Below are 53,767 nucleotides of genomic sequence, written 5' to 3'. Positions count from 1 at the left end.
TTTGGTTGAGAAGTCTGCTTTTCTGGCCTCGAGTTCATGGGCCATAAACCAAAAGTATTAGCTAAGAGACTTTAAAACGCTGTTTTACACTTGAGCGTCTAGTGATGATTCTCTCTGGGTCTGAGCAACAGCTTTTTATAATACACATAATCATTGGATTTATTTCTGACATAAATATATTGATTAAGGGAATACTTCATCCCCAGCGGTAGACCAGGATCTCCCATGTTTAGTGAGGTAAAAATATTGTTTTTGACGATGGAGACTGGTATTGAAGAGAATATAGATAAGTGTTACTTTCAGTTTAGTTCCCTTTCGGATATGGCCGTCTGTTTGGGAAGTACTGAGCCAACAATTGGACAAATGAGACTTGATATGATTGATTGTTGATAAAATTTTGCCATGAATGAATGTAGACCCCTATGAATTCATTGCATTAAGGTTTTCTGCATTTTTGGATTCTTGTTTCGCTGATGAGGCATGTGAGAAAAACATTTAAACATGATTTCAAGGTAACGTTGCTTTAAGTTGGCCATCCAAGTATTGAGAAGAAAATAGGGGCTTTATCATTTCCTTTTATGTTTTCTTTTCCTAATGAGTTGTTGTGGGTGTCAGTGAAAGGGAAAGCAACAGTGCGAGAAATCCGTTTATCAGCCCATCTCGGTCCTTCCCACTTCTCCATCCGCGACATTTCCCAAAACACATACTCGACATCAAGAGGCTCCCTCAGCCCAGTAGGTCACCTGTAACTGTTGATTTTTTTCTCCCTCTTTGTGCGATGCTTTCTTTCACAGGTTGCTTAAGAGTATGTGTCCATTTACACAACAAGACGTGGGAGGTATAAAAGAAGCCTCCGCAGAGAGCCTTGGTGCTGCTTAATGGGAGCCCGGGGCCTGCCCTCAGTCCTGGAGCCTTTCACACATCTTGCTCCCTGCCTCTCCAATTACTTCCACTGTCCTTCTGCAACAAAGACCCAACTGACTGCCCTCTCCTTCCCAGACCCCTATCAGTGTGGATCCACCTGAGATTTCTCCTCGCTATCTCTCCAGCATCTATGGAGATGAAGTGTCTTGTGTAACCTTGTAAATGAGGCTGGTCCTAATTAAAAAAAGGGGGTACACAGAGTATCCAAAGTGACTGATGTTAATTCTGTAACTCTACCTACCACCAAGCTTGAAAAGCAAGGTTTCAGACTGTATGTGTGTTTCTGTTTTTTGTCCATAAATGCCCCAGAGTGATACTGTACTACTTTGGCGAGTTTGTGTGCTTGGGTGAAGCTGCCCGAACTGCACTGAGTGAACTCTGGCAGAGTCTTTACCACAAATGAGGCCTTATCCAAAGGCAGAATCTCCATTTTACACCTGCAAAGGACTTGCCAAACAATTAATATTAAGGGGGAAAAATGCACTGTCCATTTTTAGCGAAATTACCACCTAATGTCTTTAAACGCTGCTGAGGCCTTGGTATGTAAACGTCATTGTTCCACAAAATAAAGGCTGCAGTGTTTTCCCCAAATTTCACCAAAGACATATTTTATCATCATTTGGCGCTTTGCAGGTGTAAATGACAGATCCAGCCCAAAAGCCTTGACATTCATCCTGCATGAGAGCCTCTCTTTGTGCAACACATTCCTTTTTCGCCTGCATTTAAAACATGTCTCCAAGCAGTTTTTCTCCTAGGTTTTTCCACTTCGCTCTCCATCATTTCCCCATCTCTGACCTCCCCACTCCGTTTCTTACATATTGCTCTGTTTCCACTCCCTCTCTCTTCCTCAGATTCCTATGCTGTCCCTCCCCTCAGCTTCCCTCTCCTCCCCACCTGCCCCCGTCCCCAAACACTGATCTCAGATTAAGTTGAACAGTATCCCAGGTAAAGTTTGCACCTGCTTCTCTAGGCACAGCTTCAGCAGGTGCTTTTTAATCTCCACTTTTCTCCTGTAAGGACATCATTATTTAAACAGCCAAACCTTTTTTGGATTGTTGCTGCTTCTGCTGGTCATCCTGCAGAGCTGGAATTGGTGCTCTTCTATCAGGACATCCACTTCCTCTACACAAACTCTTCTCTTTTCACCCTTGTCCACTTAACTGCCTCATTTCACTCTCTCCATCCCCACCACCAGCACTCTGTGGATGGTCCTCTGCTGGATGGGACGCTGCTGTAAGGAGCTTGCCAGGTCAGACTATTGAGGTGCTAGATGTCCATCCTCTGAAGGCAGGTGAGTACATCATCTCCCCCTATACTCTGTAGTTTTTCTTTTCATGCCATAACTGTGCGGCAAAAGCAACTGTCCTCAAAAAGCCTTTCAATTTTTAATGCTTGAAATATAGACGTTTTGCTAAAATGTTAGGTATTTTGGGTCATTCATGATCTGTTTAGGAGACATTATATGCTCAACAGACTGTTGTTGGTGATGTCAATATTTGTTCATGGTCTAACAGAATTGCTGATAGCTATTACAGATGTTCCTAAATGTTTGTTGCTTAATTTTAAGAGGTCACTAACACCTTAAAAGGAAGCAAAGTCTATGTCTGACTCCCCCATCACAGGTTATGGGCAAAGTATGAGTTATGGGCAGCTCAACCAAAAAAATCATTGCTTTTTCTTGATTTATTTAATTGTAAGGATTTTAGAAACCTGAAGAGGTAAAGGTTACTAATATTTCACAAGAAAATGCTACACAGAAATTTAGCAAAGTCACAAAATTAAACCCAAATGTGTACCAGAAATCATTTTGGTTTGACAGTTTCCTCTTCAATCATCTTGTGACCCTTCAAATGTATCTTGGGACCCACTTTTGGGTCACAAACCCCAGGTTGGGAACCAACCAGGAATATTTCTGCTAATGTTAGTATTAAGACCTTTAAAATAGAAAATGTAAATGCACGTCATCTCTTCACTTTTAACATATAACAGCATCATTTATAATACAAGAAAAGTAAATTAAATAAGTATATTTCAGTGAGTAAATTAACTTTAGATTAAGCATGTGGCTTACCTGATGCAGTTAGAGAAGTCTCTCTTTGAGTGTGACCCCAGAGATAAACATGTTAAAGTGTCTTGTTCATCTTTTAAGTCCCGGGGACTTTATCTTAATTACCCTGCTAAAAGGTTCGGAGTTAATACCAGGCAGATAAGATGGTGAGCTACAGGAGTCAAAAGAGCAATTGTGGTAATCTTTTTGTTGACAATGTTTGATGAGAGGCTGATGACATTAGAGCAGACCTCTCTCAGCAGTGCTCACTAAGCTTGGCACACCTGAACACAATTTAACGTCAAGCTGAATAGATTTACACATTAGAGGTGATTTGAGTGAAGTTTCCAATCGACCTCAGATAACTCCTTTATCAGCAGTTTTGCATGCAGGACAGTCAAAGTGTCCATATTTATATATTCCAAAATGAAATCAAAGTCCAATTCTTAAATAATAAAGCAAGTAGTTTTCTTAATTTCATTGGTTGGTATTTAAAACAAATACTTTTCGTACAGACATTACCATGCCTAGGAGTTACACTTCTACACAACTACACACCAGTGTTAAATAAAACAATCTCAATTTACAGATCCTCTCACTAGCTTTTTCGAAAATTTCAATGGCATCAACCTACAGTACAGCTAGACAGATAACACCTCTTACCCTCGCTTTGTATAGATGAGAAAATGAAAATTGATGTTATTGTCTTACTTTCTTTCATATTTATATATTATTATAATGTTGGAAATTCATATTTAACATAGCCAAAGATTCAAATAATGAGGTAAACTTATGACAAAGTAATCCCTGTTAGCAAAAACTTCACACTTCACTAAGTTATAAATAGTTTCCAACTTTTTTTTCCTACTTTTGTGACAGGCTGGTATCACCACACGACAGATTTCTTTATATGGTCATCAGCTCCAGGCACACTGCTGCGCTCATTTACATTGCGTATACTGCTACATGTAGCTACATGCTAACATCAAGGTAACATGTAATTTTGTTTCAGATCATCTTTCTGCAGGAACATGTTTGGTTGTGAGGATTTAGGTTTAAAACCTTTTATTAGTGATTTCTTAATGGTAGTAATTGTTGTTATACTCAGTTACCGTCACTCCCTGGCAGCAGTGATGGTGCAGAGATGTCAAGATATGGTAGACCCGCAATCACAGACCAATGAGAGCAGACTGGGCTTTATCGGGAGGGGTCTTAAAGAGACAGACACCTGAACAAAGTGTTTTGCTCAAAGGGTGAACGTATGTGTTTCAGCACAGTATGAGGAAAATGTATTTTATATGTAGGCTACATGCGAGACAGCCCTATTGTACAATGTAAACTGTCAAATAAAAAACGTAAACTGTAGTCAGCAACAATTAAGTTGATTTTGACGAGGAAGCTAAAGTTAATCATTAGAAACAAATTATTTTATGTCAAAAACACCACAATCAGTGCTGCTGATAACTTACCGGTATTGCAAATATTGAGAGGGTAATAGCTAACTGTCTGTCTAGGCGGTCCATATCACATCCTGAAAATGTCTGAACAAATTTTTCAGTAGACATCATTTTGATAAATCAACCATGTATAAAAAATACGTGGTGCTCCCATTGCAAAAAATTAAGTAATACACTGTCCTGAAGATAAAATTCTTTGGTGGACACAGTTCCTAACATTTGCATTCTCGCCTAAAAATCAGCAAACTAAATCTTGTGACGAATCAACAGTTGTTGTACCAAAGTTACACTTGTGGGTCTAGCTCATGTCCTCTGCAAGTACCACAACATGCATTAGATTGGTGGGGACTTCACATTGCGACAGTTTCACAAGTCCAAAATAACACTCACAGAGGATAATGCAGATAAAGAAAGGCATATCATAGCACAAGAGCTATGATATTCAGAGGGGACAAGTTAAAGCTTGTGGGTAAAGTTGGCAGTGATGTATAAGCTCATTAAATTCACTGAAAGTACAAAGAGTACCTTTAAAAGTTTCATTTTTCATTAAACAATTAAGTTCAAATGCTATATGGTGATAGGAAAATCTGCCAACTTGGCTGTATGTTCAACTTTGCCAATGGGAAGCTTGCCAAGCCAGATACTGAACAGCCCCAAAGGGCCACTGCAAGGACCCCAGCAATTCAAACCTACTCACTTAAAGCCATTAGTGCCCTAGTGTTTACGCTTCTCTCCCTCTAGCCAACAAGGCATGGATGGATCCCAAACATAAGTGGTAATGAGGTCCTGAGCAGCCTTGCGGCTTCAGACACAGAGACACTGGAGCAGAGCGGGCTAGTTCGGTCAGCTGCAGGGAACCAAGGCACAGAGAGGCCCGCAGTCCACTGTTGTCGGCTCACATGGGACTGTAAGGCAAATGTGATCCTGACACATTGTTCTGGCATGCATAATAGGGCCTTTTCACGGCTCCTCAGGGGAGACCTGGGAGCCTGATCTTAAAGAAGTAACGTGACGTTGGCTTGATGGTTCTCCCTCCTCTCCACTTTTGTCTAACGGCCTTGTTTATGAGAAGTTGTCCTATGACTCATGTCTGCCTGCATTTCCACTTCCATTAAGGTCAATGCAAGACAGATAATGTAACGATTGCTCAGACAAGGTTGCTTTGGAAGTGGTAATGAGTAAATCAGTCACACTGACAATATGATCTCGTGTTTTTTTTATTAGAATGGTCAGGCCAGGCTGTCCAGTCATTCTGCTCCACCTCTTCAGCATCTTAGTACAGACGGGAGGTATGAGGAGTCTTCTGCATCAATTCTTTTGACTTTTTGGGTCAAGAAAAGTCCTTTTAATGAGCTCTTATCCATGATTCTCTTTTTAGCTAGTACTCAGGATATCCTGTATCCATATGGACTCGGCCATAGGGATCTAGAGACCCCAAAGATGGATGATGGGAGTTCTGCTGAAATCACTTTGCTTATTCCATTCATTTTCTTCAATGTCCCATACCGTTCCATCTATGTAAGGTTTCATCAAAGCTCTCAAACTCTTATTATTGACTTTGATTGAGTAATCTGTCACAATTAAAACAATTTATTTTATCTGTTGTCATTCATGATGTTATAATAAAACTTGTCCCCTTTGTCCACAGGTCAACAACAATGGTGTGATCTCCTTCAACGTGCAGGTTAGCCAGTTCACGCCGGAGGCTTTTCCCCTGAGTGACAGCAGATCTTTCATTGCTCCGCTTTGGGCAGATGTGCACAACGGTATCCGTGGAGATGTGTACTACCGAGAGTCCACCGAACCGGAGATACTGGAGAGGGCGACACAAGATGTCCGGAAGTACTTCAAAAACATGCCGACCTTCACAGCTGCATGGGTCTTTATTGCAACATGGCACCAAGTCACTTTCTATGGAGGAAGCCAGACAACCCCGGTAAAGTCTGAACCCTGAAATTGTTTTTTCACATAATTTCCACACAATGTCAGTGTTTAGCCTAGCTTAGCAACTGCTAAGTAGATTAAAAAAAATACAAAAAATATGCCTTCCAATATTTCCAAAGCTGTCTCATTCCTGACTTGTCCAATTTTCAAATAGAAACTGATGGCTACGTTTCCATTTTAAGCTCGTGACTCAAATCACAGAAATACAATTTTTGTCAATCAAATCTGGGCCGCTTTCAAGTGTGGTCCTAAATCCAATACCTTTTCGATCACTGGCCGTGCAACCTCTGTATGAACGGACACATCAGAATTAATATGTGTTTTTTTCCATACAGTTGTAGATGTTTTTTCTTTATGACTGGGATAGCTTGCCTACATTTTGAGTCCTGCTGTGGTAGCCTTGTTGCGAGAAACCAATATATTTGAATTTAACCCTCGTCATCATAAAATTATAAATTTTCTCTCTCAAGAATTACCAGAAATATTTGCTAAAAGAGCTATAATAATAATAATAATAATAGTAGCTATGACTTTTGCCTACCTGGAATCGAGCATTAAACCCTTCAATGTGAACGTAGCCTATGAATTTCATTCAAAGTACAAAAATACACATGGTCTTTAGCTCAGTATCTTTATTTTTTAAAGCATACCAACCACAGTGGTAATGGTTTTCCAATTGTTATATATTATTAAGGTTTGTTATTCTCAGAAATAACATACTAAGTTGCTAATGCTTCGGTGTGGTTGGAATCTGTGTTTAACTGTTTCCTCCTGCTAAAAAGGCTAAAAACAAGACTGGCCCAGAAAGCATTTAGATGGTATTATGCATTTCCAGAAATGTGTATATTTTGAGTTGAAACTGGGACAGCTTTGTTTTTTAAACATTTAAGTAACAACTGTTGTTTTCATGGCATTTCAGTGACTATATTATTATTAATCTGAGGCAGATGCTAACTACACATGTAGTCTTTCAACATTAATTTCCATGGTTTGTGGTATTTATGGCTTTATGGTATTCTTCTTTTTTTATGTCTGTTTTTCTCTTTTTAAAACTATTTTAACCCTCTTGTTTGATTAAAAGGTGAACACATTCCAAACTGTACTAATCTCAGATGGCGTGGCGTTCTTCAGTATGTTCAACTACGGAGAAATCACGTGGAGCACAGGAACTGCCAGCGGTGGAGATCCTTTAACAGGACTGGGTGGGACGACAGCTCAGGTATTCTCACAATGTCCCAGAGCTCATTTCATTCATATGATTATCCTTTTATATAAAAGACATAATATGATAAACATTTCACCTCACGTCCCTCACACCTCTCCCCTTTTCAGTCAGGTTTCAACGGTGGAGACATTGGTCACTTCTTCAACCTGCCAGGATCACGGTCAAATGATGTCGTAAACATTGAACAGACAACCAATGTAAATGTCCCTGGGCGCTGGTTCTTCCGCATTGACACTGAACTGATCGATCCTGCCAATGGCTGCAGCTACAATGGCAAGTTCAAACTAATTATGTCAATCCGGCTTTCTCCTATGCAGAACTTTACTTGTAAATATCTCTTCTCTTTTCTGCGTCCTCTTCAGGGCGTTTTTACAGACGAGGGGAAATCTTCTGGCTGTCTGACCAGTGTTCACAGCGATGCCGGTGCCTGGACATTGACAACAACGTGCAGTGCCAAGAGGCTCCGTGTGGGCAGCTGGAGACCTGTGAGCAGCAGGAGGGGGCCTTTTACTGCCAGCCGACACGCACCAGTACATGTGTGGTCTTTGGCGACCCTCATTACCACACCTTCGATGGCTTCCTCTATCACTTCCAGGGAACCTGCTCCTACCTGCTGGCTCGGCCCTGCTGGGAAATGGCGGGGCTGCCGTTCTTCAGCGTTGAGGCCAAAAATGAGAATCGCGGGGTGGCTTCTGTTTCTTGGCTTAGAGATGTGACAGTGGAGGTGTACGGTCAACGAGTCACATTACCCAAAGGCAGTTTTGGTACAGTCCAGGTGAGAATCTGTGGACTTCTTTATAATAGGAATTACCTCAATATTTTATTTGTGTGTTTCTTGGTTTGACTGATGATTAAGTGTTGATTCGGGTGGCTGCACTCACGCTTTGCTTTTGAAATTCTTCTTGACCACCTTGGAAGAGTGATTTGGGCATTATTACTTTCTGGATGCATCAACCTGGATTTTCTCAGAATATCCAGTGCAAGTTGGCTGCAACCTGTTTCCATTCTCAGGTCCTCATAGTGACACACATGGCTCCTCTACTCTCGCCTTAGCAACTGCTAAGTAGCTCAAAAAAATACAAAATATGCCTTCCAACATTTCCAAAGCTGTCTCATTCCTGCCTTGTCCAATTTTTAAATAGAAACTGATGGTGCTCTTTATATTACATCAGTTGCTCTTAGTGTCAAATTGCAGCAGAAGGGTTTACAATTGAGTTAGCTGAAAGCCTGGTGCATCTCATAGAGAGCTAGCGGTTGCCTTTGGCATTGATATCACAGGCAGAAGAGCTTGAAAAAGCAGTGGTATTTGAAACTTTTAATGAGAACAGGCTCCAACTTGATGATCCAGAGTAAAAGTTTTGGGAGTTTTATAATGACAAAGAGAGAGGAAGTGTTTTAATTGTCATATATTGACATTATATTAAGTTTTCCCTCTGTGCCTCTCAATAGGTGGACGGCTTGATGAAGACTCTACCGGTCCAACTCCAGCTTGGTGCTATCAGGGTATACCAGTCTGGGGTTTCCATTGCTTTAGAAACAGACTTTGGACTCTTGGTAACTTATGACGGCCAACACTATGCATCCATCTCCCTACCCAGCTCCTTCTTCAACAACACTTGTGGCCTTTGTGGCAACTACAACGACGACCCCGCCGATGATCCAGTGCTTCCCGACGGCTCTTTAGCAGAAAGCGTGGTGGAGTTAGGGGGCAGCTGGCGAGCAGAGGACACAGACTGGAGGTGTACAGATGGCTGTGCCCAGAACTGCAGCGTGTGTGACCCTGTTACAGAAGCTTTCTACTTTCGCTCAGACTACTGTGGTCTCATAAACAAAACCGATGGGCCGTTTAGGGACTGTAGGGCTGTAGTGGACCCCACAGCCTTTGTGTATAGCTGTGTGTATGACATGTGCAGCAACAGGGATAATATCACCACACTCTGTCAAGCCATCCAGGCCTATGCTCTGGCCTGCCAGGCCCTTGGTGTCACGATACGACCCTGGAGATCTCGCACCTTCTGCGGTGAGGTTCAGTTTGATTCTTTTTGCACAAATTCTTCTTACATTAATCTACTAGTGTCATCTGACATTGTTTCTTCTCTCTTACTGGTTTTTAGCTTTGTCATGTCCAGAGTTCAGCCATTACCAAGTGTGCACAAGTGCCTGCCCAGCCTCCTGCTCGGACCTCACCGCTCCCTTGTATTGTGCTCACCCTTGCACTGAGGGCTGCCAGTGTGATCAGGGCTATGTTCTTAGCGGCAGCCGTTGTGTACAGCGTGAAGACTGCGGCTGTGAACATAACGGCCTCTATTACCCCCTTAATCACACTTTCTGGATTGGCCCCAGTGGCGAGGAAGGCGAATGTTCCCTCCGCTGCACTTGCGGACTTGCTGGGGAAGTCTCCTGCTACAACGAGTCATGCAGGGAGGGCGAGGTGTGTGTGGCGGAGGTGGGCTTGCTGGGTTGCTACCCTCGGAGGGAGGGAGTGTGCTCAATCACCCAGAACTCAGTGACATCCTCCTTTGATGGCACGTTCCTGCTGTTTCCAGATGACAGCTCGTACTACCTGCTGAAGCTGTGTGGTCCAGTGCCAGCTAATGGCTCGATGGTGGAGGTGAAGATTGGCAGGCGGCTGGTGAACAAAGGCCCCACTTGGAAAAGACCAGTGGTAGTTACAGTGGCTAACCTGGAAGCACAGATGGGAGGGATAGATTTTGATATTGTAAAGGTTAGTATTTTCTCAACAGCGTTCTATTTTCAGCTGTTGCGTACCTATTTTTCTACTGCCCTCCTTGCGTGTGTGCATAGTTACACATTTCAACAATAAGTCAAACTCCATTCAAATGAAAACAGGAGTCAGGATTTAGCTTTCAAGCTCCAAGTGCATTGTTGGGCAGCACTCGCCTGTACAATATGACTAGGAGTGAAAATGAAGAAAATAAACATGAATAGAATACAATAAGTAAGATGCAGAATACAATAAGTAAGATGCAGAATACAATAAGTAAGATGCATAATCAAATTAGATGCAACATTATAAACTCCACCTGGCTGCTGTGGCTCTGTATTATAGGATAAGGATCAATTGAGCAATTGAGAAAATAAAAGGCCAAGCAGGGGACACTAATTTACCAAATGTAGAGGCAGAACAATTGTGATGACTCCCTTTTCTGTCCCAGGTGAATGGTGAACCAGTGGCGCTCCCATACGTCCATCCGATGGAGACAATGATGATCTACAGAGCACCAGGCAATGCAACAGTGGTGGAGTCCCGTGGTCTTCTTCGTGTCCAGTACACTCGCCAGGGATACCTAAACATCTCTCTCTCCACCCTTTTCTACAACGTTACCTGTGGTCTGTGTGGCGTCTTCAACAGCAATGCCACCGATGACCTTCGCCTTCCAAATGGACGCCTGGCGGAGTCTACTGAACAGTTCACAGAGGGCTGGCGGTCCATCGCTGATGACCTCACCTGTAATGGTGATTGCGATGACCTGTATCGAATGTGCACAGACTTGCGTCTCTACCAGAGTCCTTGGATGTGTGGCAACATCAATGACCCGGGGAATAGTTCATTTCTGGCATGTCATGCAGTGGTCAACCCCTCTCCATTCTTCAGGAACTGCTTGTATAACATGTGCGTGAGGGAAGGGAATCGTTCAGCCCTGTGCTCTTCACTGCAGGCGTACGCCACTGCCTGCCAGGATGCTCAAGTAGGCCTCGCTTCCTGGAGGAGTGCCACCAACTGCCGTGAGTTGATTTATCTTTATTTGAAATGAACAAGCTCGATTTTGGTTGTGCAGCATCACACCCAGAGTGAGAATTAAAGATATAGTCTGTGTGGCTTTGCTAAAATATAAAACAAAAATAATGATAATCTTCAAACATTCATAAACCTGTCTTACAATGTTAGAACTTTACCATATAACACATTATAAATATTAATATATAAATAAGTAAAATATAGTTGTTGCAACATGGAACAAGTGTTCTTTGAATTTGGTGGAAGGTATTTCCTGGCAAGTAGTTTCCCTCCTGTCCTGTTTCTGTATATTTAACTTCCTCTACAGCCTCTGTCATTTACTCCTTGCTAAAACCCCAAGTTTTACTTTACATGTCATTTTGATTTTTGGATAAAGCTTTAAGGGACAGTTCAACCTGAAAAAATTGCAGAGTGTTGGAGATATCAGCCGCAGAGTCGTTTGTCTTCTCTCCAATATATTGGAACTAAATAGCACTCAGCTTTTGGTGCTCAAAGCATCAAAAAAATACATTGGATTAGAGGCTCCTGAGATGTAAACATTAATGATGTCCTCCTTGGCTGAGCTGTAATGTTGGCTAGCAGTAGCTTAACGTCCATGATTGAAGCATGCGTCCTTCTGCACAGTGCCAAAGTTTGCGGGTGTACTTTGGAGAAAAGAAAATAATTCCTTTATGAAACTGCTTGCAGCAAGGTCTGTGGATTATGTTGAGAAAGCAGGTCATGATTTCTGAAAAGAGACATTGATGTATTGTTTTTCTAATGTATTGTTTTGGTTCAAGAAAAGGCAGACATCTCTTCGGCTGATATCTTCAACACTCTGCAACTCTCACCAAAACAATCTAGACTGATAAATTGTACTACAGCTACGAGGAAAAATGTGTTTTTGATTTGGGAGTGAAGGGTCCCTTTCACCTTAATCTTCCTCGCTACCATTAGAGTACTCTTTCATTTATTATTCCCAGATAAATCAGATTCATGGACCTGTTTCACAGCAGCATTTATCAAAGCAGGAAAAGCACAGGTGGAACTAATAACAATGATGATGACTCTGTACCAGCAATTATTAAAATGCAGTGTAGCAATTAATGAAGTAATTAGTCATCCCTGTGTTTGACAAGTGTAAGGCAAAAACATCTGTCAGTATTCCTGCTAAGTTCCACTCCGCTACTGCTCTAAAGTGTTGCACTCCTTTTTTTTTTACCTCTTCTTCAAAGGTTTACTCCACTGAAAACCTGTTTTATTAGTCACGCCTTGTAGGTTTGAAAGGCTTTGCAGACTGAAGCTGTACTCGGCCTGGATTCACAACATTTAGACAGATTCTGTTGTGATACTGTTATCAACACAAGTACCTTTAAAGTGATTCTGATATCAATAGAGCACTTCCTTTGATTGCTTTTTCTTCTAATTTGTTTGATACTCACCTTGTGAATGGAAGCATTCAGTTTCATAAAATACAAACAAGCACCACAAGTGTGTTGTATAGTCACAGTTTCAAATGTTTTAGTGGCAATGTTTTAGTGTGACTGTTTGGGTTGTAGCTGCTGCGGAAGTGGGCCAATCACGTTACATTAAATCGAAGAATGGTTACAGTGATTGGCTGTGAGTACGACCATACAGATAGTCCTTTTTTAAAGATCTGGATACAAAAAAGATGAAATGCAAGTATTGTTTGGAAGTGGAGATGCTGTGATACTACTTAATGTTGGGCTACTTTGTTTGATACCTTAAACGTGTGGTACCAATATGCAGCCTTAGCTCCCACAGTCATATTTAAGCCAAAATATGATTTAATTCACTGCTTCCATTTGTCACTCGGCCTGCTTCTATTTGTCCTAAGCTATCAACATAAGAAATTTTTCGTCTGACTAAGGTAAAGAGCTGATGGGGCTATGTCTTTACTGGGGCTGCCCCTTGAAAGTCGGAGATTTAGATAATCAGTCAGAGACCCTCAGTTGACTGAGTTTGCTTCAAGTGGAGCAGTTAATTTCGATTTGTTTGTTTTTTGCTCGTCAGCATAATGTGTAGTACATCTGGGGAAGTTTTGGTCCCCAGATTTTGCTGCAATCTTTGGAACAAAGAGCTGCGGACATGCACAGAGGCAATATCTTCTAGTTAGAAGTGGTGAATTTACAGCTCACAACAACTAAATATGATGCAGTATCTGGCTTTTATCTATTTATTTATTATTATTTTTTATCCTTTTATCATTCATTGTCAGTGCTGTTATGTGAATGCCATTGTCACAGTGAATGTCCCCCTGAGCCTCTTTCAAGCTTTAAAACTATAAATGTAAAAAAAACAAAAAAAAACAAATTGTTGAATATTGGTATTGAACAACCAAAACTGATTCAACTGATTCAGGTAGAGCCCTAGTATTTAGTAATATTTTGACTAAAAAACGATTAAAAAGTGTAAAAAGACATGCTGAGCATATGAACTGACTCTCAGGTGGTGGATTACATCGCAGGAGTGGTTTGAGAACATATTAGACATTTTCTTTTGCCATTACCTTGGTCACCACTGGAATCCTTTAAAACAGTGGTGGGTCCAAGCTGTGTACTCTGCTGCCAAAGGGTGAGCTTAAAAACTTGTATAGGTTTGGCAGTTTTGCCTTGCCTCCTCTTACCTTGTTCTTCTGTTTCAGCTCTTCCCTGTCCACCAAACAGCCATTTCGATGAGTGCACCACCGCCTGCCCTCTGACCTGTGCCAACTTAGATGAACCCGAAGAGCCCTGCCCTCTCCCGTGCCAGGAGGGGTGTCAGTGCGAGGAAGGCTTTGCGCTTCGCGACGGCCTGTGTGTGGCACGCAGTGATTGCGGCTGTATAAGCCACGGGCGCCAGCTGGCCACTAATCAGACTTTCTGGACGGACTGGGAGTGCCAGGAGCGCTGCTACTGCAATGGCTCCGACAACAGTGTATACTGTCAGCTCGCACCCTGTCACCCTGAGGAGTACTGCCAGGAGAATGAAGGCCTGTATTTCTGCCAGCCGCGTACTGAGGCCCTGTGTGTGGCAGCCGGTTATGGACACTTTCTGCCTTTTGGTGGCATCCCATTTGAGCTGCAGAGCTCTTGTACTCTTAGGATGGCCACAACAAACTGTGGGAGAGACAACAGGGACCCTGCGACCATCAGTGGAGCTTTTCCTCATTTTAAATTGGCAGCTCGTAATGAAGAAAGGGACACAGGCCAGGCAATTTGGGTGAGGGGCTTTGTATTGGAGGTCTACGAGTATGAGATTGAAGTGTCTCGAAGCTACAAAAACACTGTCACGGTGAGTGCATGAAGAGAAAATGAAACAAAAGCCATTATTATATACTGTGTTCATATTTGGAATTATCTGTAATATGGAATAAGCTTTGACCCAGCTTATAACATCAATATTTCTATCTTAACACCACTTTTTTTCCTGACCCCTGAAGGTCATACTTGTTGTATTTGTGAGGACATTTTATTTCTAATCAAGCCGATTGAATAACCAGGCAGAGAGTGAATTCCTCTTTGATTGGCTTAAGGTGGATCTAATTTCAATGGGCATCTTTTATCAGGCTGGATTTGGCTCAGACAAAACCCCGACCCTGAGCGACATTTGGACCGGGTTCACAAACCGACCAAAAGATCTGAGGAGGAACAGAAATGACACACATAACCCGACGCTCACACACACATTTGTTCTCATACTCCCTGTTTCTGTCTCTTTCTCACTTATACAATAAGATTATATGAGAAACGCATAGAAGCTCTTTTCAGTGAGTCTTAATCACCTGGATTTCCCCGCATACTTTGAAAACATGCAGCTCAGTTGGATTGGAAACTTGGTGCTAAAAATGCTTCTGTAGGAATCTGTGTGAGCCATCTGATGCGAAACCTAGAGTAACAGTCAAAGGGATACTTTCCAACCAGCCTTGTATCATAACAGGTTGGGTAGTATGTGTAAACGTTAGTAAACGTTGGGTGTGTCTCAATTTAATGTCCCCTGTACCAAACAATTGACTTTTACTAGATACTCAAAATAATCTTTATAATTTTTTTGTTTTGTTTTTTGTTAGAAAAATCATAAAACATATTAGTCATAAAGTTCTCTTTATGTGTTGAAGGTTTGTCAGATAAATCTCGATCACTCACATAGTTATAAGAGTACCTTTGCTCAAAATTTTCCACCTTGTAGAGTCCATCTACCAGTTTAATCTATTCCACTCATATAAGAATTATTATTTGAGGGCCTGATATTGGGCAATATGTTTTCCTGACAGTTAAACAAGTCATCATTTTCATATAAATGCAAAAAACAAGAAAGATATTTACATTTTTGTATGAGGCTGACATGATTACAGAACAGGAATGATTTTTTTAATTTTTTTTTTTGTCAAATCTCTCCTCACTCAGGTGAATAAGGAGCGTCTGTACCTTCCTCTGAAGCTGGGCCCGGGGAAGGTCAACGTCTTCACCTGGGGCATGCAGCTCATTCTGGAGACCGATTTTGGCCTGAAAGTGGCCTTTGACTGGAACACACTCCTCCTGCTGACTCTGCCCCGCGACCTCTACAACAGCTCCTGCGGCCTCTGCCAGGGCATGCCTTTATCCCCACCCACCCTGACCACCACCGACTGGGGCATGGCCTGGGCAGAGAGAGACACCTTCTGCCAGGTTGGCTGCGGAGACTCCTGCCCACGCTGTGGCCTGGGAGAGACCAGCGTGCTAAATGACGCCCCTCTTATGGTGGCCGATGGCAACATGAACATGGACTCCGACAACGGGGAGAATCAAGTCAACACACGCATTCGTTTCCACATCGGAGATGGACTGTATGTGTTTGTGGAGCCCGAGGCAGTGAGGCTGTGCGGGCTCATTGTGGATCGAGGAGGTGTGTTTGCACGTTGTCACAGCAAGGTGGCGCCAGCGTTCTTTTATCAAAGCTGCCTGCAGGACACCTGTTTGGACCAAGGAGCACAGGATACAATCTGTAACTGGCTGCAGATTTATGCAGGCACCTGTCAGACCCAAGGAGTGCCTGTTACCGGCTGGAGGAGCGACACGCCATGTGGTGAGTGCAAGTCTGGGCTCACCTTAATTTCACTGTGTACTTCACTGTGTTATGTTATTGTTATTATTAATATTATTATGTGTGCAGAGGTGCAAAGGTCCCCCCTCGTTTAACATAAGTCATGTTACATTTTTTTCTTGTCCAGATTTTAAGATATCTTTCTCTGAAAAATGTCTGTGTCACTCTGAACACACACTGTCAGCAGCTTTAATAGGGACTTATTTCTTGGTGAAAAGTAGTTCTGGTGAAAACTGTAGACAGTAAGATCTGTTGATAATTCACAGTAACAAGGACATGGTCTCTGTTGACTGAACAGGCCAACCAGGAGCAGGCCCAGGGGCCCAAAGGGACCCATGACCCTCACCTGCAGAATGTTAGATGTCAGATTAGCATGTACCAACCAGGAAGAGACTCAAAATGACTACAACCAGATGCAAAGGAACTTCAAAGAGACAAAGTTGCACAAAATTACTACAGAGTGACATAAGACAACCAAAAACAAAATGTAATTACCCCAAATAATGCACAAAATTCTGTAAATAAGACACAGAATTACCTCAGTTACACAAAATGACCTCAGAGAGACCAAAATGACTACAAAGAGACACAAAATTACTACAAAGCAACACAAAATGACCAAAAAAGATACATTTATATTTGTGTAAACAAATGCAATAATTAGTGAGCTTCAGAGGTGGTGAGCAGGCAAGCCTCCAGTCTTTATGCTAAGCTAGGCTAAACATGCCTTGACTTGAGGTCTATAATTAACAGGGAAGTGATAGATTAATATTAGTCTTCTCATCATCAAAATGTTGAACTATTCCTTTAAACAGCTGCCACAGTGGACCCTCCAGTCGACATGTGTCCACAAATATTTACCTCTGAAACACCAACACCTCTTTATACAGGAAACTGTCCTGTGTGCACAATGCAGTCGATGCAGTTGTTAGCTAATATCTTTGCCAACCTGCCTGCTCCCAGTCCAGAGCTGTCCACCAAACAGCCATTACTCCAGTTGTGTGTCGGTCTGCCCGCCCCAGTGCGCCCCAGCCCGCGGCCAGAGGGACTGCAGCCAGGACTGCGTGGAGGGCTGCCAGTGTGACCAGGGCTACGTGCTCAACGGCAAGAGCTGCATCCTGCCGCAGAACTGCGGCTGCTACACTGACGGCAAGTACTACGAGGTCAGTCTCACATCCACCACCACATGGAATAAACTCAGTGACATATGCAGCCAAAAGAGAACATTAACTCAGGCTGGCATTACAAATCTGCAGTTAAACCTTTTTCACCCTGAACAAATCTGAGGTTAGGTTTTTGTCTGGTTTTTGTCTTTCAGTGTCTTGCATTTGCACAATACCAACTTAGAATTGAAAACAATGATGAAGATGTTGTGAATCTTTATCTGTGTGATGTTTTGAAAATGAAAAAGTTGGAGAAAAGTCTGAGAAGAAGTCTGGAAATATTGTCCATTTCCGTGGTTACGATAGACACATCCAAGACCCCCTAAAGCTGGAAACAGGCACTTTAAAAGGAATACTTCACCACTACTGAATTTGTGACAAAAACTTTGTTTTTATTATGCTTCCATGGTTGAAAAAGTATCCAAAATTTGAGAAAATCTTTATTCATTGGAGTAAAAGGGGACTGTGTTTAACAATAGCAAAACTATATCAAAACATCCGTTAACAAACTCTCACACAACTCATGCAGTACTGTCCAATTCTCATGTGTCCAATCATATGCTCAGTACTTCCTAAAAAACACATGCATTTCTGCAGAGTTTAAATGCACATGATTGCACAGGTTTGCTTCTTATTTGTGCATGAGACTGTTTATGTAGAAGTTTTTTTAAATTGTACGGTTTTAACAAAAATGCATGTGCTTGTGAAATCCTGCTACAACTGGTTAAATGAGACTTGGATTTTACTGCAGGGCTGTTAAAATATAATATTAATGAAACATTAAAAAAAAAGTATGGAAGAACAAAAAAAAACAAAGGAAAGATTTTGGATTCAGTCTTTAAAGTTGCAAATCCAAGTTGCATCAGAATTCAGACTTGTTTGAATAGGGCTGAAATTTAGGATTTTTTTCAGTATAGACCGGTCTGTTGATTATTTATTTGATTGAAAGTGGTGGAAAATATAGAAAAAATACCCATCACAATTTTCTACAGGCTGAGTTGATGTCATTTCATTGGCTCTTTTCCTCGTCAGTTATCCAAAACCTAAAAATATTCTAATTACTATTGAATAAGACAAAAGAACAAAAGAAGCAAATCTTCTCAACGGAAACACTGGAACTTGGGAATGTTTGCAACAGAATTTTACCTTTAAAAAAAATCCATAATCAATTTTAATTTTAACAGCATTTCTTTTTTTATTCAGCCCAAGCAGCTGTTTTGGAACAGTGACTGCACCAAACGCTGCCAGTGCATTGGACGAAACCTGATCCAGTGCGACCCGAGGCGCTGTAAGGCAGAAGAAGAGTGCACCCTGCGGTATGGAGTGCGTGGCTGCTTTGCACGCCGCTCCCAGCACTGCGTGGCGTCTGGTGGCGGGGTGTTCAGGACCTTTGACGGGGCGTCGCTGCGGCTCCCGGCCTCCTGCTCCTTCGTCTTGTCCACAAACTGTCACAAGCTGCCCGACCTCTCCTTCCAGCTCATCGCTAACTTTGATAAATGGAGCACACCCAACCTCACCACCATCTCTCATGTCTACCTCTACATCAACGAGGAGAATATACTCATCTCAGGCAGCACTGTCAAGGTGAGAGAAGTCAGGATATCGGCCTGCTGTAGAACACCTGTCTGTGTCCCGGTAACGCTTTATCAAACAGTTTCCTGTTTCATCTGTGCCCAGATCATTAACTCAACTGTATATTCCAAACAGGCTCTCAATGAAAGCTCTGGGCTGTACCCGATTATATCAGTCAAATCAGATTTTGCCAGCAAATACAAATATTCAATTATTCTTTTTTTTCCTTATAAAGTTTTAAAGTCTGAATGGGCTCAGCTGGACATTCAGTGTGACAGCGCCATTCAGTAAACAAGCTAATGACGCTAATAACAGATCAGGTCAGGTCAGGTCAGATCAGGTGCAACAGCAGTTTTTGCTGACACTTAGATGTCAGACAAAAGCCAGAGACTGTGTTGTATCAAGTTCTTGTGAGCTGTAAATGCACCACTTCTAAGCAGAAGAGAGAAGATCATGTTATCTCAGAGTGCAGAGTCTCTCTTCCTTCCTGTGCCACACCTTCTTGTACCAAAGAATAGTGAAAGTCACTCTATCTCAAACTCTGGGGACCAAAACATCCCCAGAAGTAAACTGCACAGCACATGAACTACCAAAAAAAAAATCTTCTGCTTGCTGCTTACAGTTTCAAGTGACAGCCCTAGAGTGCTCCAGCCCAAAAAATAGGAAATCAGTACGTGATGCCAGATGTTGTCATGGTGGCGGGTCGCCACAAAGTAATGAATCTTTGGGAAACCCTGCACTTGCAAAAAAACTCTAGTGTGCCATTACTTATGCTACAGTGTGCCAGTGGTGGCACACGTGCCAACAGTAGCAGGCCCCTGCTTTAATAGATCTATTATCTCTATCAGGAGGGTTTTTTAAATTTTTTTAAATTTATGTTATCGTCTTACTTTCTTCTGGCGATGTATTGCCTGCTGTCAAAGATGCCCTTTCTCCCCGAGAAACCAAACAAACATCCAATTCAAATCTCCTTTTTCTTGCCGGAGTACTTGCAGTCCAATTTACCAATTACCACTAATAGCCTCGTAGAGCTCCTCCAGTTCACTCTAGGCCGTATCATTCCACTGAAAGTGCACTAACAGAGGTAAATAATGACTTACTGATTGCCTTTAACTCTGGCTCTGAGTGAGTCTTAATCCTGCTTCATCTGAGTGAGCTATTGACCGCAACGTTTTTCTGCACCGCCTTAAGAACTGTGTTGGGATCAGGGGCAGTGGGCTCGGGTCGTATTTACAAGAACACTCATTACAGCACCATCTTAGATCGTCACAGTCTTTGCTTTTTGCCATCCTCTTGTCCTTTCTATGCTACACCCTTAGTAATTATATTGTGTGAAAACAAACTATGGACATAATACCCAAATCTACAATCCCGCCCAACTCTACGTGTTTCAGCACAAACACCACTTCTCTGTTAGGAGAGAATAATGGCAATCTTAGTAAAAGTTTGTGTCTCTGTGACATTAACTGCAAAATCTTGCAAATACCCACAGCTAGGTTTCATCTTATATTCTGCCTCACTTTAAACAATGAAGGACATAAATTCTCAGATATAATTGGTGTTGACAGTACTTTCTGCACACTACACTCCCAGATCCCAAATCGATCCATCTGGATTCCTGCTGTTGGAGGTTTTTTTTAGGTGTTCATGAGTAATATAGCAAGAAGTGAAATCTGTTGTCTATTAAACCCCCAAACATAAGTAACATTACCTTCATCAAAACTACAAGTCCGTTTTGTGTAAAAGGCAAGAGTTGACTCTTCATCTGTTCCTATATTTATAGTTTTAATATGTTAATAAACTGTAAATGTTAAAGAAAAACAGCAATATAGTGTTTTATATCATCAGATTATATCAATGACAGTAAAGGGGGTAATCAACAGTTGCAGATGAGTTGCAGAGAGATGTCTAAATTTAGCATGTAAGGACATGCTATGCTTACTGCAAATACATTAAATAAAAAAGACTGTCTCTTACCATCTTTTGTGTCTTCAAAGGTCAATGGTACACCAGTATCCGTACCGTTTCTAACTGGGCTGATGACACGTCTGTCCACGTCCGAAGGATTTATTGTCATCGACACGCCCCAGGACATCCAGGTCCGATACAACCGCTTCAACACCCTCAGCATCACCATGGGCCAGCGGCTTCAGAACAAGGTGTGCGGTCTCTGTGGGAATTTCAACGGAGACCCCAGTGACGACTACATCACCTCCAGGGGAAAGCCGGCGGTCAGCGCCCTGGAGCTGGCCCAGAGCTGGAAGACCAACGGTATGCAGAACAGGTGGGTGAGGCTAACAGACATGGAGGAATACACTGGACACTATTTACCGTACATTAGAGGATGAACAGAAACATGGCTACACGTGAATGTTGTTCAGTTGACATAAGTTTGAGCTGCATATTTACCAAAGGGAACTTGCATATATAGAATTATCATGACCGGATCTGAGCTTTGACAGCTGGATTTTTATCTCTCCTCCAGCTGTGATGAAACCCAGTACGTGGCTCTGGCTCAGTCCTGTGACAACACGGCGGTGCTGGCGCTGCAAGGTGAAGACGCCTGTCAGAAGCTCACCCAGCTGAAGGGTTTCTTCCAGCCGTGCCACGGCCTGCTGGATCCCCGGCCCTTCTACCAGTCCTGCTACCTGGACGGCTGCTACAATCACCGCAAGGCTCAGGTCTGCGGCTCGCTGGCTGCCTACGCTGAGGCCTGCCGCTCCATGGGGACCCTCACCACCAAGTGGATCACCCAGGAGAACTGCTGTAAGGGCACCGCGAGGCACCAGCCTCTCTCAGCCACATGGCACACACACGAGTTTCAGATGAGTGTATCGATGTTTCAGCTCCTTTCTTGTCTCACATGGATTTTGGAGGCTGGACAGTAAAAGGACACTGAAACATTTTAGAGAGCAAATTACGGTAAAACTTTTAATCTTTTACTAGCCTGGTGTGGCTACACATTTTGACAAAGATACACCTGTCTTAATTTGAGGCGTGGTTGCCGTGCAGTTGAATTTATAGAGTTTCTTTGGATTTATAAAATGAGGTGTTGCTGAAGCTTAGTTAGCTGCTTAGATCATACAGAAATATAAAAGTTTAAATGTTTGTCAGTATGAGAATGTATTTATTTATGTAGTTTATTTAATAGGGGCAATGTGAATTAACAGTGCAACTTCCACCTGTTACAAACAAGCTGTGGTAACTGATGTTTCACATATAGAGATTTTAGCTATTGCTAGTCTCTAATACTGTCCTTACTTTATCTTTTAGTAATGAAAAAGAAGAAAAAAGAGAAAATATTAAGGTTACATACAGTAACAGTTATTTTTTTGCTGAGCAACAGTTTCATGAGAAAGGAAAAAAAGCCTGTCCTATATAGACACCTGTCCTAAATATAAGCCTGTTGAGTTCAGCGATTAAAGAGAATAATAGCCCGGGATTTTACCTGAAGTTTTACGGTGATATGAAACTGTCAAAGTTGGGGAAACACTGAAACAGACTTGTCCTCCTCACCCCGGAGGCAATTCTTTAGGCCTCGGCAGAAATTTTACCTTTTTTTCAGCAGTCATAATTTGGCTTGTTGAGTTGTTGTATTGAATCTGCATGTTTACGTGAGCTGACAGTGTGTGTGACAGCTAACATTGTGTGTGGACCTGTCTTTAGCAGAATGGATCTATGACCCCTGTGCAGGAGAGATCTGCACAAACTTCACCTGTGAGCTGGAGAACGGAGGCGACCTGTGTGGCTGTCCAGAGTTGCCCACCAGCACCGGAGGTGAGTCTTCATACGGTTTTCACATCGTCCATCCTCACTTTTAATCCTGTCCCAGTATGCTGTAAGTGAAGCTGTCATATAAACAATCAACCATTCTGAAATACTGATGAGGTAAAAATATGGTGATATACTGCTGGTCCAACTTCAGTGGAGTTCAGTAGGTTAACCCTTTGAAACCCGGATTGACATTACTTATCTTGTGTTGCCGTTTGATTTATTTTTTCTAGAAAGCATGATATAAAAGGAAATGAGCAACCTAGCAAGAAATGTCCCGCAAATTCCAAGATTTAGTAGATTTAGAAAATTTTTTTTTTAAAGCTAGCCATATTTATAATTATCATAATTACATATTTGAAATTATAATAAAGAGTTAATAAATTTTTAAAGCACTTTAAGCACTTCCTTGTTTGTTTTTACTTTCTTTTTTTATTATTTTTTTGTGCTAATTTAGTTTTATTGTAACAACTTTTACTATTTTCCTGCTAATTTTGGGATAATTTTTGAAAGTGATAAAGCCTATTTGCTCATATTACAAAGAGCTGTCAGAAAATCTAACACTTTACCTAGTATCAAGGTGAATTTTCCCGTTTTCCAAATATGTGGGCTGAGAGAAAATATCGATACACTTCTGTATCGCAATATTTTATTTTATGATACACACTGATCAATTCTCAAAATCACTGTATCGATTTTTAATTAATAGTTTACAAGGATGCATTTTGTGGCAGTAGTTCATTTTTTGTTGTGTAACTCCAGCTGTTACATTCTTATCTATCTTCAGCCATTTGACTCTTACAGTCCAATATAACAACATATCATGACTGTAAACACAAATCTTTAGGCAGCAGAAGCAGTATTTTCAGCATCATGGGCCTCACTTCCAATGAATAATACTGGTCTCACATTGCCCATGTAAGGCACTTTATGTCTGTGTGTGTGTGTGTGTGTGTGTGTGTGTGTGTGTGTGTGTGTGTGTCAGGTGATGATGACATCATCCAGGCGGAGGTGACCTGTAAGCATGCTCAGATGGAGGTCTCCATCTCCAAGTGTAAGCTCTTCCAGCTGGGCTTTGAGCGAGAGGACGTCAGGATCAATGACGAGCACTGTGCCGGCATCGAGGGAGAGGACTTCATCTCCTTCCGCATCAACAACACTAAGGGGCACTGCGGCTCCATCGTCCTGGTCAGTTTACAGTCATTCATACTCAAGGCCGTACACAGGGCTTTAGAAATACCGAGGTTCGAAAACTGAGCTTACTAGGGGGTTTTGAGGCATGCTGCCCCAGAAATTATTTTATTTCTCTGATCTAAATATGTGAATTTTGACACATTTGGACAGCAAAAATTGAATAACAGTAACTTTAAAACCATGTCAGTGGCCAGTAGCAATAAATGATACAAGATACATGAATGGAGGGGGGTCCAATGGTGCTCCCCCAGAAAGTAAGTAATTTAAAACATTTGTTTTAAAGTAATTTAAAACAAATTTCCTGCATTTATACACCACCTGCATTGGTTAGATTGAGGGTGTAAATAACACCATAATACTTGGTTGGACCCTTTTGTAGTTTCTTCTTCTTAAATGTGCCTTGCTTGCAGTCTGGCACCTGGTCGCTACATTTTTTGCAGCCACAAGTTTGCAGCCCATAAACATCCCAAACAGCTAAGTTAGAGGAAAATTAAAGCAGAGGGCTGAGTGTCTGTAGATAAATACACCACACACTTCTAGTGGGTAAAAAGAAGAGCCCAGACATTGTTTATGAGATTAGGAAAATCCTGCATAGTATACCCTTAACTAATAATATTTAAATATTATCTAATAATAATTTCATGTCCAGCTTAGGTAACTTTATTTGTTCCCGTAGGCAGATTTGGTTAGCAGTATGCAGGGCATCTATTTAACACAGTTGTCAGACATCACAGACAGCATACAGGATAAAACATGACAAGAAGATAAAAGATAGAACATTTCAAGAGCCCCAGCGCTAACTCAAAATGTTAAATATGCAGTAAATACCAATAAGGACATTAAACTACAAAAAAAACTTAAATTTAAAAAAAATCTAAAAACTGTGAATAAATAAATCACAAATTGATCCTGTGCAATGTGTAATTTTGTGCAATCGTCCTACAGCTTGTTCACCAGTGTGATGGCTGCTGGAACAAAACTGTTTTCACAGCCCATATAAACTGTTTTCAGGCATCTTTGCTTCTGTTTTTCCTGATGCCGAATCTTCTAAATCTCTCTCTGACAGTCGAACGGCACACACATCATGTATAAGAACACCGTGTGGATAGAGAGCGTGAACAACACCGGGAACGTCATCACCAGAGACAAGACCATCAATGTGGAGTTCTCCTGCGCCTACGAGCTGGACCTGAAGATCTCGCTGGAGACTGTCCTCAAGCCCATGCTGAGGTCAGACAGAGCACACACTGCAGAATAAAATGTTTGTCAAATACAACAAAATACCACGACTAGACATCAACAACCACCATCTCTCTTTATTTATTCCTCCAGTGTGATAAACCTCACCTTACCGACCCAGGAGGGAAACTTCATCACCAAGATGGCTCTGTATAAGAACTCCTCGTACCGAAATCCATACAGGGAGGGCGAGGTGGTGCTCAGCACACGAGACATCCTCTTTGTGGGCGTCTTTGTGGAAGGAGCAGACGAAAACCAGCTCATCCTCATAGTGAACATGTGCTGGGCCACGCCGTCACGCTACAGCAGTGACCGACTCCGCTACATCATCATAGAGAGAGGGTGGGTTTGGAAAAGTCTCCGATTACAGTGAAAACACCCTTTAAAAATTTGCCATAGTCAAGAAAACAGTCCAAGGATGCTCGATTTAAGATGATATAAAGCAGCAAATCACACTTGAGAAGCTAGAACCAGTATATGCGACTTTTATTCAATTAACACTTTGAAACCTGGACCAACATCAGTTTTCTTGTGTTGCATTTACAAGCGTTCAAACCTTTGAAACGTGAGGAAATTGGTTTGATTTCTTTAGAAAACATGACAGAAAAGGCATTAGCAGCTTGGCAAGAAAAGTCCCACAAATTGCAAGAAATAAGTAAAAGGTGACAATAAGATTACCTAAAATTTGCTTTTAGAAAAGGGAGGGAGAATGTTGAGAAAAGTATATTCATAATTTTTAATTTAAATTTATGTTAAAGAAAAAGATTACCTTCAAGCACTTTTTCAGATCTTTTTTTGTTTGTTTCATCTTCCTTTTTTTTTTTTTTTTTTTTTGTTTTAGCAATTTCAAATTTTGTTTTATTTGATGTTGTTTTTTAACTATTATCTTGCTAAATTTTTGGCCATTTCTTAAGTAGCTCATTGCCTTCTTCCTGTGTTTTTGGAAGAAATCAAGCCAGTTTTCAATGGGTTAATGACATAAACCCAGTCTGTTTCTTCAATGTCCGTCTCTCTCCAGGTGTCCAAACATTAAGGACAACACCATCGGCATGGCAGAGAACGGTGTGTCCCTCACCTGTCGCTTCCACGTCACCGTCTTCAAGTTCATCGGGGATTACGACGAGGTTCACCTCCACTGTGACGTCACGCTGTGTGACTCTGAAACAAACGCCTGCAAAGTGGTGAGAAAAACTGTACGATCTGAAACATAACAGTGGTGATGAAACAACGTGTGCTGTATTAATGTTTGTGTGCTGTGCATCCAGAACTGTCCACACAAGAGACGAATGTACTCGGAGGACAGTGACCATAAAGAGCACATATTGACTGTGGGACCCATAAGAAGAAGAGGTGAGTGAGGTCAAGTTTTTAACACTCAGCTACTAGTTTTTATATTTCTCTTGGATTTAACCCCTATAAATCAATGGAAATCTGTGCAGGATTTGAAGCAGAACAGCTAATAATTGAACTTCTGTTCAAAGTTCATCATACTGAACTTAACTGAAAGGATCATATCCAATTATTGTGTTAAATTTCAAAGCTTTTAAAATGATTTTTTCGTGACGGACTTGTGATCTTTATCTCCCTTTAGAATCAGACTGGTGTGAGGAGGAAAACGGAGGCTGTGAGCAGATCTGCACCAGTATGATGACCGGACCAGTCTGCAGCTGTGTGACTGGGATGCTGCAACGAGATGGGAAAAGCTGCCGGAGTAAGCAACAAACACACACGAAACACACAAGACACAACATGTACACACGAGACACAAATAGTACTTTGAAGTTGATTAATGCCATTTTGTATCTTGGGTTAAAGTTCACATTCATAATGGACTTAAACCCAAAATGACACTTTAAAAGCAAAACAATGCAGCAAACGGAGTCAGGAGGGCTGTGCAGAAATGCCGAATTATTCTCTACTTGTGTTAGAGCTTTTACTAACCGAGAATGCTGCAAAAATTCTCTTTAACCTTTGTATATGGCAGTGGTTTTGCTCCTTTCTCTTTAATATTTCATCCCTCGTTGGCACATTGTTTAATTTGTGCTGCTCTATGGCCATCTGTGAACACCTACATCTTGTGGATTTTTTGAATTAAGCCCGGCTTGTCAGTCTCAGCCGCTTTATGAAACACTTTGCCGTCTGCTCTGGATATTTCACAGCAGCAACCTGTACAATTGGCGTTTGTTGATTAATAAGTAACACAAGCTGGGCATTTGATGCAGAAAGAAGGTGTTAAGAGCCCACTACCTGCGTCACTACACACCGCTAACGTAACACTACTCCCATAGTGATATGATAAAGAAATTAGCCATTTTGGTTTATCTCAATTACCTCCATTGCCATTGTGTGCATGACCTCTTGTGCTGGCTATTTGCCAAATACAGCACTGCTCACTTTGGATTTGGTTGCATTAGGGAGAGCTAATTTACATAAACTTAAACTGTTAAATCAGGTGGGAATGAGCTTGTGATGCTGCCAGGTGCCATAGTGGTGGTAGTCACCCTCTTTGCACATGTCACTGTCATGCATATGTATGTAAATATAATTAATTTTTCAGTTTAATGTCCAGTCAAAATACATAAATAAATAAACAAACAATGGTATAGTAGTTTTAACACAGTGAAGAAGCTCCAGTGATTGACCTCCTCTGGAATTTATAAACTCTACAGTCTGCAGTTTATTAGAGTTACTAAATATCAAAATCATACTGACAAACATATGAAAAAAAATAAAAATAGAAAAAAAAACGAATACACAAAAAACAAAACAAAAAATAAATGAATACATTTACAGTCATAAAGACAAAAACAATGCAGAATAAATACAAAAACAAAATGCATACAATATTACATTCACTTCCCCTACAACATCATTTATATTTGTATTTTTTCCATTATAAGGGTAGCCTATGTGTATTAATGAAGTACAAACAGCAATTTTAGTTAATATTTAAATAATTGTTTTTGCAACATTTTGCATACATTTGAAGAAGCTAAAAAAAGGGGAAAGAAGGTGCACTAATGGCCTTAGCGAGTAATGTCTAAAGCCCAAACAAAATGATGTATTTAAAAAAAGCCACATAATAAGAATACGAATTTTATATATATATATATATATATATATATATATACATGCGAAACACAATAAATAGCACAAGTTAAAATTCAACAATAGCTACAAATATTTAGAATCTCATCAAACAAAAACAAATACAATAAAATAGCAAAAATAAAAGAATATATAAATAGATAAATTAACTTAAATATAAACAAAACAAGAATAAACTAACAAAACAATACATTTCTGATTTTTATCATAAACGCATTATGAAAGGTGAGAAAAAGTAGCTTGGAGCATCCTATATAATGAATGTTTCTTCTTTTCCCAGCTGTGAGCTCGAGCTGTAACCTCACACCTGTGGTTTCGCTGCTGAGCATCTGCGCTGTGATCACCGTGTTCCCGGCTTGTATTCACACTCTCCTCTCCTAACACCCTGCCAGCAAAGGAAGGCAATACATGAAAAAGAATCAAACACAGAAAAAAGACTTGAAGATGCACAAAGTTTAACAGCGTTGGTAGATCAGTGTAGATGAGCTGTGTTCAGGCAGAAGATATAGACAGAGTACACTGTACATTCACAAATGTCCAGATATTACAACTGAAGGTACATAACTAAACAAGACAAGTAAGTTTCACCCCATATTCACATTGTGTTATTCTCCTTTTTTACACATAAATAAGGACACCCCACTGTGCATTATCATAAACATAAAGCCAATTTATTTAGAATTAAATGTGATCATACATTTTTGTAAATTATTTTGATGGTTTCTGTTTGTAGGAAAAGGAATACTCTAGTCTGGCAAAGTGATTTTTTATTTTATTTATATGACCACCAGATGGCACTAAAATAAGATATATTCTAGTCCTACACATAAGGATTTAAGGTATATTTAATGCCAGTTATATGTAAGAAAGATGAGACATGAACCCAGCACAAATCTCAGACTCGCTGACCTCCACACCCTGAATTCACACTGCTATGAATACGCTCTGCATTGGAACTGAGCATTAATGTAAATCACTGATACTTATAGCTAATCAATAGATGCATAATGGACAACATTAGCATTTTTTCAATACTGACATCCGGTCACAGGGCTTTGCATTTGCATCTGATATCGATAAGTGTTCTCAATATCACAGTTATACCAACAATGTGCTCGGATCTCAGTATGCAAAAATGATCGATCCAATATTAGAACAATTAGTCGTGTCATGATTAATTGACTGACAGAAAGTTGATTGCCACCTATTTTGGAAATCATTTTTTTGTCATTTTTTTAAGAAAAAGATCAAACATTCTCTTATCCAGCTTCTCAACTATGAGGATTTTCTGCTTTATTTCATTTAAAATGACATCTTAGTCTAAAGTCTGAAGTGTTTGGATTTTAGACGGTTAATCACAACAAAATAAGAAATTTGAAATTGCCTCATGGAGCTTTAGGGAAATGGTGATTTTTGAAGAAAAAAAAGTGATTTCTTGCTTTTTTGTACATTTTACAAAAGAAACCATGAAGCCATTACCTTGCAAAAATAATCAGCAGAATAATCAATAATAAAAGTAATAATAACTACCAGCTCTGAAAGCAGAAGACCTGCAGACAGTTTTGCAAACATTACCACTGTCAGTGCTGCTAACAATAATTTATATACATGTTTTTCTTTTCCTGACAAGATGCAGATCACATGTTAATGCTCTGATAGTGTCTGAGATTAAAAGTGTGTGAGTTTAAATTCTTCTGATGGTGACAGACACTAAATATACATGCGAGCTTTAACCAGAGCACACCTGATCTACTTACTTCCTAACTATTGTTTTACATGGTTTACGGTTTTCTAAACCAACAAAATCTATAAGGGAGACTCTCTTTGAAACAAAAAAAAGTTTATTCAAATTTGAATTATATGAAGCTTCTTTATCAGGAGAATTTTGCAAACAAATATACAAGTTATAAATCACGTCATGATTCAAAAGAGTCTCCAAAAACATAAATGCATAAAAAAATGCATTAAAAAAAACAGTCAGTTTTAAACAAACTCAGAATTAAATCAGCACCTTATTGATTTGTTAATCTAAAATATAGGAGCCCATAGATTTAAAAACCATTGTGACTTTACTTGGAGTTTGGACTTCAGTTTTTTTTCCACTGAGTATCTTTTTGTTAATTCATCTTGCCATTAAGAAAGGGTGGGCGGCAGTGATTTGAGCCAAGATAAAGTAACTAGGTGAGATATTTAATGACGTAAACAGTGGGAGAATACATTGTGAATGGGCGGCTTACATTTTATCATAGACATCAAAGTGGAGTTTATGAATGAAATGAATATTTGTGTGTGAGGAGAGCACAATGTGAAATGAATACTCATATATACATTTTTAACTCAAATTTTGGTGTCATAGATGAATGTCTTGCGACTCTATGATATGCACTCAGCTAAGACATTCAAATATTTAATTTCTTTCTTAATCAGTTATGATTATTAATACTGACTGTTGGGTCTGATGTTGATTCTGAACAGCAGTTTGTCTTTTATGACGGACATGTGAGGACAAAGTAAAGGTTCTCTAAGTATGGTCCCTGGTTTTCTGTTTGGCACCTTATGCATTTTAAATGTCACTATATGTTACCGAACCACTTAAGTGACATTTGGGTGTTCTTTACTGAAGCCAAATGAAATACTCATTTTCAGATTAGTTACAGTAAGTATCAGTTTTTAATAGGTAGGTCTTTTTTGCTACCTTCTATGTACAAATGTACAGTCCTTGTCAGTTTGGTGGTTTATGTCATGACTTTTTTTTTTTTTTTTTTAAATAATCAATATCTTTTTTAAGATTTAAAACACAACCAAAAGATGTTTTATTCTTTGAGAGCAGCCACCCGACTTTGAATAAATGAAGAAGTTCTCAAAGTCAGTGTGACTCGACTTTATTTGATGTGTAGCACGTAGCCAAATCCAACCAGAGGTGAAAGAAGCATTCAGATCTTTTATTTAAAAGTAGCAAAACCCTTCCTGCATTCAAAATATAACTTTAAGTAGAAGTATAAATGTCCAAAAAATAAGAATTGTTGTGTTTTCCTTACCTTTGAACGAGCCATTTCCGTATACATAGGGAGTGGGTTCCTCGCCGAGGGATATCATTATGTTGCACAGCCATGTTTCTACAGTAGCCCAGAACAGACAAACTAAACAGTCTCTAGGAAGGGCAATTAGTCTTTCGCCTTTTTGCCTATTCACCTTTTCACATAATAGTGTGGGCAAAGATAGATTTTGGTTTTTTTGGGTTTTTTATTTTTTATTTTTTTAACCTGAAACTGTATTACTCTGTGTTTTTACTGTTTTAAATTGCTGGGTCTGCTTGTTTTTAAGAGAAAGAGACATCTGCAGATAATGCATGACTCTGTTTTTAGCAGTTTTAATCACCTGGTCTGTTTGTTTTGGAGACCTCTGTGGATAAATTGGCTCCCGGTAAAAAAAAACCTTCTGTACACTGAAGGATTTCTGTCCAGGAGAAGTTTCACGTGGTTGCAATCTGTAATCCTCACCGATCAATGCTACTAAATTCTCCAAAATTGTACCCGCAAGACCTTAAAAAATACACATAATGGAGTAAAAAGAACAATATTTGCCATTAAATGCAGTTGAGTAGAATTATAAAGCTACCTTACATTAAAATATTCAAGTAAAGTACAAGTACCTCAGAATTGTTAATAGCTGTTCATAGTTAATTTCCTGAAGACAGTATAAAAACCCCGACCTTTAAAATCTTTACAGTTTATTTATTTTACTTGACAAAATATTTTATGATTATAAATAGTAAAGACTGCATGTTATGTTATATTACATACCAACAAAGACAGCTTGTTTTTGTATGAACATTCAAAAAGACATACAGTAAGTCTAGCTGACAGGAAGTAAATTTGGATCAACGCATTTGTCTCCTACCAATGTAATTACAATGAAATTACCCGTAATTCAGTCCACACCTTGCGATTGCGTTCAGTTAGTTGGAAGTTGCAAAATCTGTTCAAGTGAATTCTTTCCACAGTGAAGGATGCCTTCAAGGTGTTTGTGTTCTCTGTAGTCATCTATTGGCTACCAGTGACATTTGATAGTAGTTAAATGTGGTTGAGCTGCAATATCCAAAAAAGGCGATGCTGTGCTCATTTTGTGGTTCACAGCTGGTTGTGAAAGTGTCTTTCTTTTAATTACTTTAATGGAGACTGGCTTAAAGTTAATTACTGTTGAATCTCAAAATACACCCTGCTGAGGGCAGACTGACCCAGTGAACACTGAGGTAACCTCCTCAAAGATAAGACTTGATAGTGCACTGTTGCACCGAAGTTGTATTCAGCAGTAGGTTGAAGTGTAACACTGTTTCTTTGGAGAAGCAGAGGACACATTTTCATGCTGTGATTTATTTGATAATACACTTAAAACTAGCATTCAGTCATATTGTGTCACATGTAGGGCAGTCAGGCCACTGATTATATATACACCCTTTAAAAGTGCTCTGTTGACATGTGGGTATATTGTCCCTTGTCCTCGTTTCCCACCCTTAGTGCTGAGTGTTGGGTCTGTTATGTATCTATGGTTACATAAGTAAAGGTGTATGAGTGTTTATGGGTGTGTGTACAAGTATGCATATGTGTCAGATGCTCTTTTATCTGTTGGTCTTTGTCACTTTTCAACATTCTAAATATTGGTTACTATATTTATTTTTTGTAACTTAAATGAATATTTCCTGTTGTATGCTTGCCTTATGGTCCCAATAATGTGGAGGATCCAGGTAATTTATACTTGGAAAGTCAAACTTTTCTGGCTTCATATGAATTAATGGGCCCAGGCCTTGTACACTATATCCATATCTCTCTATACATCCATGTTTTACGTATGGTGTAGGTCTTCCACAGAGCTGGCCATGTAGTTTCTACAAATGGACACACCAAACACTGGCTCCAGATAGGGCCATTTGTGTTTTTGTGTCTGCCACCATAGTTCTCCTACATGCTTGGCACACGGGAGAAGTTTCAGTTGGTTGCTGTCTGCAACTTCACGATTAGATGCTACTAAATGCTACACAGTAGACCTTTAAGTAAAAGTAGCAGTACATAGGGGTGAAATTACTCCACTGCAAGTAAAAGTCTGGCATTCAAAATCTTACTTAAGTAGAAGTACAGAAGTGTTGGCAGCAGCATTTATAAAGTGTCAAAAGTAAAAGTTTTCAGTAGGTTGAAATTAAGCAAATTTTAACTTCTGTTTATGTTGTTGGGTAGTTTGAGTTACAAAAAAATAATCTGCATATAATCTATATGCAACATATTTTCTAAACTTAGCATGTATTATATTTTGTAAAATCTTGATCTTTAAAGTAACTAATAGCTGTCATTGAAAAGTACAATATTAGCCTCTGAGCTGAAGTGAAGTAGAAGAATAAAGAAGCATAAAATGGAAATACTCAAGTATAGGTTTTCAAGTTACTTAAATACATCATCTGCATATAACTTTATATTCATGTTTACCTATAGCTGTAGCTATACAATCATCTCTGCTGAAGAATGGTTTCATAATAAAACTGCAACAATTTAACTGAAAAGGTTAATTTAATCAGCTGTTTTCTAGTGTCTATTTTGCCGTTACTTATGTCGTCATGTTGCTGATATTAGTCATCATGTATGTAATTCACTGCTCTTTGTGAAGGAGGCTAAGTGAGTGACTCACTGCAAAAAGTAGCTAAGTTTATAGAATAGGGTTTCCTGTTTAGTCAAACATGAGTGCTGCTCAAAGTATTCCCTCACTGACGTGCATGTGTGCAGGATGTAAGACTCGCCTAGGGGCGGAGGTGTAAAGTGGAAGTAGATATTTGCATGTTCAAATGAAGGGATTGGCTCTTTTCATTGTAGAACAAGTGTTTGAATTTGTAATTGTTGTAATTATTTCGAGGAGTACTTTCACAGCAATTTTCTGTCACGTTGAAAACAGTGGCAGCCTTGACACCAGTTTGTTTGTAAGATAAATAATATTTATTGCATGCATACACTCTTGTCTCGTTACATAACATGAGACTTAGAGGTGATTTTTAACAACCGTTCTTATCATTGTGCACGGCACATGGCTGTTATCTTGAGCATATCTCACTCATCAATGTTAGTTTTGCCACAATTTATTGATATCACACATTAATGATTAATGATTCAAGATTGTTTTCAGAGAGGTGTTAAAACAAAAGGCCATGGAGGTCATTAAAAAAAGAAAAGGAAAAAAAATCAGCAACTTTCATGAAAATCTGCTAACTTTGAATTAACTTGATGATAATTTGACATTTTTAGTGTCCAAACTGTTGGGGTTCAACCTCTGGGAGCATGAATGGGTTTAGAAAATTTTCCAAATCTCCCCCAAGCACAGCATTTGTATGTAATTATAGTATGATTTAAATTATGCAGATGATGTTAGTTTTTATTTTGTTGTTTTGTGTGCAGCCACTCATGTGGTGACACATAGTGATTTTAAGATAAATCATTTTATTTTATTTTATTTTATTTTATTTTATTTTAATTTATTTTATTCTAACCAATTGGAGCTAAGAGAGCTTTGCTAAATTGAATGAGTTCATCCTGTGGGGACTCTGAATGTCCTAACTAAAGTTTGGATGCCATGTTGGTCTGTCAGCTGGTTGGTTCACTGTGGTTCAGACTGAAATATCTGAATAACCAGGAAATGGTTAGCCATGAAATGTCACACTACAGACATTCACGGTCTCCAGAGGATAAATGACTTCGGTAATCCACTGACTTTGCTTGTGCCACTGTGAAGTTGCAATTTTCTTGTTTTCAGGGAAATTTCTGAACAGCTTTTGCATGGGATTTGTATTGGAAATTTAATTGAGACAGTCATGATCCCCTCGGGTTGAATTTAAATAACTTTGTTGATTCCCAGACTTTTCCTCTTCACCATGACATTGATATTTATGGTGTTGATTGAAATATCTAAAGAACAATTGGATGGACACATGATCATGTCCCCCTCAGGATAAATTGTTAAAACTTCAGTGATCCCTCACCTTTGTATAGTTTGTGTGTAGCGGTTATGAGCAAATGTTAGCATGCTAAAACGCTAAGACAGTGACTCTAATGTCTAATTTAAGCTGCTAAACATCAGCATGTTAACATGCTCACATTAAGCATTTAGCTCATGTGGTTGCCTAGTGATCCACAGATGTTATGGGACAAATAACAAGGTCAACTCCTGCATGATCATCATTAGTCGCGCTGCTAATGATAGCTTGCATGGTTCAACAAAAAGTCAAGCTTGGTCAGCAGCTCCCCACCTCAATGCAGACACTGTGTACTCGAAACAAGCTCTTCCTGACGTAACAAACCTGAAATGCGATTCTTATTAAAAGTCTGTGCTGCTGAACATGCAGTCACGATCAGCTATGACTGGAATTTGTTTAAGTTGGTTGATCACATTCATCCTCTGTGCATGTGGGTGTTTAATTATGGGATATTCCTCACAGTGTTTCTCTTGGGTTTGTCTTAATGAAGTTAAGGTGTTGCCTCACTTACACACTGTGTACACTGTAATTAGTTTCATGGTGTGGCAGTTGGGTGTGAATGGGACGTATGTTTAACTGTTATGCCCCTGTAGTCAGTTAGTGGTCAGATTGACATTAAAAGTGTTAATATTCATAATCTCTAGAGGAAAGACAGCAATGATATTTGTGAGACAATAACATTTCTTTTCGATCTACAATCAAGCCAAAATGTTTAATATTACACAAGAAATATCAAAATGCAATCAATATTTTTCAGGCGCACATTCATGTTCCCAATATACTAAACCTTTTTTTTCTCCTTCAAAATAACTCAGGGGCCCTAAATTACAAGACATACAGTGTGGTTTCAACCCTCGCTATACACACTAATTTACATAGATATAAAACCTGATTCATCAGCTAAGTATAGTCTGTTACATGACTCTTAAAGCACTGGACTCAGTGATTTGTAAGGACATGTTAAGGTTTACAAGGCGAGCTATCAATTTTCTTATCTGACTCAGAGCTGTTTCTGTGTCAAGTCAGAACCACAGTCTAAAGATCAAAACCAAGGTCAGCAAATCTCCCTGCGCGGGGCTGAGGCTTTTGGACGGTGGAATAAAGCTGAGGAGAGCTTTTATTTTCTGCCAACACATTATATTTGCTCAACCTTTTTTTTCCAAACCACCCACATATTCAATGTCTGCTACACAATAGGTTTTATTTCAGAAAAGACCTGGTGAAATTAACCGCTGTTTAAACAGCTCTAAAAGCACAAACTGCAAAGGCTGGCTTGTTATAATAGTAACAGTTATTATTATTATTATATTGTACACAGTATTCTTTTAAAGTATTTCCATTTTAGAGGGAAAGACCAGATTTTGGGTTTTTTTTTTTATTATTCCAGTACCTTTCTTTTAATATATAATGTTACTTTCCACACAAGACTTTCTGTTAAAAAAACAACATAATCCTATAAAATTAAATGTATTGTTAGTGGTTCCCAATCAGTCAAAAGGAAATCTCCATTGTCACATTTCAGATGTCTATGAGCAGTTACACAAAAGAGACATTTCCCCTCTTAACTTCTCTGCTGCAGGAATGAGTCCTAAAACTCAGAAATCATTTAATATTTTAGCCCTCCTGGTTCCCTCGTCTCCAAGTTAATGAGATTATTGAATGAGTGTTCAGTCAAAATCCTGATATATGGTCTGTGGATAAGTTTTGTTGTATGACATAAATACATCAGTAAATCAGGTCAGGTATGGGCCTTCTTCTTACGTAAAGCTTTAGGTTTTGATTTATAACCATGGTGACGCTAACTTCCAGGTCGGCCAACAAAAAAACAAGTCATCATGCAGCACTCGATGGTTTTATTTAAATAGCACTTAACATACATGTCAAACAATGTCAAACAAAATAGCACAGCAACTATATATAGCGTTTTTGTACAGCATCGCCATGCACACAACATGCATCAACAACATATAGCTTTTAGCATAAATACACATGCAGAGCAGCAATAGACACAAGAAACAGCAATAGACAGAAGCAGAGATAAAATACAAGAGTCATTACATAGATCCCTAATAAGATGTTAAAAGATGCAGTTAATATTATGTTAACAAAGAGAAATTGTAAAGCCATTTTTTTCACTTCTTTGCCACAAAACTAATCATCTCACAACCTCCTCTGTGGCCCTTGGAAGGTCCCAGACCCCAAGTAGCACATGCTATAGGTTGGGAGCCACTGGACTGAACTAGCTAACTTTATGTAATGTTGTTTAAACTATCTCCTTCTCGACCAGCAATAACAGTAAAATGCTGATTAAATATTAAACCTAATAATGTCAATTTAACACTCACAGGGGACATTTTACTGCAGACTTTAATTTTGATTTCTTTTACTACATACGATGTTTCACAGCTTCTATGTCTTTTTTGTTTGTTTTTTTCTCCAGCTTTGCTAAATACCTTCAGCACATTTCATATTTTCATTATAAAATTTGTATAAAAATATTTCATAATAAAAAAAATTAAACTGTACAATTAATGTAGGGAAAATAAAGAAACATTACAAAAAATAAAAACATTCAGGGTCTGAAAAACACAACTGAAATGTCTGAATAATCTTTAAGTTTTGCCAATTTACAGTTGTTGAGTTTTAAACTTTTAATAGTTATCAGGTAAGTTTTAAAATCAGTATCTTTAAAAATATATAAGGAGGGTAGTCTTTTAAGCCAAATCAGTTTGTGTATATGATATTTTGCTAAGATAATAATCAATTGAATCATGTACTCTTCATCAGATGAGAAACTGGGATTGTTAATGAGTAATATATATCTTTTTAATGGAACATCTTTTTCTTCAACAATATTTGTATTTAAGTTTAAACTACAAAACCAAACAAATGCACATCAGTATACAAATATACATCCCCTCACACAGTCGCACACTCCCAAAAACAAACTAATAATAATAATTATGATTAAAAATTACAAAATAAAATGATCAATGAAGATAATAATTCTAAAACAAAAACAGATTACAAATCAACTGAGGGGCATCTTTTTTTAAAAAAAAAAAAAAAAAAAGTATATTTGTAAATCAAACCAAAAAGAGGTGGCATAAAAACAATCAACAAAAACGTGTTCATTGATTTCTCCCATACGATTACAAAAAAGTCCATCTATTGTTTACAACCGGAGAAAAAATGACAAATATTAGCTTTAAACGGGTAATACGATCTTAAATAAATAAGTTTCTATTAGGAATAATGAGCTACTGTCAACATGTTTCTGTCAATGCACCAAGATGAGTTTGGATGTTTCCTGCAGCACTTGAAGGCAGCGCCGGCTCACGGTGTGGGAGGGGGATGTTTATGGCACGCAGTAAAAACTCCAACACACGCCAGCTCAGTGTGATATTCTCCAACACAGGCAGGTTGTGCACAGGTGCGGGACTGAAGAGACCTACAACCTGCAGATCCAACAGCACGACCAGCGACCCGACTGCATATCGATTGATTATTAATTGATTTGTGACCTCAGCCTGTCAGGATTTCACTGTGTCCAGCTGCATTGAATCACACTACCGTCCCGGTGTCGGACAAAACATTCAACAGCGCTGCCATGCCGTCTCTGCGACACTCGTACACGGTGACGGTACCGGAGGAACCGGCCGCTCTCCCGGTAGACAAACCCGAGCTGCGGCGGAAGAGTCCGTCTTTGTCCCGGTCCAAGCTGGTGTCCACGTTCATGGGTCTGATCATCAACCAGGCCAAGGTGAGTCCACTGCACCCTGCTTCTGTCTCACCTTTCTGAAAGCAGCATCCTCTTCCTCGTACCTTTTAAAATTGGGTAACTTTTTGTATGCAAAGACTGTATTTTTGTTTCTGTTTGTGCAGACTTTTTAAAGTTCTCATGTACTTGTATTATCAGTACCAGAAAAAAAAAAAACATATTACATAGGCGATATATTGGGGAGGTTCAGCCTTGAGTAGGGGTCTGGGCCTTGCCCCTACAGGAGAAAAGTAGTTTTTGGGGGGTGCATTACTTAGATTTGCAGATTTTTGATAAGTCCGGACAGTGCAGTCTTGGCGTGTCTGTTATTTTAATGTTTTCTTAAATTTCTTGCAAATGTGATGTTTTTTAAGACAGTGGTTCCCAACTGCTGCAGCCACTGGTTTCAGATTTCTCCTTAGTCATTAGTTGAAGGTCCTCAAATTAGATAAAACACCACATTTTCAATTTTATTTCACAAAATGTAAACTACAAGTTGACATAGAGCACAAAGAAAATCAAACATGTTGCAAGAATAAACAGAACCAGCACTTCAAATTAAAAGCTCTGTGACATTAATTCACTGTACTTCAAATTATAGTATGTTTTCTACAAACTTGGCACATTCACAAGTCACTTGGAGTCCACTCAGAAAAGACTTGCGTCCCAGTTTTGGACTGAGGCCCACCAGATGGGAACCACTGCTTTAAAATGTGCTTATTTGTTACTTAAGAAGAAGAAAGTGAAAGTTTGTTTCATGATGGTTTAAGTTTTGTTTTTAAGCCTGCAGATCAATCTTAAAACAATGAAGTGTGTTGTCTTTAACATCTCATTGTATTTCTATGCAAATATTGCAGTTAAAGTATAAACAATTATTCGTATACTATATATAGATATAAAAAAAGGTGTCATGGTGATACTTTAGCGGAGCAAAAATAAACCCCTGAAATACAGTATGGTCACTCTAAGGTCATTACTTGTTGACTTAAAACTAGTTAAATTTTGAGTGTTTTTTTGTTTATTTATAAAGAAATTGTAAAATAACAGTCAGATTTAAATCACTTCCAACTATGGAAAGCCATAGATGGCTTGGTGGCGGTCCAAATTTGACCTTTAGGCCCTTATCTGCCCTTAAAAGGAGAAGGACGGGGGTTGTAATCACTCACACACAAAGCATGAACACAATGCATGGGAGTCGGTAACAGGCTGCCTGCATCAATGTGACAATTCGAGTGTGACGTTAGTTGCGTAATAGGAGGGAGCGCTGCGGATAAGGAATGTGTCCAGACTGTCACCTTATCATCAACACAGTACATTTTGTCAGCGCACCACCAGCACATACTTGTGTACACAGGGGTCTGATGTGTTTATAGCCGTGTGAATGAGTTTGCTTTAGGTCACAGGCTACGTTTCAAGTCTTTGTCCTTGAAGGGGATATCACTGGTCCTTCAGTGGTATGCATGCTTGTGTTTACACTGGACTGTTGCTCTCAGTTTTCTTAGTGTAACTGGGTAGTTCAATGTTGTTTTTAGTGCTGGAGCAGCTCTAGCAATGTCTGACTCGTCGGTCCAGACTGAAAAATCTCATAGATTTTGTTTCAATTGGCCTGAAATTTGATTAAGACATTTCATGGTGCCCATAATGAGTTTGGTGATCCTGACTTTTCGTCCAGCAACATCATCATGCTTTTATTCTCGATAACTGTTTGTTAATCAGTTTATCGTTTGGTCTAGAAAATGTCAGAAACTAGTAAAAAAAATTCCCATCACAATGTCCCAAAGACCAACATGATGTTAAATGATTTGTTTGGTGCGACCAACAGTGCTTCAGTCAAAGATATTCAGTTTAACATCACATAAGATGAAAAAAACTTGCAAATGCTTATGTTATACTGTAGATGATAACGTTAGATACTGTGCATTTGGGCTTGAAAAAGGCTTAAAATATTAAGCAGTTATCAAAATAGCTGCAATTTTTATCCATTAATTTGTACCGTACTTGGTTTTGCATCCAAAAATCTGCACAACTAGCACCATTCCCATCTTCCTCAGCTGTACTTTAAGTACAGCCCTTCAGGCGTTGATTAAACCCCTAAAAACGTGTCCACATCATTCATGTTTGTCATGATTAGCAGATTTTTTCCATGAAAACGTCCCTTTGCACCTTAATTATGGCTGAGATTTACGTCTTGTGCAATTTAGTATTCACACATCTATCAAAATTACCCCCCCCCCCCAGTCGCAGGCCTGCAGCTCAAGCCTGCATGCTAACCTTCGACTCTGATCAAACGCACAAACCTCTGCTTGCAAAGGTTAATAGATAACTTCGGCTTGACTACTTTATCTAACAGCTAATAATTTTTCACTAATGTTAGATAATCCTTGATCGCCAGCTCTGATAAATTGAACTTAAGATGAAACTTAACTTGGAAAATACTACACGTCGCTCTCCTGGTTTCTCCTTGTTTTGGATTAAGGATTCTCCTTTTTGTCATCCCAGCCGTGTAGTGCACGAAAAGAATGAGGTGTCAGGTCTCGGTGATCAATAAATAAAAACATTCTAATAAATAAAACACTGCATTATCAAATAGGTAATTAAAAAATAACTAATTGTATAAGTGAGCATTGCAGTAAAATCTCAAGTCTTAAAAACCAAGTATAATTCATCAAAGTGCACTGAGGAATATATATAATATAATATAAAATATGATTAATATATTAACATCACAGTGACAGTCCCTATTTAAACTATCATCAGACGAGCAGTGCTGTAGTGTTATGGAAAGCTACGGCCCACAGGGTGACGGGATTGGTTCCTTGTTTTGTAACAAACACAAGAACTTTGAATCCCGGTTTCTGAGACTTTTCGGTAGGCTGACCCTGCAGTTCCAAAGAAAGTGCTCAACCATAACACGGACTGCTTATTTTGCTCGTGATATGTCTTGTAGCATATAAAAAACACCATATGTGCACATCAACAAGGTTACAATCTTGTTTGTCACTGGAGGAGGTCTTTAATGTTAATTAGCAAATGTTAGCATGCGAGCATTAGATGAAGATGGTGAACATGATAACCATCCAAACATCTCCATTAGGATTTCTGCTTTTTAAGTGTTAGCATTCAGCTTAAAGTCTCACGTTCAGCCCAGGCCCATCGGAAAGCAGCTCAGCCTTAATTCCAATTTTTCCCAGTGGCCACTCACGCTAGTGCAAAAAAAAATCCCCTGCAGCCCAGAAAGCATTTTCCCATTGTAAGAGACATCTGTGAGACTGTTGACAGTACACCTCGAACTGCAAACAAGGTCAGTTATGACTCCTTCTATGATGATTTTTTTTTAACCATGGAGGTTTAATATTTGTTACACTTTCCTTGAGATGAAAAAAAACTCTCCAAAAATCCATCACAATGAAAGTTTACCTAGCAGGACAAACACTGCTGTGCATGTTCAGTGGGCCGCAAACCCCAGAAGTAAAACCGGAAGCCAGAAACTTTTTGGCAAATGCACTGGATGAGCAACAATATTGGAATTAATAGGCGCCATCTTTGGGTCTGGTATGTAGTTATGATTATATGTGTGAGGCTATGCAGCAGCCTCATAAAGCCACTTTGCATGGGGGCCACTTTTGCAAGACGACATTGGGCCAAGGGACAGCAAAATCACATAAGTCAGGTGTATGCAGGGGCATTTCCAGAATATGAGGACACTCAGGCCTTAGCTTCCTCTGCCCCTGGTACTTTTTTTTTATATGGACAAGCTCTATTTTTATACTTTTTGTCTACTCTGGTACTTTATGTACATCGAAAGTGCATAAAAATCCCCAGTGTGAATCAATGTCTTTTAATTATGTATTAGAAAATTGTTGGGGACACCACCTGGCACTCTGTCAAGGGCCAGATTTGGCCCTCAGGTCATAAGTTGAGTATCACTGCAGTAGACTCTTACTTTAGTTTATCACATGCATCGGGAGGAAACTTTCGTCATCTCTCCTCAAGCATCTGTAGCTCGCCATTGAGTGAATGAGCAGTCAGCTGAGAAAAGAACATTGCTGTGGCCTTTAAACTGTACATGAGTTGGCAGTGATGTAAAAATGAACTCAATAACTTCACTCCCATTGCTCTTTAAATGATATGTTTTAGGTATTTTTCATATTCTCTCTGCTAAGTACCAATATTTCTACTTTCGAATGGCATTTTGGAGCTTCCCTGCTCTGCTGTTATGTAGCAGAGATTAATGTTTATACTGTCTCCAAGGGAGTGGCAACGCTGGCACCATGTGTGTTCAGGAGTGTTGCTTCCTTCGTCATGTGTTACGCGGCCTTGACCAGGCATGCATAGCTCGTTTAGGACATTGAGTTCTCTCTCTCTCTCTCACCTACTCTCTGAAGTCGTGCCAGCCAGTTGAGACTGGCGTTCTCGCTCAGAGCGCAGAGATTACCTGAACGCATCACTTCCTCCATTTTTGGATGGGTGTTTTAAATCACGAGGCGCCTGCTGAGCGTGCCGAGGCCCCGCTGGTCAGTATTCACGAGAGCAGTGCAGCAGATTGGGACTCAACACCATATGGTCACCTTCAAATACTGCAGAGAAGAAGAGAGACACAAAGGGGAAGAAAATTTGAGGTTTCAGCCAAGAGGTGCTGTTGATAGTTTGTATTGTCACAGTTCTATTTTCGGGGTTGGAAAGCTTTTGGACGACCATCACGAGGCACTAAAGCTCTCCACTGAAAGTCTTGTGAAGTGTAAGCAAATAGACTCCAGCTTAGCTCCCAATCACACCTCATATCTCCAAGTCTGACAAGTGTAACAGTGATATCATGCATTTACTGTGATAACAAAAGTAACACAGGAGAGGCACACTGGAGAATAAAAGACAAACATCCACCTGTTTTGCAGATACATATTTTATTTCTTCCTAGCAATTGCAAATGAAAAAAACATAAATGATTTAGAATAAACCACAGTAGACAGACTTGATCTACGGGTAGCTGACGTTGCTGCTCAGTTTACAGTTTGTGTGCGTTCATATCTACGCCCTCATGTTTGCCTCTGTCAGTGTGTTGCTTGTTTCTCAACTGTTATTTCCACATACAGCTTCTCAGCCGTCAGCAGAGGCGTTGATGCATGATGGTGCTGACTTGCTTCGGGCGATCACGTTGCACTGTTACTATGTTCCCTCATCAAGGATGAGCTACAGGTCACGAGCCAAAGTGTCACCTGTTGATACTCAAATATCGGTATTGCTTAAGAACACAGTATTAACAATGGCATTTATCTGTTAACCACAATTAACAGACTCGTCATTCAAGGATGAGCTTGTTTAAAGCAGTTCATTGTACATGGATTTTTTTTTTTTAACTTTTATCTAAACCATCTGTAGTGAAAAGTGGTCACAACAGATGACTGGATTTTAACCAGGATGACATTTGAGGATGATGTTGGTTGTTTTAACTTTTTTCTTGTGCTTTTGGAAACAGAATAGTTTATCTGAAATAAGACAATGGGTGCATTTATAAATGTGTTAAAAGCATATAATGATTGTTTTTCTGCATGTTATTAATGTTTTAATTCTAATTTAGTTTCAATGGTTCTCCCTGCTAGACATGGCTTGGCCTTAAGAACGGACATATGATTTGTTTAAAGTATACATCTGCATATGCATGATGGCTGCCTCGAATATCCTGCATGTGTTTAGACTGTTGGATGAGCATGCCCTCAGAAATGACTGCTGCATGTCCGCAAGATGAAATGCTACGGTGGCCCTAGTGGAACCCTTTAGTAACACATGCAACACATGTAACACATGCAGTACATAGGCAGGTATTGCCTGTATGTACTACAGTTCCATAGCCAGATGCTTGTAATTCCTCTGTAATCTTTCAGCCATATGAACATCAGCAGGTATGCGGATGCTTTCAGCACCTTGCATCAGTCTACCCTACAGATGATTAACGCTACACTACCGGTGACTCCAGATATGTTGTATAACTCGTTGATCCTTGACTCCGGCAGCAATGTGAAACTCTTCACACAGAAAACTTGACACCTTGTTGTGTGCTGCAGATTCTCAGTAGAGCTTTTCTCTTCAGGTCGGTGTCACATGCATTGTGTGATGTCACTCTGGTGTGAGTGGCGGCTGGTGGTCAGGACACACTGTGGTATTTCATCCAAGCATGTGGAGCAGTAGCTGATACCCACAGCTGCCAACAATGTGACCATCAGATGGTGTGCGTTGAATAAATGCCAGACGGTCCTTCGAGGCTTTTTCACACTTAAAGAAAGTATCAGGGCTGCTATCATACAGTAGTTACATCATACTGAGAGCGTGTGCCAGCTGATCTGTTGGGGCGTACAGCAGGCTACACTGGCAAGAGAAAGAACACTTTTAGAAAATCGCTGCATGTTTCTCTTTAGAATCAATACATTGTTACATAATTATTTGACATGATAATATGCCTGTAATTGAGAATTTAGCCTGCGGTAAACTCCATGATGTCTAAACATAGCCTATTTAGGACCCAGTTTTGCTCATACATTAAATTGTAAGAAGACCAAAAAGGGGTTCATATCTGTCCTAAAAATAATTACTTTCATGGTCCCCACATTTACCCAATTATGAGCCAATAAAGGACACTGAAGCCCAAAATATCATCATTAGCCCATCTTGGCTTCCCATGACTATGTTTGCAATATTATATTTGCAAAATAAGGAATATTTTGACTCAATAAAGTGGTCAAAAATGTCCCAAAAACAGTGTTTGTCAGTTTAAAATTCAGTAATTAAGATAGATCTATATATTGAGCTCCAGATTTGTAGCATGCTCTCATAATGCAACGTATTCTCGTACAGCGGTTCATATGATAACTAACAGATTAGCTCCCCAAGAATGACATTGTCGTGCTACATACTTGAGACACAGTTACACAGGTTTAGAAAAAATAAAAATGGTGATGGCGTACCTTACAGTAATTCAAATTTCACTTCATATCAAACTAGACACAAACACTTAGAGGGTAAAGTCCTGTGTTTGTTTGACCGATCCTGCACCCCAACCCGCCTCCTTTGGCTGGCTTTAAGTTTTTATACAAATTTTCACTTTATTCCAATGGTTATGTGACCGCAGCCCTCCGTATTACATGAGTTATGTATGAATTGCTGGCTCATAATTACATAGGCTATATCCTGTATATGAATTTTGGTGCGTTACTTTCTGAAAGTTTACAGTGCATGAGAACAGCCTGAACAATAAAACACTTTAAAACATAATCCTTGAATTAATTAATTATACTATGTTATCCACTGTCTAGCTGACTGTCAAATGTTTCTGCTATAATTTTCCAAATAAATAAGTAAATTAACATCGCCTCTCTTTTCTTATTTGAATAGAACAAGACTCCTCAAGGCCTGGTGGGACTGAAGAATCTGGGCAACACAGTAAGTACTTTTACTCCACTTTGTCATCTAATTGTACAACATGCTGCACTTTGACCTGTTGATTCTGAAACCGCATTTCATTCATTTTTGTGTTTTATTTTATTTCTAGTGTTTCATGAACTCCATCCTACAATGTCTGAGCAACACTCCCGAGCTGAGAGATTACTGCCTGAGGAACGTCCATCGCACCGACCTCAACAACAACTGCACGACTAACGCCGCTCTCATGGAAGGTAGGACGAGACTCTGAGCTTTTAAACCTCACGTGAGCACCATAACAAGGAACAATGACGAAAATGTGTCGTTCCGTGTCAGTGCTGAGTCACTTTATGGCTTAGCAGTGCATCAAATATTGTCACTTTATATGTATTTTATACTCCTTAAATTAATCTTAAACTACATGTTGTTGTGCTACACTGCTAAAGATCTGATGACTTTATACCCTGATTACTGGAAAGAATGACAACACCAAAATAACAAAACTGAACTAAAAACATATACCTAACTGCAATCACATAATTCCCCAATTATAATTCTCAGCAGAATGACATTTGTGCTGGCACAAAATGAAAGTGACTATTTCCTGCAGCGCTTTTTGGAGGGTGTGTTTGTGCAGCATGTTCTCACAGGTCACTGTGACTCTCGTGTGTGCACATCGTAACATGTTTTCCCAGTGCTCAGCACAAAAAGTTTGTGTGTCTCTGTAATTAGAAAGAAAACTGGCCTCACCTTTATTCAGTATTTAGTTTTAGAATTAATCCATCTTGCATAATATTCTCAACAAGTAGCTGTTCAACCACAATCAGCCAGTCTCGATTGACTCTTTATCAGTGCGTGAAACTGGCTCAGGTGTCCTCAGATGGCCGACTTAAATTGTGTTACATCACCTTCACACCACGACACCTGAGCCAGCTCCATTAGCTGATGAAGACCTTGAGATGCAGTTAAGAGTAAGTGGACATGGAAGCATGAAGTCAAGGCCGCCATTAGAGCCTTAAAATAATAATTTTCTGATAGATTTTTATTAAAACTTTTGTTACTTTACCATACAAATCTGTCCTGATTGAGTCCATGCTGTCTGATGGTTTTCAAACACATGAAGCTCAAATTATAATATTAATTTTTATACAGATAAGTACAAATCTTCTGTGAGTTAAGGCTGGTTTGTGCCACAGCTTGATTTAGACCTTTAAATACTTGAACCGTGAGTAAATTGGTTTGATTTCTTCTAAAAACATGGGGAAAAGGCAATGAGTAACTTGGTAAGATACAGTATGCCCTGCAAATCTTTTAAAAAAATTATTAAAAACAAGCCAGGGAAAATGTCCAGAGGATTATGTTTATAATGATCATAATTATATATTGAAAATTATATTACAAAATTATTAGTAGTAGTAGTAGTCGTTGTAGTAGTAGTAAGCACTTTTTATTTCCTTGATTTTTTCTTTTGGTGCTGATTTTCAATGACTTTTCTTATTATTTTTGGGGCAATTTCCTCTCAAGTTGCTCATTGCCTTCTTCCCATGTTTCTGAAAAAAAAACAAGCCAATTTACTTTGGTTTCAAAGGGTTAAGGAAATGTCTGAGTGAAGGTCAAACTGCGTCTTAAGCTAAAGAATGCAGATTCTCTCAAAACGCTGCGTTCGTGACTTTGGAGCAAAATGCAGCTTTAGGGAAAAGAAATACTGCCCTAAGAGGATCCAGTTGTGTCATCATTTTATCAATAAAAGCTTAAAGTAGCATACTTTGAATTTAATAAAGGATGGAGCTGCGTGATCATGGTCTCATATTCTGTTGTTATTTGTATTTTCTTCACCCCAGAGTTTGCAAAGCTGACTCAGAGTCTGTGGACTTCTGTGAACAACGAGGCCATCAGTCCCTCTGACTTCAGGAGTCAGATCCAGAGATACGCTCCCAAATTTGTGGGCTGCAAGTAAGTCTTCCCTCCTCCTGCATGTCAGCCTTTTTATTCAGACCAGTTTAAGGATTACAGCTGATTCTAGAATAAAGGAAGTAGAACAGAGAACTCCCACACACTGTCTGCAGTTGCAATTATAAGAGATTTATTGCCAACTAGGTTTCGGTACAGGGACTTTGATTGGGGTATTTTACCTGATTAAAATGGTCTCTGTACCGAAACATATTTCCCAATAAATCTCTCATAATTGCAAATGAAGCAGATATTGTGCAGGAGTTCCTTTTCTACTGCAATCACACATGGTCTCTCAATGCACCCGTCAACCAACGGGCATACAAGTTTTGCTTTTCGGGTAAAAAAAGTAACAACTTCTCCTTTTGTCTCTGCAGTCAGCAGGACGCCCAGGAGTTCCTGCGTTTCTTATTGGACGGTCTCCATAATGAGGTGAACAGAGTGACAGTCCGACCGAAGGTTTCTGTCGAGGACTTTGACCACCTCTCGTAAGTCAGCTGGACATTGCCCCACCTGTCACCTCTGCTCCCAATAAGTCACTGATAACCAGATCCGTCACAGACGCCTCTGACTGCCAAAAAACACTGCTGTGCACCCGACAGGTCAAAATAAACTGTGTAATTATTTGTAATTACAACATAATTTTTAACTTTTAAGATTTTTAGATAGGTGGCCATTTTTGGACTCCGTATTATTCTTCAGAAGAATTATTACACCAAATATCTTAAATATTCAAAGTCATATATATATTCATTGATCTTAAAATATCTGGAATTCCAGGCTTGAGAAAGGACCTTCACTATATCTTCAAGGGACCCCAAAAATCAAAAATACATGATTATCTTTTTACCTTTATTGCTATTTATTAAACTCAGATTGTTTTGGTGTGAATTGCAGAGTGTCGCAGATATCGGCCGTAGAGATGTCTAACTTGTCTCAAATATAATGAAATGAGATGGCACTCAGCTTGTTGTGCTCAAAATACCTAATACATACATCTGAAAAACTCAAATGCTGTTGATATCTCCAACACTCTGCAACTCACACCAAAACAATCTAGACTGATAAATAGCACCTCAGGTAAGAGGAAAAACATGTATTTCTGATTTTGGGGTGAACTAGCCCTTTAAAGAGGCTTTCATCTTCACATTTATTTAAAATAATTTGAACACACTTTACGTTTTCACTTAGGAAGTCTTTGGTATACGTTTGTTTGACTTGAGTTGTGGTTTGGTTCACAGGGATGATGAAAAAGGCAAGCGGATGTGGAATATGTACTTGGAGAGAGAGGACAGCAAAGTAGTGGGTAAGATATTTACCTTGATGGACGGCTTAATATCTTTAAAACCATCCTTATATTTCAGTGCATGTCAAATGTTAATCTTAATCACTTGTTTCTTTCTTTAGATCTGTTTGTTGGGCAGCTGAAGAGCTCTGTCACCTGCACCGTCTGTGGCTTTCGCTCCACCGTGTTTGATCCATTTTGGGACCTATCCATACCTGTTGCACAGGTCAGAACACACACACACACACACACACACACACACACACACACACACACACACACATTTTAGAAAAGTTTGGCCTTTTATACATTGTGAAATAGTGTTTACTAGGCTGTAAAGACTTTTATACTGCAGTGAAAAACATCTTATTGTTTATCTGTAATTGTCCTGTTTTGCTGATATACAGACAAAATGGCCAGTTTTGTCATTTATACCATATATAATTTGCTGTTTTCTTACTGTGCATGCTGTGTGTCTCCACAGAAGAGCACAGGAGAAGTGACTCTCAAAGACTGCATGAGGCTCTTCACAAAAGAAGATGTGTTGGATGGAGAAGAGAGGCCGGTAAGAGGCCTCACATAGCACACCACCCTCCACATTCCTTTGAGAAGATGATATATGGATTATAGAGCAGCACTGTCTCACTTCCCTCTCACTCTCTCTCTCTCTCAGACGTGCAACAGATGCAAAACCAGAAGGAAATGCACCAAAAAATTCAGCATTCAGAAGTTCCCTCAGATCCTCGTGCTTCGTATCCTTTCTTCAAATCTCTGTACCATCAGTTCAATGATTACAGCCGGCACGTGCATTTAAATGACAGCAGTCTTTCTGCTAACTTATTAGAAAATACTGAGCATGTGGTAAACCAATTTATGATTAACTACTTGCAGGATTAGATTAAGTCTAGGCGGGTCATTCCAAGGAAACTATTCAGATTTTATTTTTTAATGTTTAGATTTTTCATCATAACCAAATGTAGAATTTAGTATTATTATAGTCAGTCTGTAGAAATGGATCATACTTTCATGACTTGATCATAAGTGAAAATCTTAACCTGTTAACTAGCTTGGAAGTAAAATTTTAAAATAGATGTGGTAAAAGGAAAAAAAAGCTATGTATTTAATATATTTCCTTCAAAAATGCAACGCAGTAGATGTAAAAAGTAGTCAAAACAATAATATTTTGAACAAGTGTCGGCTCCTTGACTCCATGTCCCTCTCAGACCTGAAGCGTTTCTCAGACTCCAACATCCGAACCAGCAAACTCTCCACGTACGTCAACTTCCCTCTCAAAGAGCTGGACCTGCGGGAGTTCGCCTCAGAGAGCAGCGGTAAGTACTTGCCGAAGGTGACACACGCTGCCACCAGAGGAGGACAATTCGTGCTCTGTCCAAGGTCAGTTGGATTTGATGAGTAAGTATTGCAGTCCTGTTGACTGACTGTTGTCTCTCCCTGCAGAGCGTGTTGTGTATAACCTGTACGCTGTATCCAACCACTCTGGAAATGCTTTGGGAGGCCATTACACAGCCTACTGCAAGAACCAGTCCATGGGAGAGTGGTACAGCTACAACGACGCCAGGTATCAACTCTCACATCCACTCACATATCATCATATTGCTCTTATCAAAGCGACAGAACGCTGTAGAGTCGAATTATACTGTATTCAGCTGTTGTCAAATGAAAATGACCTCATTCTAACTGTATAAAGGTGTGTCAAGTTTCTTGCAAATGTGCAGATTGGGTGTATGCATGTATGTACTTGTGTGTGTGCGTGTGTGTGTGCGTGTGTGTGCTCTGTGGTGTTGAGTGTACTAACTACAGCATGTACCGTTTGTTCTGTGCAGGGTGAGCCCGGTTTCCTCTAGCCAGGTTCGCAGCAGCAACGCCTACGTCCTCTTCTATGAGCTGGCCCCCTCCTCACACAGCAAATACCAGACGTGTCGGCTTTAGACGCTGTGGAGGAGTTGATAAGAGCTGCACTGAGCTGCGCCCAAGAGTGGAGTCAGACACTGCCTGCTGTTAAAGAGCTCCACCTAGTGGAGACAGTCCTGCCATTACAGACTCTGAATATGGAGCACAGCGATATGCTGTTTAGAAAAAAAGTGCTCTCTGACCTTCCTCTTAGTGTGTTTGTTTTTGAGAAAAAGGCTGGATGTGAAAGCACATTTGAACTTCAGGATGTCAAGCTGAACTGAAATGTGAAATGGACCTGAAGTGACACTGGGAAAATACTGCTTCCACTGCAAATTCAGCTCAAGACACAGCTGTTAGTCAAACTTAAAATGCCTTTTTGGAGGACAAGAAGATGCTTTTTATGATGGACATGCAACAGTGGACTCACTCCAAGAAAATAAATTTTACAGCTGTGCTTGGGCCTGAATCTACACCCACTCGAGTGGATTTTTCTTCAATGCACTTTGAACATGGACTATTAACCGTAAGGACATTATTATGCGATGACATTGCAGAGATTTGCCTCTCACAGCAACTGCAAGACATAATTTATTCTATTTAACATAATGCCAGTAATGGAAAGTGCATACTGTATTGAACAAAGCCTTATGGTTTCCTCTTAGAACAGCGGAAATCCACTACTGGAAAGAGGATGTTTTGTGTCAGAGCACATGTTATTTTTGTACAGTATTTATGGACAGCACAGTGAATGTAACTGTACTGTGGGAAAGCTGAACATACCAAAGCAGCTGTACAAAGTGCATCAAAAAGACTTTTCCAGCAATAATGTTGCTGACTTATCATCCAAGTCAGTTCAGAATGATTTTAACTGAAACTCATCACAAAGTGGTTACGGAGATGATACCCACAGACCTCAGAGATGGACTTATTTCTCGTTTTTAAAAAGGGAGACAAGATGTTAAGGAAACTACAGGAGCGTCTCACTCCTGTCCACAACTGAGAAGGTTATTGGCCACATTCTGTTCAAGAGATTCCTCCCACTTTCTGAAGAAATCCTCTGAGTCCCAGTGCGGTTTTCATCCTGCAAAACAGACATGATTTTCACAGCCAGACAGTTACAGGAAAAATATGCAGATGATGATAACAAAAGGTCCTCAGTGCATACTCAATGCTTTTTGGAGTTTTTTGGACTAATTTGACTGCCCATGTGTGTTAAAAAGGCTCTCCATCAGCCCCCAACAGACTCCTCCACACCCCCACCAACAATAACAATTGACAGTTAAAGTCTTGAAAATGTAGACCATTTTTCTTATTTCGGAAATCCCCTCTCTTCAGTGGCAGACATCGACAGTATTGTACACTATCAGATCTGCTGTGCCAGTGGGGCTTTTGCAAAGCTCAGTGGAAGAGTCTTTGAAAACTCTGACCTGCTCGCAGAGACGAGGCTGCTGGCCTACGAGTTAGTTATCTCGCCCACACTTTTATAAAAGATCTGTGCAAAGATCTGAACTATCATATATGAGTAGGCAGACAAAATGTTTCAAGGACAACTTTAGGATCAGCCTCAAAAAAGTCCACATAAACAGCTCAACTTGGGAAGACTGTGCCAAGACTGAGCCAAATTCCATGAAGACGATCTCCGACGGCCTGCCAAAGTCAAGCTCTGGAAAGACAGAAGCGAGTCCCACCGAAAAGGCTCTCCCACATTCCACTTTCAGCACCTCACACAAATGCCCAAACTGCAAGAAAGTTTGTGGTACCAAAATGGAGATCATTAAAAGACCCTCACAAAGGACGTTTGAGGAGGACCATCATTCTCGACTTTGACTGGTGATGAGAACTGTGGGAAAGCCAGACATACCAAAGCAGCTGTATAAAAATGCATCAATAATACTTTCCCAGCAATAATGTTAGTGACTTAACATCTAAGTCAATGCAGAGCATATGAATGATTAAAAATAAATGTTAACTTAT

General features: G+C 39.7%; 2 protein-coding genes across 2 annotated transcripts in view; both read left to right on the top strand.

The window, feature by feature from the left end:
* Positions 1 to 2,065: 2,065 nt before the first annotated feature.
* tecta (tectorin alpha) lies at positions 2,066 to 31,393 on the top strand. The gene is made up of 24 exons (XM_042498898.2): positions 2,066 to 2,215; positions 5,653 to 5,717; positions 5,807 to 5,946; positions 6,077 to 6,364; positions 7,454 to 7,591; positions 7,705 to 7,870; positions 7,960 to 8,372; positions 9,047 to 9,617; positions 9,712 to 10,322; positions 10,774 to 11,344; positions 14,002 to 14,630; positions 15,743 to 16,400; positions 17,382 to 17,581; positions 18,785 to 19,165; positions 21,151 to 21,437; positions 21,639 to 21,919; positions 22,820 to 22,930; positions 23,910 to 24,112; positions 25,185 to 25,348; positions 25,451 to 25,699; positions 26,376 to 26,538; positions 26,623 to 26,707; positions 26,949 to 27,068; positions 28,746 to 31,393. Exons 2-24 carry the CDS (start codon positions 5,654 to 5,656, stop codon positions 28,844 to 28,846), a joined length of 6,594 nt encoding a protein of 2,197 aa, XP_042354832.2. The 5' UTR covers positions 2,066 to 2,215; position 5,653; the 3' UTR covers positions 28,847 to 31,393.
* A 7,422-nt stretch (positions 31,394 to 38,815) lies between these two features.
* Positions 38,816 to 53,767, top strand: part of LOC121952863 (ubiquitin carboxyl-terminal hydrolase 2) — a 14,958-nt gene continuing 6 nt past the window's right edge. The window contains exons 1-12 of the mRNA XM_042499719.2: positions 38,816 to 39,237; positions 46,618 to 46,665; positions 46,775 to 46,898; positions 48,486 to 48,597; positions 48,972 to 49,082; positions 49,836 to 49,900; positions 50,002 to 50,105; positions 50,364 to 50,444; positions 50,553 to 50,631; positions 51,103 to 51,210; positions 51,338 to 51,458; positions 51,724 to 53,767. The exon at positions 51,724 to 53,767 is cut by the window's right edge and continues 6 nt beyond it. Of these exons, the coding sequence (XP_042355653.2) occupies positions 39,085 to 39,237; positions 46,618 to 46,665; positions 46,775 to 46,898; positions 48,486 to 48,597; positions 48,972 to 49,082; positions 49,836 to 49,900; positions 50,002 to 50,105; positions 50,364 to 50,444; positions 50,553 to 50,631; positions 51,103 to 51,210; positions 51,338 to 51,458; positions 51,724 to 51,829 (1,212 nt within the window). The 5' untranslated portion in view covers positions 38,816 to 39,084 and the 3' untranslated portion in view covers positions 51,830 to 53,767. The remainder of the gene's footprint in view (positions 39,238 to 46,617; positions 46,666 to 46,774; positions 46,899 to 48,485; positions 48,598 to 48,971; positions 49,083 to 49,835; positions 49,901 to 50,001; positions 50,106 to 50,363; positions 50,445 to 50,552; positions 50,632 to 51,102; positions 51,211 to 51,337; positions 51,459 to 51,723) is intronic.

The sequence above is a fragment of the Plectropomus leopardus genome, chromosome 15 (genome assembly GCF_026936395.1).
Source record: "Plectropomus leopardus strain MGB_pleo_1.0 chromosome 15, ASM2693639v1, whole genome shotgun sequence".
In the NCBI taxonomy this organism is placed as follows: Eukaryota; Metazoa; Chordata; class Actinopteri; order Perciformes; family Serranidae; genus Plectropomus; species Plectropomus leopardus.
The sequence above is the reverse complement of the archived record's forward strand: the minus strand, read 5'-3'. Positions and strand labels throughout refer to the sequence as shown.

Coding starts and splice junctions, on each gene's coding strand:
- tecta (XM_042498898.2), top strand. CDS start 5,654: ATGGTCAGGCCAGGCTGTCCAGTCATTCTGCTCCACCTCTTCAGCATC. Junction 5,718..5,806: donor CATCTTAGTACAGACGGGAG/GTATGAGGAGTC, acceptor TTCTCTTTTTAG/CTAGTACTCAGGATATCCTG. Junction 24,113..25,184: donor ACTGCGGCTCCATCGTCCTG/GTCAGTTTACAG, acceptor TCTCTCTGACAG/TCGAACGGCACACACATCAT.